The sequence below is a fragment of the Pinus tabuliformis genome, chromosome 1_2 (genome assembly GCF_031772625.1).
Source record: "Pinus tabuliformis cultivar Carrire ecotype Pingquan chromosome 1_2, CPIR1, whole genome shotgun sequence".
Classification (NCBI taxonomy): domain Eukaryota; kingdom Viridiplantae; phylum Streptophyta; class Pinopsida; order Pinales; family Pinaceae; genus Pinus; species Pinus tabuliformis.
The window spans coordinates 906,827,317-906,898,851 of record NC_142298.1 but is presented as its reverse complement, the minus strand read 5'-3'; the positions used below and the strand labels follow the sequence as shown (position 1 = coordinate 906,898,851).

The 71,535-nt window shown below is 36.4% G+C and overlaps 1 protein-coding gene across 1 annotated transcript; it reads right to left on the bottom strand.

Moving 5' to 3' along the window:
* Positions 1–35,283: 35,283 nt before the first annotated feature.
* On the bottom strand, positions 35,284–37,226 carry LOC149208887 (7-deoxyloganetin glucosyltransferase-like). The gene is made up of 2 exons (XM_089396193.1): positions 36,642–37,226; positions 35,284–36,523 (listed from the first exon to the last, which is right to left on the bottom strand). The coding sequence occupies exons 1-2, from the start codon at positions 37,135–37,137 to the stop codon at positions 35,598–35,600; spliced, it is 1,422 nt and encodes a 473-aa protein (XP_089252319.1). The 5' UTR covers positions 37,138–37,226; the 3' UTR covers positions 35,284–35,597.
* Positions 37,227–71,535: the final 34,309 nt, after the last annotated feature.

Below are 71,535 nucleotides of genomic sequence, written 5' to 3'. Positions count from 1 at the left end.
TGTGTAATATTTGAGTAGGATGATGTAGGGTTGTCTGATGAACCCCAACAATCTCATCTTTGTATGTATTTTCCCATGGAAGGCTTGCCTGTATCCTTATTGTTTCTTGAATATGGTGAGGAAATTCCATAGATTCCATAACATTTTTTGGATGTTTCAGGAAAATCTCATGTTTAATGTCTTCTTTCAATCCACTCATGTAATATTCCAACAATTGTTCATCACTTACGTTATCCACTCTTATGGAAAATAAAACTAAATTTCTTAATTATATGCTTCAATATCGCGAAATTTCTTGATTCTTGTTAATTGATTGAAATAGTCTTGTTCCCAAGCTTTGCCATGTTGTCCTTCTAAGCTTCTTGTAAGTAAATCCTAGGTATAATGATAATAATGAGGCTTCCATTTAACTAATCGTTGAAAACATTGATAAGGTTTCATTTCAAAGTTCAATGTTGTTATGTGAATCATTTTTCTTATCATCTATAATATTATGCAATTCAAAGTATTTCTCTATTTGATGCACTTAGTTAAAGACCTTTGTTCCATCAAACTTATTTAATTCAACCTTGGAAGTTTCAATCCTTAGGAAAACATCAATGAGTAATAACACACCTTGAGTTAGTTCCTTCCAACACATTTTCAATTTTAAGGGGTCTCACATTTATTGATTCTATAATATTTTGTTCCATTTGTTTCATATTATTATCCATTCATTTCTTATTTTCATCCATATCCCTTTTAACTCATTCTTTGATTTGTGAATTAACATTCTAATTTGGACACCTAGAACAGGACGTCCTCTATTTCTTTATGAGTCATGGATGATCCTTCAAGGGGTTTAATTTATGTAGTAGATTTTGGATCTTTATTTGGAGACATGTGAGAAATTAATTATAATAATAATATTACTCCTTTATGGTAATTTTTACTCACTAAAAGAATGAATATTCCAATCAAACGTCATGTCACTTATAATTTATGTACCTTTAAAACCTTCATTTGTATATTATCTAGATGGCTCTAGCCTTTGTCTTGATATATATTTGAAATTTGAGCCCTTATGAGGTTTAAATTTCAACCCATAATACTTTCATATGTCATTTTTATACAATATTTTGTCACACTTCCTGTTCACTTCCATTCCACATCCAAAGTGCCAAAATGTTGACAATGTGAAGTGTACACATCATCATACACATACAAAAACATCCTCGAAGTACAAAAGGAAAACTTCCCTGAGTCAATTCTCGAGAAGGTTGACTGAAACCCTAAATTTAAGGAATAATACTCTTTGCTCGACTGCCTTCCCGTGCTAATGGCAAATTGCATGCTTTTGATCTAGCACTGCTAGCATAGGTTTTGATATGAAAAGCCATGTTGAACCTCTTCTGGAATGTTTTTCTAAAATGGGGGAGAAGCTTTGTATGCTAGAAAATTTGAGAAACAACGAGTTGGATGTTGTCGGTTGCATATATGGTTGAGCTCTCCCCTTTGGAGCTCTTGATACTGCCTTTAAGGGAATTCTGCTTTAGATGTGGACCTTCTTCCCTTGTTTTTGGATCCCTAACTTCCTCTCCCTTCCTATAAATCAACTCCCTTCCATCCCCAAATGGTTGGTCATTGATTGCTTGCATTTCTATGCTGAGATTATGCCCAAATGATGCCCATCTAACTTGGAGAAGGAGTGCGTGAAGAGTCTTGGCTTGGACTTGGACATCCAACAAAAGGAGGTCTCCAACATCAAGGAAATGGTTGCATGCTTCCCTTTTTAGTTTATTAATATATACATATGATGTTCACGTTCCATAAATGTCTAAATATTTATGGATTTAGCCTAATACTCCTTGATCTATTAAGTAGTTTATGTTTGATATATACTATGTATGCTCCTGTATCTTGTATTGTCTTTTGATCTCTCTTGTAGGTACTCAGACGTAAGGAACAAGAAAGGAGCGAGCCTGGAAGCCAAGGGATTGAAGTCATCATCAAAGGATTGAGCGATTAGCATCAGAGCGAGGTAGATATCTCTCTCTCTGCATTTTTCAACATAAGCTATGAAATTTTACATTAGTTTGTTCAGTTTTTTGCTAGACCCACTCATTGGGCTAGAGAGATCGCCTCTATCCACAAAGGGGATTTATCTTCACAACAAAATGGTGACTCCCTTGGGGAAGCTATAGCCTCTTCATCTCATTTTTTGCTCTGGTCTTCTGATCATTTTGACTGACCATTGAATTCTCAATTAGTTTGAGTCTGTATATGTCTGCACATTGAATGACCATTGCCTTAGAGTGCTAAGTCTGGGTTGCTTTCTAAAATCTTTTTCATTTTTTTCACATAGTCCTCGCCCAATGTGTTTTTGACCTGGACATTCGTGCTGCCAACACGCATTTCCTTAAAACAGTCATGTTGAACCCCCTTTTAGCATGGGTTTGACTATGAAAGTTGTGTTGATCTCAGATATTTGAGAAAAAAATAGGGTTTCGGTCTTAAAATACAGTGTGTATTGGCCCCTGATGTCTTTAACCTTTCCTTTGTGATTGGATTTACGAGTGTTTTCTCGGGTTACCTTCATTAATTAGAAAAATTGTCTCTTTAGATTTCAAGTGCTTGAAGTGAAATTGTATTGAATTCTATGTTTTTTAGGTCAATTGGTTATCACTTGTTGCTTGCCCATGTCACCAAGATTTTGTTTTGCTGATTGATTTAATCTTGTTTTCTGTGGAAAATGTTCAAAACATAAGTTTACATTTGATCTGAATTGGATCATTATATTGGTTTTCATCCATCTCGATGCATTTGGAGTTGAAAAAGTGGAGGAATCAGCTCCCGAGACCATTTTTACCGGTGGGACACAGATTGGCAAAACAGGGTCTGAAACCTTTTGGGAGCATTTTGAGGCATCAAACGACGTTTTCTGGGGGAAAAAATTTATTTCTTAAATGCAACACCTTTTCATGCTATTCTACACATGTATGTATTTCCAATGGTGTAAGGATTGCGTCAATCAGACTCTGTACGCAAAATTTATGCCACTCAGCAGTTGAGCTTCCTGTTTTCACACCTATAGTTTTGTAGGATGCCACGTAAGCCCCCATTATTCATGGAAAAGGGGCTAGCTACGTGTTTGTGATGTAAAATATTCTAGAAGACTATATTTTGTAACTCTAGTTAAGAGTTGATGTAGTCAAAATTAACCACTAGTAGACTATCGGGCTGTGTTATTACCGAGCTAATAGGAGGAAGAGGCATTCCATTCTTTCGAGAGAATTTTGTTCCATAATTGAGCAAAGGTAGCAAGGAGAGATAGGAGGTAGAGAAAACAGAGAGGTTCTATGCACTGTAGTAGCACACAGGCCATAGACATTACTTCTTTGTATTTGCAGCCATATTTCCACACAGAGAAAGAGATCGAAGCGGCCTCACCTTCCAGCTAGGTTTTCTCCCAAAAGGGTTTCCGAGAGAGAATATCTTGTGTATTATGTGTGTGTGATATTATTTTGTTGTTCTCTACTTTTTTTGCTTGATTTACATTTACATGCATGCACTAATTATAGATAATTTTACAGATCTAGAAATTAAATAAATCTGTAATAGTGTAGAATCCCATATTTTTAATATAATATTATCAAATCTATTGTGACGAACTGTCTAGTTGAATATCCATGGTTGTTTACGGATCAACATTTGTCTTATCTTGTATTTTACAAATTTGGTTTTCAATTTCATTAGGTCATTTTGCATTTGGAAATCATCTTTGTCGTTCATAATTTAAGCATAGATTACATTGTTTGGTTTACAAGCTGAGATGAGAGCATCGTTTATTTGTTCTGTCGACGGTGTTGGACCTGCCAACATGTCAAGGGATCTCCGTGGTAAGAAGTCCCAGCTAGACCTTAGACTGTTTGGTGTAGGAGTCCCAACAGTGGGTCGTAAGGTATTGTCTTGACTGCGGTTGCACGCAGAGGCAAGTAAGATATCCTTGTTGGTAGAAACAGTGTGACATGCGTAGCAAGCCAAGGAAGGTGTATGAACGATTCTAACACACAGAGAGTGAGGTGAGTGTGCCCCTTGGAAACCTATGAAAGCATGCAGCTAAGAAGGGAACACATGAGTGAAGATGCATCACAAACTAGAAAGCAAGTAAGCTAAAAATCTAAAGTGATGGTTAAACCAACAACACATTTCAGTAAGATTCATACATACATATACAGAAAGAGTCTATACACACATGCGTAAGAAAACATATGCATATATCGTTAGATTAAACAAGATAGCTGAAATACAGAAACAACATATGCATGAAACGTGCTGGCTTTGTTATATTAAGAAGTGAAAGTTCCAATCATAAAATACAACCATGTCCAACCACTAGTCCCGATAGCATAAGATTACAATCATTGCTGCCTGCTCCTCCAAAGAGATGTACTAGCTCTCCACTATGGAGAAGCCAAGGTTCATTACAATACTCTCCAAGATTTCTCTAAGATCCTCCTATCAGAAGCTTGACTGACCAAAAGCACTTACAATGAGTTATGAGGGATAGGGAAAATTTTAAGGATGGAAAATTATCTTGAAGTTTAAAAACATTGGTGAATCTCACTAATCCCTAATATGAAAACTATAAAATGTTTATTGATAGATTTCTAAAGTTATTCAATTTTATAATGATTATATATATAGTCTCTATATAATGTTGGCGATTTTCAAGGTAAAATAATTTTAAATTGTAAAAATTGGGAGAATCATTTTTATAAGATATGGAAATTGGCGAATCTTTTTTGTGGAAAAATAATGGAAAATTAGCCCACCTGTGAATATTAGCCCCTAAAATTTTACATGGAGGGACTATATATAGAAAAGGGTGGGGTGACCCTTGACATTCCCCTTTGTGATTGTTCACTTAGCCTCATGACTCTTCAACTACTCTATGATTGTTACATTCAACTATCGACACTTGAACTTCCACATGACAAGACGTTACATACAATATGCACATGTACCCATGTGAGACAAAATAGGTTTGAGCAAGCCATGCAAGACATCACTATGACTTAGACAATTGTGGAAAGACCAGCTCTTCGACATCCTCACAATGGTCGATAGTAGTGAATTCATGCCAAGCTCAGTAGTCCGCGATGGTGTTCGTGTACTCCATGGTGACATTTTTCTGAAAACAAACTCTTGCCTCTGTTGCATCCGTGTACACTGCTCTGGCTCCTCTATATAACTCATCTAATAAAATGTGCATCATTGTCTTGAGTGTGGCTAGACCAGCGACATACTAATGCATGGTGTCTGCACTGATCGCTAAGTCTGTGATGGTTGTTATGCGCATCAACTTGACAAAGTACGAATCAAGCTCCAGTCGGACTTGTGCCTTTTTCTTTGCCTCGGTGAGTGTCTTGATAGATGGGATCGCATGTGCATGCACAACAACATCCATGCTTCTGAATAGAAGCATGAAAACTAGTGATGAGCTGTGGGAGTTCCTCATAGTTCCGGATTTAACTCTAGATATGTGCCTTCAGCTCAACCACTCTTAGCTTCATCATCTTGAGCAAGTTAACGAGGCTCCCTTATATCTCACTGTCCATGTTCGCATGTGGTCAACAACAGTATGTATGTTTGACAAGATACACCCTCGCATAGCACATCGTTACTGGCAGCCGTTGAGATGGACAACTGCCTTATGCATGTTACCAAACCTGGAATACAATGCCCGCATGGCTGTCTCAAGGGATGTTACTCCATCTACTATAACCTTCTTCAACTCTTCTCGGGTAGATGCTCTAACCAGTTTTCCTCCTTGCTTGGCCGTATGTAACTCCTTATCCATTCACTTATTTTCTATTATCAAGAAGTGAACACTCAAGTTGGTGGCTTTGACATATGCTTTGGTAGCATCAACCAACGTTGTTGGATGCTTGCACACATGAGATGCGATCACTCGTTCCTCAAACTACACAAGGATGTGTGGATATCTAGAGTAGAAACTCTGTGTGATTTCACAACTCTATGCTTTGACTCGTCGAATGATATGTTATGCATCTCTTCTTCCAAATTGTCTCCAAGGATCTTAGTGTCCCCTTGGTCTCTCAGAAATTGCTCTGCTTCTAGATCAGGTGAAGTTGATCGATCGACCTCTTGGTGGTAAGGTATGAGGTTGATGTCTTGTTCTAACTCTAGCTACTCCATCTCTTTATCCATCTGATCAAGTGCTTGTTCAATCTCTTGAGCGAAGTCCTACTCATGTGACTGCTCACCCTGACTACTTTGTGCTAGATGTTCACATGAGTCTACTACCTTTACGGGTGCAATTTCATTTTTCTATACATGTTGCGCCCCCTGTTGTATTTGTTCCTAATGCACTTCCTTCTCCTGTCTGTGTAACTCCTATTCCTTCTAGAGTTGCTCCTTCAACTCATGCAACTCCTTCATTGTTTCCTCCACCCTCTATTTTTCTCTCTGCCTTTGTGCAGTCCTCTTGTCGAGTTGTTTCCTCTTCAACTCTATTGCCAAAGCTTCTTTTTGCACAAGTGGGTTGCTATGAACTTGCAACTTTATTCTACCTACGTGCTGTCGAAAACCTTTCTCTTTCCTTTGTCACACGCTAGTATGTTTACCTCTGCTGCTGTTGGTGCTGATGCTCTCCTGGATGCTACTTCACGTTGCTACGCTAACCATTCCACAACGATGCTGATCAGTTCATTGGGCCTGGAGAAGTTGTGATAATATCTCCAAGGGTCTTCCTCAGCCCAATGACACGCCCTATGGATCCATGGAAACTGTACTCTCATGCAGTGATCCTTCACAAAACAATGCGGGTCATAAGGATTAAAGCTTTTGGCGCTGAAAGGAAATTTCTTGAACTCTTCTGTTTCGACATCGACATGCTTGAGATTCCATATCTCTTACAACCCGATCCGCAATGGAAGAGTGGGCCAAGGTTCCTTCTTCTTCCGGTGTAGCCTAGCTGGAAATCCCGCCGAGATGTGGTATGATACTTCTTTCATGATGAGCTTGTCCATGGCAAACTTCGACAAAACATACAAAGAATTCTCTGCATTGTATACCCGTATGAAGGTGCTAGACAATGAGGCATACCAATCTGCTATGTCAATTGGTGCCTCCATTGTTGCCTTTGACATGCAAGGTGGATCCTATTCAAATATCATCTTGTACACCATGGTGACAAAATGATCTGACAACTGTGTGACGACCCCTCGGAAGCTGCATTCAGAAAATAGTTTACAATAAGTATTGACAGAGGTTTCACTGATGTCCATGCTCACTTCAAGCCCAGGAACTCTTGACGGGCACATATTGCATCCAAGATGTAAGTAGACATGTAGATTTCTTCTTGGTTACCTTTGGGCAGTTGTCGAGCTCCTGTTACCTGTTCCTTCAACCTGTGAGCCAACATGTCAGACTAGTTGCATGCTTTGCCTTCACTGGCCAGTTGGTCCAACGTGATCACCCAACTCTGCGGGAAGGTCTTTGTGTTCTCTTGGCCATATAAGTGACATGAAAAGATGACCAAGTACTGATATGCCTTCTGCAGTATCTTCATCTTGTAAATCTGGTTGGGTGTCATCCTGAATTTGGTTGGTTCCTTCACCTAGTTCTTCATGATATCCCTAGAGTTGGTATTAATGTTGGGTATCCTAAAGGGTGTCTCCATGGTGATCACTACATTCTGCAAGTGGTACATCTGTTGATAATCATATGCCCTGAAGGTAGCAATCTTTGCCCCGCTGACACTGCTCAATGTCATTGTCTCAGGATCAGTGTGCGAGACGATTCAATATATCATGTTCGAGCATGGGAAAGCAGGGTATCTGCATGCAATTTGGTACAAGCCAGACTTGTGAATGTTCACATAGACTTGGTAGTCTTCAATATTTTCCCCAAATGTGCCTGAGAATGCATCATTGACCTCTTGCCATTCAACTTGATGTCTTTGTCTGGGATTAACTTGGTGTCTTTGTATATTGGTAAACTCATAGACACTCACTCAATTGATGCTCTAGTTGTGCTTTCGTGGGTGTCCTTTGATCCTGCTCTCTTGGAAGCCATTGATCCTAAACTGCTGAGAGATGAATGAACACTAGCTATATCTAGAGACATGGCGACATGGCAAGAAATCTGTAAGTTAAAACCAAAGAAAACTTGATGACTGACATGTGACATACCCGAGGAACTGCTAGAAAGGATTGTGCAATTATCATTAGGAGTCCAGGAGACTGACTACCAGAACTATGCAAAAGGAATTCCAAACTTTCCGGAGGCTAATTGACTGCTGGAATTGTGCAATGTGCAATCGAAACTAGCCTGCTGAGTGATGAGATTGTGCAATGTGCAATTTCAGCTGGCAAGTGATGCAGGCCTAGGGACTGCATTGCACAATTTTCTAGGTCAGCAATCATTACCTCTCAGAATTGCGCAAGGCACAACTGGTGGGCACTGACTGGCCAGATTTGCACATTTTATGGGAGGAAGGCAGAGCCTTCCTTATCAGAATTGCACAATGTTGTCCAAGCAAGGCAGAGTCTAAGGCAAGGTTGCCCAGACCTGCCGACGGGCAACTAAAAGCATATGAAGATGTGAATGCATGGTGATACTGAGTGTAAGGAGGAGTGAATGATCTTGCATGCAAAAAACAAATGCAAGATTGAGAAAACTGAACAACATGCATGTGTCATGAAATGGGTCGCCGATTTGGTGACTGTTCATGCAAAACAGTGTCATGCATGCGAAAATAGTGAGATGTGAATGCAAACTAAAACAGTGCTTGTACAGGCTAACATGCATGAAAATGACAACAAGTCTTCACAAAAATCAAGTAGACAACACTCACACAAGTCAAAATACAAAAAGCAACAGAAATGTTGCAAAAGACAAGTAAAGGAGACTTACCCAAAAATAGCTGAGATGGATGTTTCGAAGACTCCTACAAGTACTGTGGGATGTGAGAGCTCCAAGATCAATGTGAAGAATGAGCTTTGAATTGTCGAATAAATAATTTTGAGACTCATGATGCGCATGCCACAACTCTAGGAAAAATAGACACTTGGAGGAAAGTTTCTAAAATGATCTTTGCATGTAACCTCCAACTGCTAAAAATAGATCCCTAAAATCTAGGGATGCTTTTTGAATGCTTTTTTTTGCTATTTTGGGAAAAATCAATCCCAACGTGCAAGTCGAGTTTTCTCAGTCTTGGGTGGAATCGGTCAACCTAAAGGCACATGCAACAACCTCCTTGACTGAGAGGGATTTTTATGCAATTTCTGGGAGGAGCAATTGACTACTGCCCGAAATTGTACAATTTCTAGGATGAGCTGCATTGCGGGGCTAGATTGTGTAATTTTTGCTGGGAAGGTTGTTTGACAGGATTGCGTAGTTTCTGTGCCCAACAAGCTTCCAATCAACCTTGTGCAATTTCTAGAGGGAAGGCTGATTCCCCTCTAGAATTGCGTAATTTCCTGAGGGAGCTGCTCAGCCAGCAACATCTCTGAATGGACCTTGTTCATGAAAAAAAAGTCTAACACCTCCAGAAGTACTGTTTAGTTCTCTATTCGTCTTGGTTTCCACACTTGCTTGATTGTAAGATGTAGCATCTTCCAAGCTCTCAGTCGGTCAACACACATTCCAAGCCAAGCCAACACAGTTGTTTTGATTGGGGATGAGGGGTATATTGGTGCACAATATTTATGGTCGTCATAGTTTTAGTTTCATCTCTAGTGTTGCTCTGCTACTAGTAGGCCTGGACAGTACCCCGACGGAGTCAGCATGAACACGAGCATCACTCTACTTCCAGCGAGCCTAGTCAGTACCTTGGTGGAGTTACTTGCATCACCTCTCTGCGGAGGAAGCATTTATCTTCTTCCGCCTTATTCATTTTTCCTTTTTTTCGAAAATTTTCACTTTATTTATTTTATTTATTTATTTATTTTCGTAACTGTGCATAGCACTTATTCATTTCAGAGGTGGAAGAGGGATCCCAACTTATTGAGAGTAGAAGAGGTTGTTCCTTCAAAGAATTAGTTTATATATATACCTCTGACGTGCTTGTTAAGGTTTTCCCCCTCACCTTTCTCTACTTGACTGAGCTCACAAGGGTTAACCCAAAAAAACCGACTAGAGTAGGTGACACTAGTTAGCGTGCAAGAGTTGTGTTTTCACCAAAATTCACTTTGAATAATACATATTTTCCATTGGTGTATCATGGACTAAATATAACAAGCTCTTCATATAGAGGCATGACGACATATAACCAAGTATTGATAAGTGCACAAGTCCTCTTGTACTTTACAAAACTTTTTTAAAGAGTCACACATGGTTCCATGTGAAACTAAAATACAAGTGCAAACAAGCAAACAAACAACAAAACAAAGCAAAATAAGAAGTAAATGTGTAAGAAAAGCGAGTAAGAAAATAAGAAAGAAAACAAACATGCAAAGTAAGAAGCAAACATCCATGCAGGAAAACCAACCAGAAGAGAACACTACTCCTACTCCTAAGCTAATGATGCATGGGTCTTCTCACGTGAAGTGATACTTCCAATGCAGCCATCGGCGCACTGGTTGACCCATGTTAGTGAAGGCATGGTTCGTGAACAATACAGCTGTGCCAACCAGCAAACATGAAAGATATATCAATGAAGACAACTACACTATGTGGTTAAACATGTCCATAGAACATACATGAGTGCAAGTGCGTGACATGTAAGTCCTCGACTTGTCATGATGCTATGTGACACTGCGTGTCGCTGTTAATAATAAACATACTCTTGACTGTGACATGCAAGAAAACAAAAGAAACAAAGACAACTTGCGCCGCGCACATGTGCTTGGTATGTAAGATTCCTCCAATGCATGACCGATGGGATCATGTAGTTCGAGTGGAGGAAGCCAAATATCTGTGTGAGATTGATCTTCAATGCATACAGATGAGTGATGAGGAGTCTTGGGTGTTTCAACAATTTTCTGATCGAAAGTGAAACCAACCTCAAGATAACGAGGGCCTGACATAACCATGAGCTCGGGCTGAGGTGCCTCGACAGTCTGGGGGGTTTCGACTTCATCGATAGATAGATAGTCATAAACAGGTGGCTTGGAAAAATCAATTGCTATAGAATCATCATCGTGATCAAATATGGGAGTAAATAGATCATGACAGCTACAATCAACAAAATCAATGATTTCATCGGCATCCTCATGATCTGATGAATTAAAGAGAGGGGTAGATGAGAAGCGAGAAAATTCACCCTCTATGTTTCTGGAAAAAGAAGATGAAAGATCAAGTGGATTTTCAATGAATAATTTGTCCCCTCCATTTCCAGATGATGGACTGACATCCGGTGTGTTCTGCGAATGATCAACAATGGGTGTATCCGAAGATGGAGATACACATGCGAAATCAGGGATGGCAAAATCACTAGACATGTCAAGAAAACACGGAGGAGGCTCAGACATAAGGGAGTCATCCTTCGCTGAGGATTGATGCTCAAGATCCAAGTCATACTCTTCATAAATGATATCGTAGGTTGGTTGTGCAACAACAACTCTGTCAATGGCTTGATCCTCATTCAAAATAAGTGTATAGTCCGGAATGGAAGAACACAAGACAGTGCAATCCGGAAGATCAACAGAACATGAAGACAGAGGTTAAGGTAAGAAATGCAAGTGAGAACCCATGGGCTTCGCAACCAAATCTGTGCAAAAATTGAGAGAAGTGATGTTGTGAGGATGTGACAGTTGAAAAAATGTGTGTGCAATTTCTCCTACATCACTCTACAGTGGTGGAGCTATTTGATGAGAGGATAGTGGACAGTCACTTGTGACAGTGACCATGTCCATTTGTGATTGCGCAGCTCCATCACCGAAGTATGCTGAGCGAGGATTGGGCTTGAACTTTTTTTTAGGATTAACAAATTTGGTAAGACAATACTCAAATATTTTGATGAGATACTAGAATTTCAGCTGACTTTTTGAAGCTTGAAACTGCAACACACAGAAGTGGTCCCAAAATTCCATAGGCGATTCATGCGGGGCCTTCTGTTGTTGTAACAGTTTTTTGTCAAGAGGTTCTATATCAAAATGATGGAAAGTAGATTCAATGATATCACAAAACTGCTCAAGTGAGTGCACCTTGCTGGGAGGTAGACTCCAACACCACCATTGTGGGGATTCGTGAAGTGTGTATGCAAGAAGCAAACTAAGCTCTTCTGCATAAAACTTGTCTACATCCTCAATGTTATCAGGAAAACTAGTGTCCATTCAGAGCTGCTAGTCCCACTAAGACGGGTAGCTATCTTAGAAACAAACAATTTAAAGTCACTTGTGTTTTTTTTATGAGAGATAGATGAGAGAGAAGCAGAGAGTACCAACCTCAGTCTTTCGCTTGGCTCCTTGCTTGTTTCCTCTCTCCCTTGATAGAGCTTTCACCACTCTTTTCTCACTTGTCCCGCTTCAAAGAACACCTGTAGAGTCAAAGCAGCAAAATACCATCAAAGCATAGAGATCTATAACCATAAACAATATAGGATCAGATGTATATTAACCATACAAATGCATACATAAATACAAGATTTAGAGATATACAAGTGTATGGAAGAAAACTCAAATATCTTTATTGATAGAAGTAGTAGAAGAGAGGATTACAACCAAGGTGTCTGATCTAGCACCATCCTCCCAGCATGAAAGCCCTGTTGCACAGAGAAACCAACAACAATTCCTTACAAAATACAAAATTCCAGCCTCTAGATCTCTAGGATGAGGGATCCATAAATAGATATTTGCAGGTGGGTGAGTCAGCTTCTGGGGTTTTGATTAGTGTCATTTCTTTGATAGTTCTTGGTTCCACTTGGAGATTTCATGATCTCTTACTCATCCCTGGGCGAATTCAAAGAGGCAAGTGTCATATGAGCAGTTTCTAGAAGATTCCTTGGGTTTCCACCTAGCAAACTACCTCTGCCATTTGTCTACTCTCGCCCATCGCACCCTAAAGAAGGGATTTTCAGTATGCATCACAATTTTTGCATGTAGCAGGTGCGATGCATCACACCCTTAGCACTGAGCAGTCTGTATGGTCCATTTTTGACCAGTTTTGAGTAGTTTTTCAGGGAGAACTTCTGGGAGATGATGTAATCAGTTGACCTTGTTCCTTTAGGGTATGAAACAACACTTTTAGGGGCTTAGAAGCCCTTGGTTTATGGACATATGAGATTGGGGTTGCAGTGCCCAAATATGTCTATAACAGTTGCCCCCTAAAGCATGAGGTCGTAAATCTTCTGATGTCGGGTGAAATGCTTTATCATGAGGATCTGAGGTTTTTCGAACTGGAAGGTGACCTGTAATAAGATACAATAAAATACATTATCTTCATAATATTTTCATGATCTAGCTGAGGCGGGCATTCCCATGCTCAGCTTTTTAAATTCATTTTCCTGTACATATGATAGACAACTGTCTGTGTGACAAACTGATGATTCTGGTAGAGCCATCATCCTTTGGCTTGGATGATTATCTGTGCGGCTATGATGTACATTTGATGTCTTTGTTTTCCTGAATATATCGCAGCCCGGATGGATGAAACTAGATTCGAGGTCTTCAAACTCGTTCAATATTCGCTTGATGTACAAGTCGATCCATGTGAAAAGATGTTCTAATGTCGAACATGGAAAGACATCACCTGATTACCAGCCAATGATGTAAGCTATTAATAGGCATGAGAGGAATCACTGATAATGATGATGACCCTCAAGGTACTGTAGTACAATTCACGTGGTGTGAATACATGAGTCAATGTCGAACACCACGCAAAATCTTTGGTCGAAGGTCATTGATGTAAACCTGTTGCCAGAAGTGAGAAACTTGCCATTGAGGCATGCAAGCTTCAAAGTACTGAAAGGGTTGTTCCTAAGTCAACTTCTTGGATAAAGAGCTGATGTCGACAAGAAGTGACCTGTCGTAGGAGGGCCTTAATGAATCCCACATCTACGAAACAAAACAGAGCAAATGATTTTGTGGAGGTGAAAATGACTTGATGATACAAGGTTCAGGGTGGCGGTCATGAATGAACGAAGTGTGAAGGTATTGCAGCGGATGAGATGTTAGCTAGGCTGGTGAATTCTCTGAGTGACTTCTCTTGAACATATCAGCGACACTGAAATGGATTGGTAGCGTTAACCCCAAAAATTGATGGTACGAAGGACCAATGGTGATATGACCGGTGAACGGAATAACCCAACCTGACTCAATCATGGTGACAGAGTGAAAGTGTCATGTTCAAGAGCGACCTGCTACCAATGAAGTTCTTCAAGTTTTCTTCCCAACTTTTCCCCAGTCATTGCTGACCAGTACCTCTTTATTTTTGTCAAGCTTGAGGAGGACAACATATGCTTGTTCTATAATTTTCCCTTCGGGCAAACCTGTCGCTATGTTTTAGCGAGCCTAGCGATAGTGAAACTCGCTCTTGTCTGCATGGAAAAGTTTGTCGCTATTGTTTTAACGACTTTAACAACAAAGATAACTCGGTCCTTTTCAATTTTTGAGAGTCTAAAAAGGAAATGGAAAGGAAACTCCAGTAGTCCTCTTTCGTAATATAATCCCTCAAGTTCGAAAAAGTATAAAATAATACGAAAGGGATGACTTCTCGATAGTTTTAACAAGCCGAACAAGACAAACACTCGATATTTTTGTGTAATGATCCCTCAGGTCCAAAAAGATTAAAATCTAGAGGAGGGATAGCACTTCCAATCACTTTTAGAGTTCAGGTAATGTTTGGAACTTTTTAATCACGAAAGTGTAGAGAAGGTGGCTAATAGAATCACTTGTCGCAGCTGTTCCTCAAAAGGGTAAACAATCAAATGGAGACGTATGATCGGCTAAAAAAGAGTGGAGGTGATGGTAAGAACACGACCAAGGCTCAAAAGCTGATAATTATGCGATCGTAAAGATTATCTACCGAAGGTGGGTTCATTTTTTAATGAGCTTAAACTCTTGGGGAACATTTTTTTATTGCTAGGTTTATTTTTTAACGAGCTTGAACTTCACGTAAAACTGCTTGTGATAATAGTTAGAGATGTTCGAATCACCATTAACACTGTGTTCTCTTGACGGTCGTATTACCTGTTCAATTGCTCCATCAAACTAATTAGAATGTAAATACATGCTTGAAAAATGAGTTAAACACTAATATCTTACTTGAATTACGTGAAGAGTAACATAAAAGTAGCTTTTACCTCTCATTTTTACCATTTCATTCAAATTTGGGATTGTTGGAGCTCTGTAGGTGTTTTCCCTCTTGATTTTCATTAGCTGATTCTGGGAGATTCTGTGGAATATTTTCGGCACCGTCTGGACCAGGTAGGAGCTAACCCTGATCTCTTCAATTACATTCTTTCCTTTTCTGATTCTGAGCATGTTTTCCTGTTTTTCTGGGCCTCTGGGGTTTGAACAATTTGTTCTCTCCCCATCGCACCTAGTATACATCGAAAGGTGCGATGCATACTAAGCTGGCCATTGGCCAGTTAGTATGCATCCCACCCAGTACACAGCTAGGGTGTGATGGGCGCAAGGAGGAAAGTTTATGCACTGATTTTTCATGGAAATTTTGCTTGCTTTTTCCCAAATCAGGATCCTAATTCTTCTCTTGTTTGTTTTTCAGAGATTCATTGGAGCAAGATGGTCGTTACATGGTGTGAACGCGAGCATGAAGAAGAGGATATGATTGCCTTACATGATCCGAGTACAGTGACTACATTGCGGAACTGTGGCTTGCTCAAATTCTTCCGCATATCCAGCTTGAGGCAACAAATTAATTTGTTGCAATATCTTCTCGATGCATGGGATCCTACCAACCAAGTGTTCTAGATTAGGGGTAAATCCATCCCTTTGATTGTTGAGGATATCTACTTTTTGACCGGTTTATCGAGGCGTGGTGCCCCTCTCTCACTATCAGGTTCCACCCGTGGAGGCGAATCCGTGAGGGATGATATTCGCCGATACTGTAGAGATGGATCTCAGCCAAGCAAGGATGGCAAGATCAGTATTCGAGATGTCACTAACTGGTCCTTGAGGACTATCTTATTCACCTTTGCTAGATTGGCTGGTAGCATGGCTCTTCACTTAGCCAACAGGTCCTATATGTAGTATGCCTTGGAATGCCTTGAACCAAAGGTATTCAACTGGTGTGATGCAGTACTTCTAGTGATAAAAGAACAGCTTACCAAGGTGAAGAATAGAAGATCCAAGAACTTTGGTTATGGTTCTATTCTGACCGCTTTCACCTTGGAGAAGATCCCACTGATGCAGCCATAGTACATTTCACTCGGAGTGCCAGCACTGACAGATCCACGGATGCAGAGATGGGTCGATCTCATGGCCAGACATGTTGGTCAGTCGCAGATTTCATTCTCTGATGCCTTCTTTGAGTGGTTCAACCATCAGTAGATGGTCTATGCCGAGTATCCATATGCCGGGATGGATTTCCAGGGCGACCTAATTTGGTGTTGCCGGCTGGTGAGCAGTGGGGTGTTATAGGTAAAAGATCTGACCATATCTCTGTTTATTGCTTTTATAATGTTCTTGTGTTTTTTAAATGTTATCAAGACTAATCAAACCCATATAATCGTGTAGATATTGGACCAGTGCGACCAGCAGTGCGCCCGAAAGTAGCAGCTGCCATTCCAGTAGGAGAGGCTGTAGGGAGGGTTGTCCTTCACGATCTGGACATAGCTGAGACCCTTGCAGTATTGCAAGATCAGATCGAGGGTCTCACCCTTGGTATTCAGGATGTGAGGACCAACAAGTTACCTCTGAGATTACAGTGCCATACTACTGGCGTGCCGAGCCGATGGACTAGGCTCTTACGTATGATTACACAGGCTGTGACTTGTTATCACCAGCACCATTAGTCTAGGGTGTTTTCCTACATTTTTGAGTTTTTGGGTCGTGTGACCGATTTTTTCCTGGACACAGAACATTTCGTAAAAACTATAAACAATTATATATATTTTTTATTTTCGAAGCTTTATTTTGGTTAAGTTATTTGATCCTGATGCAAATGTTGATGAAATTATTTTCTTTTATAAATGTCGCAAATGTCTATCTAACACATAATTTGCTAATGAATTATTTAATGTGTTTAAGTTTTTGGAAATGTGTTGATATTGAATGGAATCAAACTACCTTTCCAAAATCCCGATCCTTAGGAACATACGATAGATAGCTGGATTCTAAACGGAATAGATTCTAGTAAGCTGTAGGATGACGAGTTGTGAGTCTAGCCTGACGACAAGTCGGCGTATGCCATGTGCGATGGCATCGGAGAGGAGCTCTATCAACATGCTATATTCAGCAATGTTGTTCGTTGACCGACCAATACATACCCCTCTGAAACTCACTAACTTGCCGCTTGGATCAAAGATGGCCTAGGCTACAGAAGATAGGTTCCGCGTACTATGACTAGCTCCATCGGCGTATCCAACAAATGATTCCAATAGGTTCAACATTTGCAACAAATGCAAAAGTGGATTACCTAACCAAAATGATCGCTCTTGATGAAAACAAAAATGTAACAAAAGCATATGAAGAGATTACTACGCTTAGTCAAGCATAGTAACGCTTAAGGTACAACCTGTTTCAGGGTTGTGATAGTGGAATCCCATCATAATCTACTAGCTTGTAGGCTCCTTTTGCTAAGACTCACTTAAGAATGTAGGGACCCATCCACAATGATTGGAACTTACCTACTCCTAATTTATCGGATTCCTGATCGTAAAGTTCGACCACGTCGCCTTTTGAGAAGACACGGGGTTTGACATTCTTGTTAAACTGCGCCTTGACTCGTTTCTTATGAGCTTCGTTAGCCAAGGCGGCGTCACGACGGGGTTCATCCAATTGGATTAGTTCCAAGAAACGAGCCTCTTCCTCTGAAGTTCCGGGGAGAAGGTTGACTGCGAGCTTAAGAGATGAAATCTCACACTGGATCGGTAAGACTGCTTCCAGGCCATACACCAGCTAAAAGGGTGTAAATCTGGTTGCATTTATTACCGATGTCTAGTATGCCCACAAGGCTGAGTACAGGATTAGGTGCCAACTTCGTTTATGGACTCCAATCATCCATTGTAGCATGCACTTCAGGACTTTGTTGATTGCCTCAACTTGTCCGTTAGCTTGCAGATAATACGGAGTAGAACTGTCGTGAGACAGTCCTAATTTGGTAGCCAATTCAACCATCATGTGATTGCGGAAATGCGATCCATGATCTGTGACTATAGCTTGTGGAACACCGAATCTAGAGACTACTTGATTGAAAAAGAAAAGAGCAGCCGTTTCGCCGCTATTGTTTAATGTAGGCATCGCCTTGGCCCATTTCGTAAAATAGTCAACTGCAACTATGATATACCAATGCCGCCGGCCGAGGTGGGGTTACATGTCATGAAATCTATGCCCCATTTGGCAAATGGCCCAACAAAAACCACTGGATGGAGAGGTGCGGGTGGTATTCTAGTTTTGCGGTTGAAGATTTGACAAGCATGGAAACTTCTGACTGTGGTTATGCAATCTTTGAACATGGTTGGCCAGAAGTAACCTGCCCATAAAATATTTTGAGCCCCAGCGTAACCAGATTGATGCCCCCCACATGCGCCTGAATGACAATCATTCAGGACTTTTTCGGCCTCCTCATGGGTGAGGCACCTTCACAGAACTGTATCGATACCACGACGGTAAAGTGTATCACTGACGATCATGTAGTCTTTTGCTTGGTATCGAGTACGTCGTTGTTCTGAGCGAGAGGTATTAGGCCTATATGTTTGGGTTTGGAGATAGATGATTATATCTCCATACCATGGATCGCTTGATGATATCAAAAACAAAGATTCATCCACGATTGATGCTTTGGATGTTGAATCGTTGGACGACGATGGGAAGTCGCATAGTAACTCCGCGAAAACTAGAGATTTATTTGATTTGGATTTTACGAATTCCAGATCAAACTCTTGCAAAATAGCTATCCATTTCAAATATTTCCCCCAAGTAACTGACGCGACAAGATGTAAGTCATAGGGTTGCAATCTGACAAAATGGTAGTTTTGTGAAAGAGGATATAGTGTCGAAATCTCTATATGCTTGAACAACTGCAAGAGCCAGCTTTTCAACATAGGAGTACTTACTTTCTATATGATTTAAGTTTTGACTTAAATAATAGATAAGATGTTCGATTCCATTGTCTTCTTGAACTAAAACCATTGCAATGGTCGTATCTGCTGTGGCTAGATACAGGTTAAAGTCTTTTTGATAGTCAGGAGCGTACATTAATGATGCTTTTATTAAGGATTCCTTTAGAGCATCAAAGGATGCTTGCGCAACCTGATCCTAGTTGAAGGGCACTTCTTTTTTCAAAAGACGCATATAACCTTTAGCAAGTTCGGTGTAATTTGGAATGAACCTCCTTAGAAAGTTTACTTTCCCTTGGAGTTTCTGAATCTGAAGCAAATTTGAAGGTGGAGGCATATCGATGATCGCATGAACCTTACATGGGTTGAGACAAATCCTGTCCTTTGAAACTACAAAGCCAAGTAAACAACTAGAACTGACACAAAACACACACTTGTGCGGATTGAGTCGTATCTTGTAGTGTCGGCAACGTAGAAATATAGCTCTCAAATGCTACGGATGATCAGTCTGCTTTCGCAAATGAGCCGGAAGATCGTCAAGATATGGTTGAATGATGTTCTTGATATCATGGAAGGCATAATTCATAGCCCTCTGAAAGGTTTCCCCTGCATTCTTTAAACCGAAAGGTAGCTTGCAGTACGCGAATGTGCCCCACAGACAAATAAATGCAGTCTTTGACTGGTCCTGTGGGCGGATATTTATTTGATTATACCCAGAAAATCCATCCATAAATGAAAATATTTCGCATCCGGCGCATTCATCAATTATCTGGTTGATGAAGGGTGTAGGGTAGTTGTCTTTTGGACAAGCTTGATTTACATCCCTGTAATCAATGCACACTCTGATCATTTCTTGTTTTTTCATCACAGGAACAATATTCGATACCCAATCAGTTAGAGGAACCGGGTAAATGAAACCAGCATGTAAAAGTTTTTCAACTTCTGCCTTGATGGCAGCAGCTTTCTTCAGGTGCACCTGCTGAAGCCGTTGTTGTACGGTTTGACATCTGGATACATCTTAATTTCGTGTTCAACTATGCTCGAGTCAATGCCTGGAATTTCTTCATATGACCATGCAAAGATATATCTGAACTCGCGAAAGAGAGTGCAATATATTTCCAGTTCTGAAGAAGAACAAGATTTGCCGACATGAATATTCTCTACAACATCTGGTTTGGTCGAGATATTTATGGCGATAGTTTCTTCAATATTGGACAGATTTCACTCGGAATCCACCATATTTACAGTATTTGATAGAAAATAAAAAAATGAAGGATGATTAAGGTCACTGGAATAATCTTCGTGGTAATCCAGAAGATGGGAACGATGGTGGTAATCTTCCCATGGTGCCTCTCCTATCATCATTGACTGAACAATTCCTTTGTCTGGAGAATGTACATGCGACCAAGGATCTAAAGAGGTACCATATTCTTTAGACCTATCTATCCAAACACTCGATGAGCGTTGATTTGGGTTTTCCGCCTAGGCCAAGAAAATTGATTGCTACAATATTTCTATTGGGCTTGGAGGCAATACCTGGCAATGATCAATGCTAACATCATGTTCAGAAATCTTTTGAATCTTTTTAGATACAGAAGATACCGTATTGCAGGTCTCCACCGTGGCTACCTCCGCTAGATTACTCAGAGGTGGTAGAGCAAAAGTACCCATCAATGTAGGGTCTTTTAGAGGCCTACTCCGATATTTTGAAGCGATTAAGAGCTTCCATGGATCATCAGGATGCTTCCCGTAACTTATGAAGTATTGGGGAGAAAGGTTTGTTGGTCAATGATTGTAATTCCTCCTTGAAAAGGAAATGCAATATTTCTAAAGTATGTTGACACAACAACAGCCATAGCATAAATCCAAGGCCTTCCCAGTAGGATGTTGTAATCGAGGTTTCGATCGATAACTTCGACATCAATTTCTACTGTTTTGCCCCCCAGTTCAACTTGAAAGTTACTTAAAATCCCGTACGGTGTGTATGTCCATCCATCGAATGCTTTTAATGTCATTGACAATTGCGACAAGGGTGGTGAGCCTAATGTTTTCCAGCAACTCATTGACATAATGCATGTAGATGCCCCCTCATCAATAATTGTTCGATGAACAGTTTTGTTGAGGGCTTTCACTTGGATGAGGAAAGCGAGTTGAGCTGGTAACTGGGGTTCATATCCTTTATGATTAAAGGCCACAAGATTGGAATCCGCTGGGTCAATCCCACCTATTGTTGATAATAGAGCCTACTTTTTGGGAGGGACAATTTTGCAGTACTTCAAGTGTCGACATAGCAGATGGCGATTGGGCCAAATCCTCTACTATATTATAATTATGTGCTGCTCGGGCATGAGGATTAAATGTTGATTTGTGTACTACTCCCTTTGGTGGCTTTATTGTTAGCTCAGGAATGATGGGTGGCACAACTTCAGTTGAAGTTGTTGTCGAACTACTAGGTTGATCTGCAGCCTTGTTGTTCGACAATTTTGGATTCCCGTAATCTTTATTCCTTGTCGATATCAAAGCATCATTTTGTTGTTTCGAAATGGACAACATAAGCACTTGGGATGGGGAAGCATTGTCGCTAGCAACCAGATTGGTTTCTCTGTTTGGAAACGGATCAGTCAATACTGTTGAGGTTTTTGAACTCTTAAAGAATTTCTTAATCTCAGCTTTATATGGACAGTCCTTTGTCCAATGGTCTTCATCACATATGTGACATGCCGAAGGAGGTTTCTTTTGCCCAGAAGGGTTTGCAGAAGATTTTTCAAGAGACGAATCATCCTGTTTCTTCTTTTTGCTTTTCCCTTTCTTCTTTCCCCTGGTTGCTTCGGTTCTTTGCCTTTGTCGGTCGACACAACATTAACCTCCGAGGTAAGAATTTCTTCATTTGCATTTTGACCAAAAACTGTACGGGCTTTCTTAGATGTAGTCTTTGCGGTTTCGTGCTGGTCGTACCTATCATGCCATCGCTGGCATGAGAGTCTTTGTTTGATTTAGGAGGAGAAGGAACAAAAACTTGGTCTAGGAGCATCAGGGATTTTGTCATAAAGCATGCCAGACTGAGTATAGATCAAGTCTAGATATTACGCATGAGCAATGCCTTGTTCTTCAGTGACAACCCCCCCTTTAGCCACATCTTTTGTAATAGAAGGTAACAATGACTTAATAAACCATTCAGCTTGTAGCTGATCAGGAACATATGTTTTTACCATTTGACGATGACGTTGCCACTCATGAATATGATCAGATATGTGAGTGGCTGCCGTTTGCTTAAAATTGGTAAGAAGCTATGTTCCTGTTTCGTACCTTATTGGTAACTGAAAATGGGTTAAAAAGGTGGTGGCAAGGGCGCTGAAGTTATCGAATGAAGCTCTAGGTAATTCGATGTACCATTTTGTTGCTGGACCAGTTAACGTTCGCTGAAAAAGGCGAAGCCTAATCGAATCATCATTGAGAGCATTGGACGAACACCATAGATGAAAGGTCATCACATGATTCGACGAATCTTCACCTAGATTTACATTGAATTTAGGAATATCTGACGGACGTTTATGAGGAATCACCGACCACCAAAGGGCATAAGAAATTGGATCATTTGTTAGCCGATTCAAATCTGGTAATTCTAAAGTTGCAACGAAAGGCAACTGTTGATTCAGGTTTGGCGAAGCGTACCCAGGATAAGATGGGATCGTTTGAGCAGTGGGTCTTTGCATACCAGCATAATGTATTTGATGTTGATAACTTTGATAAGGTTGATGGGCATAACCATTATGATATGATTGATGGTGACCATTTTGAATATACGGTTGCCCATTATCCGCAAAGCTTTGTTGCTCAGGTCCTCGGTAAGCTTGCTGGAATTACGGTTGTTGATATTGCACCAGCCATGGCTGTGAGACCATTTGCTATTGCCCAATACTGGATGTTTGACCAAGATGAGGTCTAATAGTACCTGTTTGAGCCTGAGTCGCTTCAGTTAAGGATCCACTAATCGGCGGTTGTGATTGAGTCACGGAGACAAGAGGCTATTGTATTACGACCTAAGAGACTGGAGGTTGACATACAACAGGCAGCGCTTGTACTTGCAACACCGTCACAATAGCCAGTGTAGTGGGAGTATTCGACACAGGTTGATTTGGTTGTATAGAATATACAACTCTTGGCTGTTGAGGCAGTATTGGTACCCAACCATTGGATGTGATTCCAACCTGACCCGAATTCTGTTGTGAACTCTCATATGGTTGTTCTCCTGGAGGGAACAATGAAAAGGCATATTGCCCCCCATATGGCAGAAATCTAGTGTTCAAAGGGAAAATTTTCCTTTGGAGATTGGACTGCCCAAATTGATATTGTTGCGAAGGATCAATTTGCTGAGACTCAACATAAGAGATTCCAGATAAGGTTCCGGATGAACAAATAGGAACAGACCATACTGTTGAGACAGTCCTTGGGTGGACTCCATCTAGCTATTGAGAGCTAGTTGGGATAGATGGTACACCAATGAACATTGTCGGATTAGCAGCAGGAGGTTCTGTTGCTGTTGTATCAGATGACACAGTCCTAGATGTCAATGGTTGTTCAGACATATTGAGTCTATCCAAAATAGCGATTCTATTGGAACTTGCGGTGAAGGGTGACTAACTTTTGAATTAGAAGGATATAGGTGGATCTCAGTTCAAAAATGTAATGGGGTACTGGATGGAATATCCTCCACAATCTCTTCTATCGCAATTAGTCCAAGTGGAAGAGGCAGACCGTCAGGTTCGTAAAATATTTCTGGTGCCGAAGAAGGTACACACTCTGCAGCAATAGATGTTGGAGGGGTAACACCTTCCGACTCAGCCCTATATGGAGCTAGTTCAAGAATAGGAGTGTTTACCGTTACACTAGGATCAGTTCTAATGTCCTCTTGTAACTGCGGAACTTCTTCTGTAGAGGCAGGGATACTAGAAATAGTTGGAGTAAATGGAGTCTCTAAGGATGTTGAAACACAAGTTTCAAACAAACTAGGAGACTTTGACCCAGTTAAACGAGATCTCTTGGCCCACAATTGTTTTGTTTCTGGAGTCAAAGACGGTTGACTCGTTAGTCTTCGTGAATGACGGGGTTTTTATTGACTTTCATCCACGATTGCAGATTACTTGATCAACTCAAAATAAAAAGGGGAAAATGTTATTCCGAATTAAATAAATTTTATGACGCTTTGACACAACTTGCTTTTTCAATTTTTAAGAGTCGAGAAAAAGCTAAAGATGACTCTAGTCGCCTTCTATTTTTTATGAGCCTGAAGTGACAAGTGCTCAGATGGACCTTTTCTTTTAAGGAGTCTAAAAAGGATCAAAAGTGACTACTCTGGAAATCTAGACAAAGAGATTACCAAACCAATCGCAAAACTACAGAATACTTTTTAAGGTACGCAATCAATCTTCCCGAATGTTGTGTTCAGTGCATTGCGATCGATAGGGTGGCAGACACGGCTTCCTAAGGATAAAGGATATAGCCTATTGTGGTCTCCCAATATATACTCAACGGTACATGGGAGCACAAGTCCATACTGGCACTTGTCATATCAAAGAGGAGGAATCACCCAACCTATGATGAAAACGATAGTTACTAGGCTTTACGACGCCGAAATATGTCTCTAGGCTAGACTTCTAGATGTTGTGCATTAGGTTCCAAAGCGTTTTTATGTTCATTGAGGTTTATTTTATAGTTGATCTTTCTTAAGAAGTTTGCCTTTAAGGTTCACCGCATGATGTATATATACAATTCCTAAATATGCAATCTAAGATGATAAACAGTCGTTTACTTTCTTTTTGCAATGAAAATCCTAGCTACTAAGGAAAGAGAAATGAAATTCTTTCAACATAGAACAGAGAGCACACACTAGATGCACTTTTCCTAAATCAATTTCAGCATGCAGTCTAAATGAAAATGCACATGTATGTATTGTTTTTTAGTTTCCTTAATGTGAGAATGAAAAAAAGAAAACTAAGTACAAATATGAATCATTTTCTTTCAAAGCAACAATACTGACAATTTTTTCTTCAAAAAACGAAAGGAAGACTAAGACGACACTTTGCGATTTCGAAATTAAAATTGCTTTCAACACTTGAAATACTATTAATTCAAATCAAATACAATGGCAAAAGTGTAACTGACTATCTAAAGAGGAAGACCTTACGACACTCTTTTTCTTGACTGAAAATGACACTTGCGACACTTTCAAATCAAAAGACGACAGTTCGATTATGCTACTATTTGCAAAGGAGAACTGTAAATGACGAAAAATACATAAAAAAACATTCACAATTCCTAACTGATGGAGGCTGAATAATGCAAAGGAAGAAGGTTTCAATAGTGATATACTGATCATGGACAACAAAAATACTGAATAAAGCTGAAGAAAATGAAGAAAAAACCAAAATCTGGAGGCAGAAAAACTCTTACTCAATCATCGCACCTGTAACACAGGGAAACAGGGATGCATCTCACCTGCAACGCATGGGAGGTGCGATGCATCTAGGTTGCCAATGAGAGATAGTGCGATTGTCCAGGGACGAGACTGAGCTTGGTTTTCACTCACAGTTTGCAGCTAAGTTCAGGGATTTAGGCTGAGCTAATGATAGACAGTAGACACAAAGTATAGGGGCTGATCTAATGAGGTTACTTGAGCTACCACCAGGGCTCTTAGGATGTTTGCAAGTCAGTTGTTCAGTTCATAAACAAACCCAAAGATTGACTGAAGCAGCGTTGATCTACTTTGCACTTGCATAGCAAATGCAGTTTGAAGGCTAGCTGGCTTAACTTCAGGCTCCATCTGTAGTTTATAAAGCAAAAAAATAGAAACAAACAAACAAACTATTTGCTCCCCAGTGGATTCGCCATTTTGTTATTGGGAAAACTAGTGTCCATTCAGAGCTGCTAGTCCCACTAAGATGGGTAGCTATCTTAGAAACAAACAATTTAAAGTCACTTTTGTTTTCCTTTATGAGAGATAGATGAGAGAGAAGCAGAGAGTACCAGCCAGTAGTGTAGTGTAGTGTTGGGAACGAGATCTCCCAAGGACAGTTTTGGGCCTAAAAGCCCATGTTTCGGGCTGAATTTTGTAATAAAATTGTAAGTCTCCACATTTTGTGGTCACGGAGCACGAAGGTGTCATGAGTCATAAAGGGTTGTCTGCCTTTATTTTGTAAAGTAAATTCGGCTATAAAGATCTACCCATGGTCTTCAAACCATGAGATTGTATAAAAAGAGCTAAGTAAGTAAGCTGTAAGTAGTTCTAAGAATCATGAGTTGTAGATGAAGTCTTGAGGATAAGGAGAAAAGTCTAAGTTTTGGTTTGTAGCGTAGGAAGAGGCTCTGCAGCTAAGTGCATAGAGGCCTAGGGTAGAAGTCTGCAGCTGAGTGCACATACCCATGCAACTATGTGTGCAACGCAGATAGAGTTTGTAATCATCTGAAAATATCAATAAGGAGAAGCATTCTACAAATTCTGTGTCTTATTTCCTATTAATGCATCTTGTCAAATTGTGTATGAACTTCATTTATAACGTTTATGTGATGCATGAATGTACGTATTTACGCTAGATAATTGAATGCAAATAAGGATATATGTTTACGCGGCGCAAACTATGACTGTTTAATAGGATAAGTAAGACACTTAAGCTAGTTGAAAATCTGCATGATACACTGCCCTAGCAGTGCAAAAGTACCTGAACCGCAAGTTAGGGCTGCGCGAAGGCTGATTGTAACCCTCCGCGGAGGTACCAAAGGGTGGAGTAAGGGGTGAGATAGACAGAGCCCTAGAACTCAACGACCTGTGTGAAAGCAAGAATAGAAGGAATAAACTGACATCACGATCATCTTAGGGTGTGGAAACTTGGTTCCAGCATCCCCCCATATAGCTTTGGGTGAGACTTCGCTCCGTCGGCTCATGCCGAAAGGGCCAATAGTGTAGGGATTTTTTTGGCTAACTAACATTGAACGTCAATGAGGCCCCACCAAGCCAACAGGATGTGTGGTTCTATCTAAGTTTAGTTACTCTACCATTTCCATAGAAACAAAGTAATCAGTGCTTCCACTATCAATAACAAGTTTGTAACACTTACGCTTTGACTTACATATGGTTCGAAATAGACTTCTTCTTTGAGTTGGCTCTTCAACTTCCTTTTCAACTTTCATCAACACTTTTCATTATCAAATATTCTTCCACTTCAGGTAACTCCTCAATGACAACTGGATTTTCATTTTCTTCTAGTACTTTGGCAACATGAGCACCTCTCTAACCTGTTGGTGCATTCTCAGGATAGTCCCATGACATATGCTCAAGTTTCCCACATCTGAAACATCTAGTTTGATAATCTCTTCCTAGACCTCCACCTCTAGAGAATGATATTATCCCTCTCAAATCACCTCCTCTTGGTTATTGACTACTAGAATCCCCTTCATCTTCTCTTCTTGCAAACAAAATTCTTCCTCTTCCAATCTATTGTCCTTTTCCTCTCGCAGGACTTCTTCCTCGACTTCTCTGACTTTTCTTTCTAGCAAGCTTTTCTTCTGCCTTCAAGGCATCTTGATATACATCTTCAACAATAATTAAAAACAATAAGCCAATTTCATCTTGAATATAAAGCCTCAATCCATTAATATATCTAGCAACTTTCTCAGCATCATCTTCTATCTGAACAACTCTATTATTTATTTTATAAAGCTCCTCTATATATTATTTATCTGATATGGACTTCTATATATGATTCCATATCGGTCTGCAAAGATTAATTTGATATTCCTTGGGTAAAAGTTTACCTTTGAGTTTTCCCACCATCGTCTCCCAATCTTTGATTTTAGTTTTTCCTTTCCTCTTCCTCTTAGCTAGCACTTCATCCCACCAGAGTGCAGTGTGGCCTTTTAATTTGGTTGTTGAATATTTAACTCGATTATCAGCTTCAACATTTTCATAATCAAAATATTTATCAAGAGCGTTGATATAATCCATTAATTCATCACCATTTAAATTACCTTCATATGGTGGAATTTCCATCTTTGATCTTGTAGTTATCTTAGCAAAAATCTTCATCATCTTTACATCTTCTGACTCTTTTAGCCCTTCATTGCTGGAATATTCTTCTCCAACATCACTGACATCTACCATGTAAGTTTCTCTCCTCTATGTAGTCTATATAGCTTCCATTCTCTCATGAAATTTTCTTACTTCAGCTTGCAAAGCCACATTTGGTACAACTCTCCCTTGACCTGCTCCTGAAACTGCTCCTTGATGATATGTCATTCTTAATTTTAATTAAAAAAAGGCACTATGATACCACAATTGACGTTGATCTATTCTTTCTAATGCCCCTGCTTAACTATTTCCTCCAAGAATAATTATATGCAAATTCACTCTGAGAAAACCCTTTGAAAACCCACTTTTATTAAATATTATAAAATTTGGTTGACGTGATCTACAATTTCATAAGGTCGGGTTGAAAAGTCCCGAATTGACAAATTAGAAGTATGCCCGACTAGGTTGGGGCCGACTTCACTGTAAACTAGTGGGGGGTCGATCAACTATACAAAGTTTTCAAGACAAATAAGGCCTTATTGTGGGTTGGGGCCGACCTCTTCTGGTACAATTTCAAAGTAGCATGTTATGTTTGACTAGGTCCTACTCAAGGTTCAAGGCTCAATTACATTCAACCAAAAAAAATTAATTTTTTTTTCACTCACAACCAACTTCTACCTTCACCTTGAACATTTTAGTCTTAATAAGATTTGAAGGTTCCACTCGTATTCGTTTGCCTTCATAAGACTTGTTTGTTCAACCAATTTATGGAAATAACCCGACACCATAGAATTGTCTCATCACAAAGGATTCGATCCAATGCAGTACCCTCAACACCAAATGTTTAGTTGCAAAGAAATTGGCATACAATGTGTTATCACCAAAAAATTGATCATCTAGCCTATCTTACTAGATGGATCAAATTACACCATGTAAAGCCAATTTTACCATAGTAAAATTGCTTTCACGGTGAGAAATTACTTAATAACGGCCTTTGTTAACTAATTTATAGTTAAACCCATGAAGAATAAGTAAATAAATCACTATTTATTTGATTTCCTTCTAGGAATAATTAATTTAACCATTGTTTTATTATTATTCCTAGTCAAATTTAACAAAGAATAATAATTAATTAGTGTTTAATTAATTATTCTGAGAGAAAAATAAGAAAAATAATGATTTATTAAAACAATGGTTAAATTAATTATTCCTAGAAGAAAATCAAATAAATAGTGATTTATTTAATTATTCTTCATGCGTTTAACTGTAAATTACTTAAGCCCACAGGGCTTTGGATTGACGGTGAATGGGTGCACTATTAAGGCACTCCTTGTGATAGGTCATCGGTTCAAATCCCCCGTGGGTGCTTACCTATCAAAAAAAAAACTATAAATTACTTAAAAAAGGTGGTTTATTAAGTAATTTCTCACAGTGAAAGAAAATTTAATATGGTAAAATTGGCTTTACATGGTGTACTTCGATCCATCTAGTAAGTTAGGCTAGATGATCGATTTTTTGGTGATAACACAATGGCTTCCATTGAGCTTTAAATAAAAGATTAAAACGGAAATTTAACGGTACATCTATAACACATAAATTGGAAGTAATATCAAATCAAAGCAGAGCACCAGTAATCCAATAATAAAGGGGAACACAATTTATTTGATTTATTCAGTCCCTTTCTTTAGAAAACACACTAATCCACACTCACACACTCACATTCTCAACACCCTTTACTTGAACTACAAGTTCTATTGAAGTACAAAAGATCCACTAATTGTGGAGATAATCCCTAAACCCAGAATATATTTAATCTATTAAAACTAATTACAATATCTTAGAATCAACTACAATAAATTCCTATTTTATGAAAATACATAACAATTCTTACTAAATACTAATTTTCCTAAGTATATCCCATAATTAAAATAAATTCAAGAAACCCACTTCATGTGGTAAATGAACCTTTGACTATCATGGACAAAATAAATTCACCAATGGTGATGCTCGAGTAATGTGTCCATGTTGTGACTCCTTTTAGGCCTCAAACTCTTGTTATACACCCACCATGACAATGAAATTGAGCCTCGTCACTCTCTCTTTTGGGCTCATTGAAACTAAATTAAAAGGAAACTATCGAGCATATTGTATTCTCCTTATTGCTTGCTAATCTATGAAGGATATGCTAAAGAAATACAAGAGGCAAGTGGGAGGGCAAGTGGAATTTTTGAAATTCATTTAAATAAATTTTAGCATCAAGCATGTCATCCTTGGACGCAAAACTTTTTTTTTCACTATCCTATAGTTGTGTTATAGCTTTATTAGAAGTTGCACCACACATATGAGTCATTTTATCCTTCAATTGGTTCCTCTTCTAGTCATTATGGTGCATGATAATGCCTTCTACAATGTTGCACGATATCAGATGGTTCTTATTAGTTAATTCTTCCAAGTCACTTTTGTGTCATGCCACTGAATCTTCAAGGGAAGTATAAGCCTCAGTCACCCACCTTCAGCATGTGCTGGCCATTTGTGTTAATTATCCTTGTGTTAGTTGCATGTGGCGACTTCATCTATTCACATCATTTCTTACTTTGTTTCATGTCAACTCAAAATTGATACAACAAGACCCTTTTATGATATATTTCCCTTATTGATGATAATTCCATATCTAAGAGGCAGATCTAGAAACAAGTAGTACCTTGGAGCTTGCAATCCTTATTGCTAGGTTTCCTTGTGATTGAAAATGGGTTTTCCTCTTTAATTCCTAATCCATTGAATCCATGAGTTTTTTATATCACCTCATCTATCCATGCTTAGTGGAATTTGCTACATACTTTGGGGTCCATTTTCATCATTTGTGGACCCCATTGTGCTTGTTAATGGCATACATCAATGACCAGTAATCAAGAAATTTATACCATGTTCGACATCAACTCATATATTCACATGAAGAGGATTCACACCATTGAGGTTCGGATGAAGACCTTAGGTTTAGGGGTGTCACAGTCCTATATGTAGCTCCTCCCAAGCTACAACGGACTATTATACCATATTATGTGCTTGGAGGAACACTAAGGGGCACTCTTCTATTTTGTGTCTAATGTACTACCGATATGTACTATGAAATTGATCCACGTTGTGTTTTCTAATGGCTATGATCTCTTTCTTGATGCCATGGATCCATTGTGTATTCCTTCATGCCCATGTATTATCATTTCACCTTATGGATCTACAATGCATAATATTTGTTTCCATGTTCAATTATCTCTTATAACAACTATGTGTGTGCCTAAATTGGAGATGATCTATATGATTCAGCATTAGGTGTTTGACAAGTCCTAACTAGTTTCTTGATTCTCAACTCCTTTATTTTGTAATTTCCTAAGACATCTTCTTGTAACGTATTTTGGTCATCAATTTTTCTTCTAACCTCACGCATTATGGGGCTTCTATTATTATATTATTTGTCAACATTAGGATGGAAGAGAGACTTTGTGTTAACCTACATGAGTGGAGGGTTGAGAGTCATGTTTCATATCCCTAGATAGACATGATGTCATGCTCCATTACTCCATGTCCTGAGCAAGGGAGTGATAAATTGCTCTATCATATTAAGCAAGGAGTGGTGAAGCAATCATCATCACCTTTTGTCTTAAGCAAAGGAGTTATGATGGTCAAAGATCTAGAATTCATGACCATTTCCAAGAAGATAGATTCGATAAGGGATAAAATGACTTAGCAATGGTCTAATATTGATATCTAGGCTAACTTCTCTTATCTCGGGGTGTCTAGATTCATCCTCCTCAATCCATCGTCATCGATCCTCCTTATGCTAGTTAAATCTCTTAGGAATACCTCTTTTTATTGCGATGGTGATCTTGATCATAGTGAGTGAGCCAAGGAGGAGAAGGGATTAAAGTAACTATGAATGGTCTATCCTTACACCCAAGGTATGATGTTGTAAATGGTTCCATTTCTTCGAATGTAAATTTCATTAATTTTTCTCCCCGATATTAGTGTTCTATTTCATGATTTATGTTGGATTTGAATGTTCTTGGATATTATAGTTAGATCTATTGTTTTCACTAATGGATCTTCACTTGGAGAAACATATTTTGTCTCTTTAGTGTTGATGTATGCACGTTACAAATAGTAGTAGAAGTATGATCTAGTGGAGTTAGAGTGAAATTTCGAGTAGCCGAACTAGTAAGAGTTCATATCAACTAGCAAAAGGTTGAAAATCTACATGTTAACCTTCCTTCTTTCCATATATATGAAACAAATAGTGTAATAGATCTAGGAGAAAAATTGTGAATAGTTTACCTTACTATTTAGTGTATCTTTTAAGTTACTATTTAGTATATTTAAAAGAAAGATAAGTACAACATTAACGCTACTCATAAAAACAAATTTATACAAAACAATTACCTACCTTCTATAAAAATAAATTATAAATGGATGAAACAAACTCCTAAAAAAAACCATAATAAAGTCTAAGAACTTGCATAAACAAAATAAATGCGAAACAACATTTGGATAAGTCTACGAAGGCCCAGAAGAGCATGGATATTATCTAAACAACCCACTTAAATTAAATAAATATTTTTTTATTATTTACATAAAAGAGAAAATGAATAAATAAATAAAATTCGCTATTAATATATTTACTAAATGCTTCCATTCTATGAAGCGTACACAAAGTGTTTCTCATCATCTGTAGATGAATGCAGAATAGACAGATGTAGGGTTCATCGTCATGTTCAAGTCAAACCTCTCTCACCATACAAGAGTAACCAGATGAAATTGATGGGGATGCTGCAAAGCCGGAAGGAATGGCTGGAACACCTTGTGGCAGGTGTTCAAGTCCAAGTAAAATTCATGCATGAATCCATGAAATTTTGACTACTTTTAATGAAGTTATGTGTTTTTTATTATTATATAGTTAATTTTATAGAGGAAATTAAATAATACTTTGGTAAAATTAAACTTTTGCTTTTAAAGATAACGAATGTTTAAAGACCTAATATGCTTTTATTTCTTATAATTTACAACCTAAAAATGCATTTGTGATCAAGAAAGGCCGTCATGTCAGTTATGGAGGAAGAGCGTAAGAATCATAAATTTGTCCCTGAGAGTGCATATACACATTTGAAAAACTTTACAGATTCGAAGATTTGAGGCACTCTGCTTGTTTGAAGTAGAGAGTTGCAGAGATAAAGAAATGCAGCGGTGGCGTTTGAGCATTGTTGTGAAGTGCAGGCACAGACGTAGTAGTCCACGCAATATTTTCTGCGTGTAGTGCGTTCAGAGAAAAAAAAATTCTTAATGTTGTTGAATGACAAGAAGCATTGTGCAAGATCAAGATTATTTTTCTTGATAGTATACTGTGCATGAATTACGGTTAATTTGTTTGACGGCGGAAGCGTTGACGAAGAGTTTTTGAATTTAAGTTTTTGCGATTTATATTAAGTTTTTGACCCAGGTTTTCTGCTATAATTACATTAAAATTTATTTCTTCATAATTTTAAATCAATCAATGTGATTTAGGGTCAAGTTCCTGAAAAAAATTGTCATGAACGCTATGGCAAAGGTTGTCATGAACGCTATGGCAAAGGTTAACAGCGAACATAATTTTCTTTATACAGATTGTTATGAATGCTATGGCAAAGGTTAACACCGAACAAATGCTATGGCAAACGTTAACAGCGAACATAATTTTCTTTATTCAGATTGTTATGAATGCTATGGCAAAGGTTAACACCGAACATAATTTTCTTTATTCAGATTGTTATGAATGCTATGGCAAAGTTTAACACCGAACAAGGAATCCATTTGAGGTTGATTTAATTTTGGTGTATATTAAGTTTTTCTAAGTCTTGAGGATGGTTACAGGGGATCGAATTTTGTTGCTGAGAGTGGAGATGTTCATCTTATATTTTTTGTCTATTTGAAAGTAGCGATCTTAACATTAATAATTTTTTGGGTTGTATTTCAACGAATAGAATTTAGGGTTGTAGGTTAACCATAGAAACACAACTTTTTGTGTGATCAACCGATATCTTTGATATGTATGATAAATGGTAAAAACTTGCAAAAGGTCATCTGTAACATCTATCTATATTATTATAAAGAAAATTAATATAATATGATTTTTTCAGAAGAAAAAATGTTATTTCTAACAATATATATGTGGTTTATAGTAAGTTCCAGAGTATTGTCAAAAATTATATTAGACTATTTAGTCAGATAATAAAATTTTAGAAATTGTCCAAAATTAAGTTCAAAGTCAGTTTTAATTTGAGTAATATGGAAAAACAAAATTTGCAGCATATTTTAAAAAAGATAGAAAGCATTAAAAAAAGCTATGGCAATATAGAGACCCTCATGTGGGGAGAGGTGGTGCTCAAGGCAAGCAAAGCTAGCCCTCCTCCAGGATCCTATTTTCAACCAGATATCTGTACTGTATTTTATCAGAATGGCAGCTCAGGCCTGCCTTGGAGAGGCAATCAACCTTTGTGCTGCCTTCCCTATATATATATACCTGATGGTGTATGTGAGAAGGAAGCTCACGATGATGTGAAGAAAATTAATATAATATGATTTTTAAGATCTTATTTATAGTTGAATTTATATTGATTATAGATTTAAGGAATATTTGAAAATTGGATAGTTAAGAGATATGTCAAACAATTCACTCATCTTGATTATCAAATTTCCAGAATATTTTCAGAATTTATAATCCACATAACTATACCCTTTATACATTCATATCTTTTATACATTCACAAAAATCAAATTATAAAAAATTAAAAAAAAAAAATTATTTGAAATTCAGTATGAAAAAAAAACTGCAAACTCCGTCATCAATATCAAGAGTTTACATATAAATGTAAGAGCTCTAATCTCTTTATATATATATCTATATAAAACATACTGCTCAATAAATGAAGTATACGGGTTCTGTATAGTAAGTATGATGAGATACATGAAATTGATTCATGTGTTTATCTAACCCGTAATTGCTGTAACATGATAAATGAGATTTATTACTCTCCATCATATGCTTTATTCCTCATTTGATTGAATACTTGATTATGAATGAAAGAGGTACAAGTGCTTTTTTAATACCTAAAACCCACCTGAAACATCACAAGAAGCCTATCTTCAAGATCTGATCCATGCTTAATTGTTAAGATGAGTATATAGCCTCCTTGATATCCACATATATATGGAATTATCCTGAATATCGGATATTTACACTTGATCTGAAGTTTATCCAAAACTCGCAATGGAAATGAAGAAATGAATAAATTATTTACCTTTCATCCATACAGAATACCGTCATCAAGAGTCTATCAGTCCCATCTGTATTTCCTTCAGAAACTTCTCCAGGTTATTGTAAGAAGATCCTCCTTTTGCCACTGCTTTCATCGATTCATCCCTCAACTCACCAATTTTTTTCCTCATTTGCTTCCCTTCCTCCCCAGTCATCAATCTCCTTACCATGTCTTCCACATCTTCTATCCTCACAACTTCATTCATTGCCATTCCAATATTCCACACTTCGCTGACGAATTTTCTGTTAGTCGGCTGCTCGGCAAGTAAGGGCCACGATATCATGGGTACACCAGCACAGATACTCTCCAGCGTTGAGTTCCAACCGCTATGAGTTAGAAAGCCTCCCACTGAAGGATGCGAGAGCACTTTCATCTGAGGAGCCCATCTCACCAAGAAACTTCTGTCCTTCACTTTCTCTAAAATCTCAGATGGCAGCACAGCAGAGCGACCATTAATGAGATCCGGACGAATGACCCACAGAAAAGGCTGCCTACTAGCCTCTAAACCCCACGCTAACTCTAGGAGCTCCTGATCAGTCATAACAGCAATGCTTCCGAAACAAATATAAATAACTGAACAGGGCTTCTGGCAGTCCAACCATTTCATACATTCCGTTTCTTCGGTCCACAAGCTTGCAGATAGACCAGATATTCTATCTTCTCCAGATTCTGCCTGTAAAACAAGAGGGCCTATCGTGTACAAGGGTGGAAGTCTTTCTCGGAGTGCGTCGAGTATAGGACGATCAAGCTCATCAAAGGTATTTAGTAGTACTAGATCGGCTTCCAGAGCGGCCTGCGCTTCACGTGTAACAAGCTCTGACATGTCTTTGTTTCGCAAGGAGAAGGGCAGATCTTTGAGACGCAAAGGGGGCATTCCAGGAACGCAGGTGATTATTTGTTCTATGAATCCATTTGTTAAACACTTGTCATCATCTGCAGCACACAATATCATAAGCAAGCATGTTGTCTTTGCCTTTGCCCTGAGGAATGCATAGAGAATTGCTACCAGAAATCAGCAGTGTCAAAACAGTTGGAGAGGAAGTTTATATACCTTTGCCAGGAAGATGACCTTCGCGAACCAGAAGAGGTCCGAAGAAATAAGCGCAAAAGCCACAAGCACTGTGAGTCCAAAAGGATACTCTCGGAATCCCCAACTTCCTCGCCGTTTTCTGTGGAAATGAGACAACCCCGTCTGAGATAATACACGTTACTGGAGGAACATCTGGTTGTGAATGTTTCAACTTGTCAATCAGCTTGTCAAAATGCAGAGGGCCGTTATCCAAGAAGGACCGACCTAGCTCGGCTAGTTTAGAAGTCCGGCCATGCTCAGGGGGTAGGCCGTCTGGAATAGTTTCGAATTTGAAGTCGGACAAATATTTAACGGAGTCCACCGAACCAGATGTGACGAAGCGCTCTTGTATGTATTCGGTATTGACGAAGGTAATGTAGAAGCCTCGAGCATATAAAATCTTAGAGAGCTGCATCATGGCCTGAATGTGACCCTGAGCAGGGCAAGGGAGCAGAACTGCATGAGGCCGTGTATTCATAGCGCTAGTGCAGAGTAGAGCAACAGAGTATTAGTGTCTAAGAGAACAGGGCGGTGGTAAGACAAAATATATACATCGAATTCCAAGTTTACAATGTATCTGTAGGGAAGGAGACCACGTTAGGAAGCCTCTGCCATATGACCGTGCCATGGTTTCGTCCTTATCTGTTGACTTGCTAAGATTATAGACATTTTCATTATGGTTTTTAAAGCTGCTGTTTTAGTGTCTGTCTAGGGTAGTTTAAAGTTTAAGTGGCAATGGTCTTGGAAATCAAGTCTTAGGGTAGTAGTCTGGAAATGAAAGTCTTATTAAGTTTTGGGTTGAAATTTTATGTTTTTTTAGCAATAAATAATTTTATTTAATAAATACAATATATGTTTTTTATTAAATACAATATATGTTTTTTATAAGGGTTTGAATATATTTTAAAATTGTGTATATTAGGTTAAGATTTTATTTTTATTATATGTAAAGAAATAGATTAACTATTAAAAATTTTATGGACTATTAATTGGTAATTTAAAGGGTTTGATTTTCTTTATATAATAATAGGGATGAATCAGATTACATTAATAAATAATCGCTATTAATAACTATTCTCCGCTAATTTAACAATTAAATTATAATAAATTTTTCTACTCTATAAAATATTTTTTTATTTTATTTTATATTATTATTATTTTAATACAAACAAATATAAGAGACAAGCCATGTATATATTTTTATTATATAAATATATACCATTTATTTCTTTGAAAAAGATATATATTATCAATTTTATTTAATATATATCATAGTTGTCGAATGACAATTGTTTTGGCATCTTTTTACTTATATTTTATAGTTTAAAATTCGTAAAAAAATATTGATAAAAGCACAAATTTGAGAGTATTTATTTTACTTAATTTGTATTATAATAGATTTATTGTAAAAATATATACAGTCTCTTTCTGTGAAAAAAATATAAATTATAAAATTTATTTAAAAAATTATATATTATGAAATTTATTTAATATATATATGATAGTTATCCAATAACGGTTGTTTTTAGCATTTTTTAACTTTCTTCGATTTATATTTTATATTTTAAAAATGATAACAAAATATCTCTAAAAGTACAAATTTGAGAGTATCTATTTTACTTATAAGTATAACAAATGTATAAGTATAACCAACGTAACGTTGACTTTAAATGAAAAAATAATTAATAATTTTAAAATATATATATATATATATATATATATATATATATATATATATATATATATATATATATATATATATATAAAAGTTTACAAGTATGGAATTTTATTAAAAAATAATATTTATATAATAAAGTATTAACAAATATATGGTTATTGTTCAAGAATTTAGTGAATATAAAATTGTTATTAAATAAAATAAAAATAAAATATTTATAAAATATTTTGATTTTGAGTTATCCTATTTTGGCAAGTGGAAGTCATAAGTCATGCTACTAGCCCATAGTATTGTAACATATTTATAAATTAATAACATGCATTATAAAATGAGAGTAAATATTCATTGTTGAGAATTTTGTATTAAGTTTTAATTAAAAAATGTTATAAAATTAAATTAAAATAAATTATTTATAAAATATTTTGATTTTGAAATGAATTACGTTTTTTGGGCATGTTGTATTGGTAAGTGATGATATTGTCCAATAATATTATAACAAAGCCTAAATTCTTATAAAATAAATATTTATTATTATTATTTTTAATTTAAATTCAAAACAACCAAAAATACAATTTACATTTTAAAAAATTAAAATATTATTTTTAAATTTTCAATTAAATTTAATATTTATTTTTTCAAAACTTTAATAGATTTTACTCATTTATTTTTTCAAAACTTTAATAAAATTTATTTAATTTATATCATAATATTATAAAATATGTTTTTCAAATCTCAATTGAAAGCTTAGGAATGAGAATAGAGTAATAATTTAAACATGAAAATAAAACAATGAGAGAAAGTTTAGGAATGAGGATTAAACATTGGATGGAAATTTAGAAAAGGAAACAAACCCTTTTAGAAAAAGAGCATAGATTTTATTTAATGTACATTATAATTGTATAATAATGTGGAGATATTATAATTAGGAGCTTGTAAAAACAAAATTTTATTTTTAATATTAATAAATTTTATTTTTAAAGTATTATTAAATTAAAATATGAATAATTTTCAAATTATAAGTAAATTTAAAAAAAAAAAATTAATGAAAAAATTAATAATATTTATTTTACAATAATGTATATGAGTAATTTTTAATATATGTATATTTGCTTTTAGTAGAATTAAACATAACATTTTAGTAAATCATCTTCAGAATCTAATACCAATCTACTAATCATATTATTAATTTGATTATATTTTTATATTATAACTTTTTTTTTGGGTTAAACCTAATCTATAACTAACTCATTTGTTAGATAGAAATAATTATAATACTCTATCCACTAACTCATTTGTTAGATAGAAATAATTATAATACTCTATCCACTAGTGACATGCTATTAAAAGGGGTGTGTGAAGCTATGGAGCATGTATATTCATATAAAAAGATTTGTACTATTTTTTTTTCAATCTTAATAACAATTATTCAAATTTATAGAGATGTAAAAGTTTAATTTTATATATATATAGTTTGAAACATACATTATACAACAAAGTATGGGAGAGATGTATAATTAATAGCACTATAAAACATCAATAATCCTCTTCTCATTCTGTTTTGGATTTGTTCATTGTTGATATTAGTATCTGATGCAATAAAAATATTTCATTCTTACTATCGAAGCCATAAAAAAAATATTTAGATGCAAAATTAAAAATCTTATATTCACTTTAGAGTGTGGGGCAGATATTTTTTATACTCTCTCCCTCTTATATATATATATCTATATATATATATATATATCTATATATATATATATATATATATATATATATATATATATATATATATATAGATATAGATATAGATATAGATATAGATATAGATATATATATATATGTGTGTATATATATATATATATATAGATATAGATATAGATATAGATATATATATATATATATATATATATATATATATATATATATATATATATATATATATATATATATATATATATATATATATATATTATTCTTAATATAAAATTGATATATGAAATTTAAAAAATATTATTCATAATAGAAAATTCAATATGGATCATCGATAAAATATTTCAATATGTAAAGTTAAGTAATATTAACGTGTATTTAGAAATATATTAATTATATAAAAACATTTTAAATATGGAAATAAACAATATATTTCAATGGTCAAGTTAGTAAAACATTTCAATGTCAACTATGTGTGTATTATATAAAGCAAAGGAAATAAAGTAAATTTTTGTGGTTAAAACATTTCGAGTAATCTCAATACTCAACATTTTGATCCCCTTTTAGGTATTTTTAGGTCAATTTTGTTGTTGGAATTGCAAGTTGAAGTTGTGGTGTCTACACAATCCAACTGTAAAAGGAAATCTCAAAGTGATGTATCCATTTATATATTCAAAATGTAATTTAAATAATGAAAAATTAAATGTGTATGTGTCTTAACCAAATATTTAAGGGCTCCGAGAGATTAAATATATTGAGGTGCAACCATTTTTTCATGTTTGACATCCTAAAAAAAAATTGGATATCAAGAAATGTGATTCTTCTAGAGACTTACTAGATGGATCTATATTGGTATATATTAATGTTTCAATGTTTTGTACACATAATTATTATCACTAATTATAAGGTTTTAATTTGGGAAATTTGAATACATCTTGAAATTATGATTATTACTTCTAAAAATAGAATTTAGTATATTAATACGGTAAAGTCTATAACATGAATACTATCTAACAATTTTATTATGTCTTTAATTTATTTAAAATAATATTTAAAATGTATAATTCTTAGGATATATTGTAATTTCATATATATACATTTTTCCCATAGCTACCAGTGTGCCCACTATACTTTTAGGTGCTTCCATAGACACTTGTGTAGCATAGGGTGGACTATGATAGCTACCACTATACCTATAGGTGCCTACATATGTCCCTTTTGTAGACACTTACGTGGCACAAGGTCGATTCCAATTTTTGCCACTACACCTATAGGTGCCTACATATGCCTTTTTTGCTTACACTCGCATGACATGGGATTGATTCCAACTACTACGACCATACCTCACGTGCCTAAGTATGTCCCTTATGTAGAGATAGGTAAAGGCATAATCTAACTAATAGATGAAAAGGCCTTTTGGCAAAAATCCAACCATACGATTTCTAGTGAGATTGTGATTTCTTGTTGTTTGAAATACACTTTTGAATGCATAAATGGATTCAACACCCTAAAAACCCCTCACACATTTGATATTTGCTCATTACTCATGCAAGAGGGCCAAGCTATATGGTGACCATGAAGAAGACTTTCGAAGGGTCAAAGTTGTAACTCTATGAAAGAGTTGACAGATTCAAATTGGACCCTTAGTTGGTTACTGTTCTATCTTAAAGCCAGACCATTAGGAGGATAAGGGGCTACATTCTCATTTAATAATATATTGTTATGTAGTAGAAAAAATAAACTAGGAGTGGGAGTGAAGGAGCATCAGAAAGGGGTTAATGTTTTGTAGTATCTTAACAGGCCACAGGTCTCTAGTGACTCAATAGACTCATGCCTTCTCCTTTGTACTTGCATTTTCTATTCCAAAGAGTAAAGCAGTCTCATCTTCCAGCTAATTTTTCTCCCATAAGGGTTTCCTAAAGAAACTATTTATGTTCATTATGGATGGTGTCTGATTGTATTTTTTGTTCTTTGTTTTCTACATTTTATCTATTTCATGCATAAGGAAAAAATTAGAAATTAACAATTTTTGGAATCGAAAGAAATTTAACCTTCATACTATAGATTTCAATTTATTTTAGTAGATTTGTTGTGATGAACTATCGAGTGGAATATCTATGGCAATTTACAAATAAAAAATGGAATAACCTTCAACGCCATGGAGGCAGAGCATAACCATAACATGTTTCCATTATTAATTTTGATTGTGAAGGTGTATATTTTTGCATCTAAGAGGAGCATGAGATTGAGTAGAATGCCCATATGAAGGATGGCCAAATAATGTCATTGATATAATCATAACAAGAGTAGTGGAAGAGAGTGGAACTCTTAGAGTCACAGATGTAGTCAAAGTTGTAAAAGAGATTAAAAAGGGTTCAATAAGCATCCCTTGGTTTTCTTTGATCTCATTTATTTTATGATTATGTTAATATAAACAACAATGTTGATGTTGCAACATAATAAAAGGAAGGGAACCATGATGGAGTACAAGGATTCTTAAATGGCATGAAAATAGAGGAAGCAAAGATGATGGAAGCAAGTTGAGTTGAAAATCATTGCCCAAAGTAGGAAAATACCTTGTATTTATGCAAAGATACTTGAAGTGGATTAAAACAGATACCCTACAACTACCATGCAAACAAAACCAATAGTGCATCTAAATTCTTACACATTGAAATAGGAAGATGTGATGAATGAACAAATTGAATTTACATTTATGTGATGAATGAACAACTTCTAATTGCATGTATGCTAGGACATTTCAAAAATGAGAACATTGAAGAGGGTCATGTGCCTTGTAGCATTAGGGAAGAAGAATTCCATCAGAAAATCGTAAGTGGAAGAAGGTCATTGAATGGGGTTATATTGATAGAGGAGATGAAGAGAACAATATGAGAGACCTAATCATATCCTAGTAGCATCCAAAGGAAACAATGCTTGTTTTATAGTGTCCCAAGGAGAAAAGGGCATTATGCTTTCAAGTGCAAGTGGAAAGATAAAAAACACTAGGGATTGTGCAGAAATATTGTTCCATGAGAAACTTAAATGCAATAGAGAATCGATGGAGAGATGAGAATGTCACTAGAATAAAAATATAGAACCAAGGGTGATTCGAGTTGTGGAGTCAGAGGAAGAATAGAAAGAGGCATAAAAATTTTATGTGCATGTATAAAAGGTATGCACTTTGAGGGTGCAACAACTATGAGTTTTAGTTGCACATTGTAGCTTAGACACTAGGTCATGCTTTTCTCTCACCCAAGTAGTTTGATGTAGGTGCATTCTCCACTATTGATTCTCCCCTATTCGGATTCAACAACTCTAAGAGCTATTACGTTTGGGGGTTTTGTGGTGATGTCCATCCCCTTTGGTTCCCATGGACCTCTAGGTTGTTTTATATACCTCCCCTCATCCAAACTCTATCCCTTCATCCATTGTTTGTATGTTGTTAAAAGAGGCCCAAGTTCCATTTCTCCATGTTGTTGTTGTCCAAAAAGCTTAAGGAAGAAAAAGGTTGTTTACTCATGGCCTTTATGGGTAGTCAAGAGGATGGTTGAAAGGACAAGATGTGGTGTGTTTGGTAGGATGTATCTAGAAAATTAACTAGGGTTCATTGAGAATTGAAGAGGCCTCACATTGAGGAGGCCCTGTAACAAAAATAAAATGAGTGGTAATAAGAAAAGTGGAGGCAGGAAATGAAGTAAAAGAAGAGGAAGGGTGAGGCACAACATATCTGAACTAGAAGATAATTACTTATAAGAAAAATGGAGGAAGGAAGAATAAACAAGAATATGCTCTCACTAAAGGGTGTTGCTAACAAAAAAAGAAACATAATGAAAGAGGGAGAAGAAGAAAATAGAGAAGAGAAATCAATTCCATCAATCTTATTATCAAAATTGTAGAGTTAGAATATAGAAGATAAAATGAAGAAGGAAAAGACCCTACAGAGAAAAAGAATAAAAATTTAGGCTTACTTTATAATTGTATAGAAATAAAGAAACTAAAGAAAATCAAAGAACTTAGTTTCCATAGCAGTGTTGGGTAGAACGGAACTTTCAACTAGAAAAAAACAGAGTTTCAATGTCTTTGCTAGGCAAGAGTCACATCTAGTAACATAGATTTTATAGGGAGTCATATCTAGTCATTAGACATAGTTAATGTAAGCTAGAGTGAGAGTTACACTAGTGAGTGTCTTGTAAAAGAGTGAGGACTTGGTATGTCTCTCAAAACTTGATGGAGGACTATTGTTGTTGTTATTTTTATTTTAAATGTTTTAAAACTTAGAAAATAAATTATAATTACTATTTCCAAAACAATTTATTGTGTTGAATTATTTATGTTTTTTTAATGAATGATTGCTTTTGTTTAGGTTCCAAAATTATTTTTGTTTTGATATTAGGATAATTGATAGACCTAGAGTGTGTAATAGAAGAGGCCTAGAGTCTAATAGAAAAATTGTCCCTATATATACACCTAAGCTTAATGTAATCACCCACAAACCATGCCACGAAAATTAAGAGAGTTTCCAACTTGGGTTGAGCTCCAATATTGTTTAGAAATTCCAGCCCACACCACACACTAGGTAGATGGGTTAACTAAGTTCCGAATATGGGAGGGACCCTAATATTGGTTAGCAAATGCTTCCAAGTGGAATTCTACCTACTTCCTTGGTTTTGGAAGAAGGATATGCCAAGTGAGAAATTTTTATAGTTGTCTACCCATGCAACAATTTTTTGCTTGAATCCGACTAGTTTTTTCCTCAAAAATGTATTTGAATGGTTTTTTTATGGCGGAAATAGATTATACACCATCAAAAACCTTGTTAGAACTCTGGACACCACATATCTCCACAATGGTATGATATTGTCCACTTTGGGTCTAAGCCCTCATGGATTTGCTTTTGGACTTACCCCAAAAGGCCTCATACCAATGGAGATATTTGTCCATCCTTATATACCCATGATCCTCCCCACTTCTAGTCAATGTGGGACTATTTGGTCGTATACCCAACAATCCTCCCCTCGAACAAAGGACCATCGAGCCTCCCCTCAAACGATTATCCATCCGTCCACTCTCTACCAACCAGGATTCTCTGCTCCAATGCGTTGGAAGCACATGCCTTACATGGAGCACCACCTACCTCGAGAGCTTGCTCTATCCCAGGTCAACTCCTCTTCACCGTGTTGGGGCCAGGACACGTCCATGAAGAATCCGGAGCACACCGCCTGTCTAACCGAGCTCATCCACGGATCCCATCGTGATATTACCGGGGCCCACCACCTTCGTTCAACATTCCGAGGATTCATCCACTTTGGCTAACTTCGGGGCATGGCTCTGATACCACTTGTTAGAACTCTGGACACCACATATCTCCACAATGGTATGATATTGTCCACTTTGGGTCTAAGCCCTCATGGATTTGCTTTTGGACTTACCCCAAAAGGCCTCATACCAATGGAGATATTTGTCCATCCTTATATACCCATGATCCTCCCCACTTCTAGTCAATGTGGGACTATTTGGTCGTATACCCAACAAACCTTTAAGACACCCAATATCATAAGCTTCACAACTATAACCCAAATTTCCAAAAATTTGGAGAGATTTGTCCCATCATATTAAAATTTCCATAATAAAACAAAAAATCACATCCTTAAACTATTTTTTTTTCATATTCACGATTAACTCTCCATCTCATCCCATTCCCATAAGATTTCACATAAACCAAACTTATCTACAACGACAAAGATATAATAGTTAATAATCATCCCTGATTCATTATGTTGGGTGCATCGCCGGTTATAATAGTTAAAATTTCCTCCCTGATTCATTTTGTTGGGTGCATCGCCGGTTCTGGATATAATAGTTAAAATTTCCTCCCTGATTCATTTTGTTGGGTGCATCGCCGGTTCTGGTCGCTGTCATCAAGTCACATCGTTAGTTCTTTCGCAATCTATGCGGCAAGTTCCAAATAAGACTTTAATATGAATGCCAAATGCCGCACGCACTTAATTTCCGTGATGGTGTCATTGCAAGGTTCAAAGAACATTTGATGGTGTCAGTGCTAGGTTCAATTTTTTTTTTTCCAGACCATACACTGAAGCGACTGTTTCCGTGATGGTGTCAGTGCAAGGTTCAAATCATCCTTTTTTCAATGCCATTTTTTTTCAAGACCATACACTGAAGTGACTGTTTCCGTGATGGTGCCAGTGCAAGGTTCAAAACCTCCTTTTTCAATGGCGTTGTCTACGGAAGCCATAAGTTCGTTGCAGGTTTTTTTGTTGGAATCTAATCACAAAAAAAATTCAAAAGTTCAAAATGTTGGAGGGTTAGAATTTTTGTGTGGGAATTGAAATTGATTTTTCATTGTTCATCATAAAGTCGTCGGAGGATGCACCACTTTAGTACTGTGAGCTGAAATTCATATTGGAATTGGTGTCTCGCTGATCCTCTATTCTGTGGATTATTCTATTAGTTACCTTGCTTAATCCTTAAATATACAATATCATTCCAATTGAACTACAATAGTTTCATGGCATTTCATATAGTATTATATAATATAATAAGGTTAGGGAAAAAAAATTCAAAGGTTTAACCTGCTCAATACGAGAGATTAAATTGGTATTTCACTGTTCATCTATTCTGGTTTACTCTGAGTTAAATCTTTTCATTCGTGGCATTTCATATAATAAGGTTAGAGAATTTTTAAAAAATAAAACTAGAACCTGACACTGCTGATCAGTATGAACGATTTAGTTAATATCTCACTGTTTATCTGTCCTCTGGTTTACTCTATGTGTTAAGTCCCTTTTCATGGCTGTTCACTCCTTTTTTTTAAGCTATAGCCTAGATTTATTTTGTTGTTGAAAGCTGGAACCTGACACTTCTCAGTATGAGAGTCTAAATTGGCATTTCATTGTTCATCTGCCCTCTGGTTTACTCCATGAGTTATTTCTTTCTTAAATTAAAGTTAAATTAAAGTTAGACGCTGACACTGCTCAGTATGAGAGGTTAAATACCTAGATTTATTTTGTTTTTGAAAGCTGGAAGCTGACACTTCTCAGTATGAGAGAATAAATTGGCATTTCATTATTTGTAACAATAAATTGGCATTTCATTATGTGTACAGCGTTGTTGTCCCGGATGGTTGGTTGGGACGGTGCATTGTTGCCCTCTCTACCCGGGTTTGAACATCGCAATACATGTTGGGTTGCGCTTTCGTAACGTTTGTAAACTGGGATGTTGTCGATTGACGCATCCTATGTTCAGATGTATTTCGATATAATATATTGCATCATATGTTCAGATGTATTTCGATAATATTTGATCATGATATATTATAAAGTTTCTTTCAAAGAGGATTCCCCTTTAAAAAAATGTATCTCATATTATCATGATATATTATAAAGTTTCTTTCAAAGAGGATTCCCCTCTAAAAAAGATCTCGATATAATATATTGCATCATATATTCAGATGTATCTCGATAATATCGATAATATTTTATCATGATATATTATAAAGTTTCTTTCAAAGAGGATTCCCCTCTAAAAAAATTATCTCATATATCATGATATATTATAAAGTTTCTTTCAAAGAGGATTCCCCTCTAAAAAAGATGTATCTCGATATAATATATGATCTGTATCTCGATATAATATATTGCATCATATGTTCAGATGTATCTCGATAATATCGATAATATTTTATCATGATATATTATAAAGTTTCTTTCAAAGAGGATTCCCCTCTAAAAAAATGTATCTCATATTATCATGATATATTATAAAGTTTCTTTCAAAGAGGATTCCCTCTAAAAAAAGATGTATCTCGATATAATATATGATCTGTATCTCGATATAATATATTGCATCATATGTTCAGATGTATCTCGATAATATCGATAATATTTTATCATGATATATTATAAAGTTTCTTTCAAAGAGGATTCCCCTCTAAAAAAATGTATCTCATATTATCATGATATATTATAAAGTTTCTTTCAAAGAGGATTCCCCTCTAAAAAAGATGTATCTCGATATAATATATTGCATCATATGTTCAGATGTATCTCGATAATATTTTATCATGATGTATTATAAAGTTTCTTTCAAAGAGGATTCCCCTCTAAAAAAAATTGGCATTGGCATTTCGTTATTCGATTGCCCTCTGGTTTACTCCATGAGTTATTTATATTTTTAAATTAAAATTAGACGCTGACACTGCTCAGTATGAGAGATTAAAATTAGACGCTGACACTGCTCAGTATGATAGGTTAAATTCACTGTTCATTTGACTTTTTTCCTGTGGTTAAGGATTTGGAGTTCCCTGCTCTCCATGGTCCCGGCTTATCACAGAATCCGGCCCCGTGAATGTAGAGAAAATTGAACCCATAAAGTCTCGAGCAAAGGTAGACGGTGTCTACCAATGGAACTAACTGTTGAAACTCATCGATTTTTTCTTCATAACATCTCTTACAATAAGGTTACAGATTTTTTGATTTTTCAACTAAAACCTACGGTGCTCAACGGGAAAGAATAAATTGGTGCTATAGACTTTTTGATTTTTTATCTAGAACCTACGGTATTCAATGGGAAAGAATAAATTGGTATTATAGACTTTTTTTTATTTTTTAAATAAAAATTATTTTCATTTAAATAAAAATAACGAACAAAGACTTTCAAAGGATGTTTTTTCAAAACATTAACCTAATACCAATGACTAATTTATACATGAGTAATTTATATGAGGTAAAACATTGTTATTTTCTTTTCAAAGCTTATGCTGTCTTTTTATCAATATAATTTTAATGTATTCAAATTATAACCTAATTCAAATAATGGGTCATTTTAAAAATTAAATTGAACTCCAACCTAAGTGTTTTTTTTATGAATATAATTTTAATTGTATTCAAACTCTAACTTAATTCAAATAATATATTTGTTTTAAATTAAATTCAACTCTAACCTAATTCATATTGCTTAATTGCATCTTATTTTTGAGTTTGTTTAAAAAGTTTCGATTCTTAATTAATTTTGAAAATTTTAAATCTATTTATAAATTTTGCAAAAAAAATATTAAGTTAAATATTTTGAAAAGTAAAAATTAATATAATTTACCATAATTTCACATAAAAGAGTGCTTTAAAAAACCACACAATCACCATGTACCCAAGACCCATGATATATTAGTTTTTAATATTATATTAATTTAAAATTATATATATATATATATAGATAATTGTTATTATTTTTTGGGTTATATGGAAAATTTAGGCATGAATGTGCATCTAAAACATTGAGAAGGGTATTTATCTTTTAAAATAAGTTGAAAATATAAAATAAAGTAATTTTTTTTTATATTAGTTATTTTCATTTCAACTTTTTGGTATATGTAATTTTAAAATCACCATAATGTGTGTAAACATTTTTTGGACACCTAATCCACTAAGGGTTATGGTGTGGAAGTTGAACAATCAAAGGGATTCCAAGAGACCTTGGAATATGAAACCAATGGTGATAAAGATTGTATAAATGTATATCTTAGTGAGTAGATATGTATCTCATGCTTATCTTAATTTGTTTTCCATTATTTGTGTGTGCCTTTAACATGGCGTCAGAGCCAAGTTGTCTCAAAATACCTCTTCCGTCATGAGGTTTAGCTAAATTTAGACGCTTTTGACACTAAAACTCCTCTCGTGAGTAAAAGAAATGTTTCCCATCCTTTGCCCATCAATTCTTCCATCTCAATGTTCTTGTTCTGACTTGGTCGTTTTCTCTTTTCAGGCTACCGAACAAACTTGTTGAATTGGTTGTTCTTTATTAGTCATTGTGTGTGCCTCTTGGAGAAACATTACTCTTTATTTTTCCATTGGAGAAACATTGAAGTCTTGCCATTGTGTCTAGCAGAATTTGGTTGCATCATTATTGTGTGATATGTACCCTTGTTGTGAAGTTCACCTGTGAAGCGGACTTATTAAAGTCAGATTCAAGTGATGGTCAATCCCTTGGTTGAAAGTTTTTGGTAGATGGGATTTTGAGGGTAAATTACATATGTTGTTGCTATGTGTATGATTGTTTTCAATTATCTTTTATCTCTCATCAATTTAATTTGTAACAAGTTGTATGAGAGCCTATCGATTCTAATAGACTTCTTAAATATATGATAAAAACATAATAACAATTATACATGGACACCATTAAATATCCTGGAAACCCTTTAGGAAAACTAGATTCAAATAAATTGATCTCTTCTTTAATTTTATATTCATCATATAAAGAATGAGATTTAATTAAAATAAGTTCAAAATAACTCTCAATGGGGTGACTCGTTGAGGAATGAACATAGTAGAGGGTGTTGAGAACATGGCTTGCATGAGCAAGGATGTCATCAAGGAAAGAACATGGCACGTGTTGCAGAGGGAGTTGAGCATATGACCTACGTAAATAAGGAAACCAATACTAAATGGAAAGCATACATAGTCATTGTTCCAGATATAGTTGTACAAAACACCTCATAAACAGTGATGGGGTAATAGAACCCCAACCCATCACTCAACTGCATCACTTGTGTGCATTAATGAGGGGTGGTAATTCCTTGCACAAGAGAAAGATGATAGAGATAATGGGGTACAAATGATGGGCAATTGATATGACATGTTGTAATATGCCTCATTTTTTAACACATCATTTAATGAGTGATGAAGAAGAGGTACAACTAGTTGGGAGGGTGGTGAATGTTTTGTGGATTTCCACCTAAGTTGATGGGGGGATATATGTTTGAATAATGTAAAGATCACCTATGCCAAGTTATGGAAAGTGAATTTCACTTCAATGATTGTGTGTCTCGTTTGCATACAAGGCATAAGAAATTATCATGGGTATGGGGTTCTCAATACCATTGGTGCTTAAGGAGTAGAAACTAGCAAGGGAAGTTGACTTATAGCTTAGGGGATGCACCCCATGGTGTTCTTTCAATGAGGCATTCATACATATAAGGGGCACTCTTAAGAATTACAACTGTAGTTCAAGTAAGAAGGCTATGGACTATGGAAGATTACCTAGGTTGAACAAGAGATTCTATAGGCTAGGAGTTCACTCTTACATCGGTATCCAACTTCCAGCAAAGTGACTATTGTAGACACAGAGAGGAGGTTTGGTGCTTATGTAACGAAGTAGCAATAGATGACATGATTTCTCATATTAAGGGGTGTATAATATTTAGAGCTAGCATAGATGTGTTTAGTAATAAAGGCCATGGGGGTAGAGTTCATTACACTATAATGCAAGGAAGCCATTGATTTAAAGCCCCAAGTAACCATTTTGGAAGGAAAATTTTAGGCCTTCATGAAGAGGTTTTTTGGAATTGGTATCTTTTTGAAGAAGGTGGAAGGGGATGTTAGCATGGCTAAGGAAATAGAAGGGTTATGTGGTTCCCATGGCTCACATGAAAACCTTATTGTCATTCTAGAGGTTCCCAAGCCACAGACACCTAGACTAGTGGAAACACCTTGGACTCAACCTGGAAGCTGTAATCACAAAGATGTAACTCCAAAGATATCCATGGATCAAATCCTTCCTTCTCATCGTCTTTAGTCTCTTCTTTTGTTAATTTTTTCTATGAACACTGCCCCACCTTTGGGCCATAAACTCTAGACACTTTGTTTTATTCATATGGACTCTAAATCTTTGAGATGCATTAGTAAAAACTCTAGTTTTTAAGGTTAGCAAAGGGTGTGGCTTCCCTTGAGGTAGAACACCCGTGAAAAATTGTACAATGTTTATAAAAATTTTCAATTATGTAAAACAAAAAAAATTCTAATTTTAAATTTAAAAAAATAAAATAGTAACTAATATTAAAAGATTTATATAAGAATTATGATTTGTAAAAAATATAAATATATGTTAAGTTTATATATTTATAATGATGATAATATTAATAATCTAATTTTTAAAGTCACTACCAAGCTAGACATGAAATTAGTGTATAAGGCCCCTTATGAGTTTTCTCAGTTCATTGTCTCAACTTCAACCATAGATTGTGATTATGCTACATCAACAAGCTTACTGTGACCATGGTACAACATATTATGAGTCAAGGGGAGGTGCAAGAGCTCACTTTAGGGAAGAATCCTCAACCCAACATTTTCACTAGCAAGTTTTGCCAACCACCCAACACAAACTTCATAAGGAAAAATAAGAAATTACAAGACAAAGAGGTTCTCTCTCAAACATGGATATATAGTCATTAAGGTAGCTTTCTCGATCCGACACATGGACCATACTCAAGGGAGCTAGTACAGATACTTGCATACAATTGACTTGTGTTGACACATGAATACATTACATGAGAAGGTTTTGCTAGACAAAAATGAGGCCAAAGAGGAGATCCTCTTCATGTTGGGTGAGGTTTAGCTTCATATGAATAACGTGGATCACAGAATGGCGAGGATTGATGTCCATTTGGGTCTTCCACTTAATCCAAGTAGCTCCACACAAGGAGGCAATCAGCGTACTAAGGTGGCACCATCTTACTCCATTTAAACTTTATGATTTTTTCCTAGATTAGTAGTTTTCTTCTTTTATCTTTAGCTTAATAATTGGAATATGCTAGTTGGCTAGATGTCATTATATTTTAGATAAGACCTTATGTATGTTTTGGCTTTAATTTTGGACCTCAAACTTTGATACTTAAAAGATTAATGTAATAACACTATTTAATATCCCTAATAACATATCGATGTGTGCTATGCCTATTTAGATTTGTAAATTATCAATAAAATTTTAACTTTAGCAAAAAAATCTCAAATAATTTTTAAATATAAATTTTACATGAATAAAAAAATACAATTTATCTTTAAGAGATTCAATCTCATATATATATAAATTCAATCTTTACATTTAGATAAAACAAATAGGTCATTAAATTAGAACTAAAAAAGCACTGACCATTCCAACAATTTTGACTTTCAAAGCCGGCTCTCCATTATTCAAATTAATAACAAAAGGCTTATAAAGTAAAACTGGACTAAATCTGTAGATTTATACAAACCCAATATTTCATAAAAATCTGCTGAAAGCATAACTTTTAAAATCACAGACTGGCCACTCGAACGTGGTTGACCTTCAAGGCCTGCTCTCCATTATTTAAATTAATATAGCATCCATGTGGGATAAATAAGCAAACACAAGGGACAAATAAGTCACTCTTCATCCATCTCCAATTATTAAAATAGTGTTTTTGGCGCAATGTAACAAACAAATTCCTTCCGACTTATTGCTTTCTAGGGTCATGTTGACGTACCCCCATCTCAGGCTTCTCCAATTCGATTCCATGTGGACATACTCTCCATCCCATATTTCAAAGCGATAATGCCGGTCACTCTCAGTCAATTTGGAGTGTTTTATGTTGAACCAAATTCTACCTCTTTTGAAGACGATGTGCAAGATAAAGACTTGCAAATTTATAAATGTCATTGTAAAATTGGATTACTTTCATAATTAAGTATATATAGTTTTAATCTGAAGTAATATTTTTAAATCCAAAAATTAGAGTAGGTATATTTTTATAAATTTTAAAAATTAAATAGTTAATAAACACAAAAAAAAATTGATTTTTTATTAAAATATAAATATAAAAATTATTTCTTTAAAATTTAATAGTCAAATAGTTACTAAACAAATTTAAAAATTATTCACTATCTAAAATCGGAGTCGTCTACTGAGGCGGAGGAATTGCCCGGACAGCCAAAAGTGGCCGGAATCCAAGCAAAAATAATTTCAAAAAATCTTGTAGAGGCAGTGTTTGAATCGTGTTTTTGATAGTGAAAATGGATTCAACACCATCAAAAACATATCTAGGACACCTAAAATTTTGAAGTTTAACAACTATAACTTGGATTTACAAATATCCTTGCCGGATTTTCTCTAAATATGACCGGAATTTCTATAACTTTCCAGGCAATTCCTCGGGCTAGTTAGACTACGGCTTCAAAATCTACAATTCCTCTCTAGCCATTGTTTGCTTATGCTGAGGAATTGCCTGGACTACCAAAAAAGGTTAGAATCCTGGCAAAAAAATTTCAAGATATCTTACCTTAGCAGAGTTTGAATCATATATTTGATAGTGAAAATAGATTCAGCACCATCAAAAACTTTTGCTACACCCAAAATCTTAAAATTTGACAATTATAATTTGGATTTAAAAAATTCCCCACAAATTACGAAACTATTACCAAAATTTCGAGGAAAAAACACTCTGTTAGACTACGGCTTCCTCTATTTTAAGAAAAATAAATTGATCTGTATCATGCTAAGAAATAGCGCACAGAACACGAAAATCTGATCAGAAATGTGAGAAATATATTTATAAATTTACGACAAAGGGCCCTTTCAGTACATAAAGCGTCGGATATATCGTCACTGCCTTCATATCTGTAAATATTTTACCGAAAATCCCATCGAGGTGACAAGGCATGAAATTAAAATATAAGAATCAAAATCCATGCGATGGCTGAATCTATCGTCCGTGACCATTCAAGTCTTGTTTATTTTCATTCATGGATTTGAAAGGACAACTACGAATCTCCATCAGTAAATATCTTAACCCTGCAATAACAGAAGTTTATTAAAATAATGAAAACATGCAATAACACAAGTTTATTAAAATAACGAAAGGTCATTTTATGATTCCACTATAAACTTATTTTATTTTAAGATTTTTATTAATGTTAGTAGAGCTATATAAATTAAATAGTATATAAATATAGACAACTAGTTGTAACATTTGAGTAAAATAGTTTGATTTTTTTATTTCATCCAATCAGATTATGTATAAAATAAGAATATTCTCAATTTATTAAATTTAAACTACCCATAATTTTATAATTTTTAAAAAATAGAAATTCTAGAAGGTTTATCTAGAAATAGACTATGCCTATCACTATAATTAAAATTTCTTTTTCTAAGTATCATGTAAAAAGATTAATATCACAACTAACTTTTGGTATGATAACAAATGCAAAATAGTTAGGAAAAACATTAAAGATGTTACCAATGATTCCTTAGAAATCTAAGATAAATACATTCAAAGTTTTTATTAAAATTATGAAAAAAGATGATGTATTAATAAAAAGCAAGAGCATCTCTAATGTCTATCTAAGTTTTTGTCAGACCAGGCAGTAACTCCTCAAAATCAATTCGTTATATTCATTCAGGTTGGTCTTTATTATATACATGAGGGAGAGACTGTTCATTTCATCTCCCGGTGACTCTTCATATTTTCCATTATTTATTTACATCAGTTACACTTATTCACCCAATCCTGATGATTAGGTGTCAACATTCCCCCCCTTAATCTAAAGGGATGTTGGTGAGTCCAAGCATCATTCTAAATCTTTCAAGCTTTTCTCTTCCAAGCGCTTTGGTGAAGATGTCTGCAATTTGCTCATTAGTGGAACAATGGTGGAGATGGATTGTTTTGGCCTCAACATGATGTCAAATCAGATGATATTTAGTATTGATGTGCTTCGTTCGATCATGGAACTTTGGGTTCTTGGCCAACTTTATTGCTGAGGTATTGTCAATCATGAGTGGAGTCGATTGTACTTGTTTTACCTGCAAATCTTCAAGAATTTTCCTGAGCCACACAATTTCTTTTGTTGCCTTAGCTGCTGCCACATATTCTTCTTCTGTTGTGGAATTTGCTGGAACTGATTGTTTGCGTGATCTCCAGGAGATAGCTCCTTATCCAAGACTCATAGCATAACCTAAAGTAGATACCCTAGTTTCTTTGTCTCCATCGAAGTCTGAAATAGAGTATCCAATCAAGCTGAAGTCGTCCACCTGTGTATACTTGATTCCAAAGTCTTGAGTTCCCTTCAAGTACCTTAGAACTCTTTTTGCAGCAAACCAATGTCCATCACAAGGCTTTTGCATAAACCTGGGGAGGATTCCAACAGCAAACAAAATGTTTGGTCTGGTAGTAGTTAGATAGTTGAGACTTCCTACAAGCTGTCTATACTTTGTTGCATTCTCAAATTATTTTCCTTCAATGGATGTGAGCTTTAAGTTTTGTTCCATTGGAGTAGTAAGAGGATTGCATTTTGTCATGCCAAACCTGTTCAACAGATCTCCAATGTATTTCTTTTGAGAAAGAAATATGGAATTCAGATGTTGAGTTACTTCAATACCAAGATAGTAATCAACATAACCCAAATCTGTCATTTCAAAACCTTTCATCAATTCCTTCTTTATGGATGCAATGTCGCTTTCATTGTTCCCTGTCATCAAAAGATCATCTACATATACCACAAGATATACAATTGTTTTGCCAACTTTCTTGACAAATAAAGTTGCATCATCAAGATCATAATGTTTGAAATTGAGTTTTAGAAGATGCTCAGTTAGTTTTTCATACCAGGCTCACAATGCTTGTTTGAGGCCATACAAGGATTTCACAAGTTTGCATACTTTATGTTCATGTCCTTTCACAACAAATCCTTCAGGCTGGGACATAAAAACATTCTCTTTTAGATCTCCATTCAAGAAAGCAATTTTTACATCCATTTAATGGACTTTCCAACCATTCTGAGCTGCTAGGGCAAAGAGTGTGCAGATGGTAGCCCATTTTGTTGTGGGGGAAAAGTCTCCTCATAATCAACCCCTTCTTTTTGTGCAAAACCTTTTGCCACAAGCCTGGCTTTGTGCTTGTCAAGTGAGCCATCTGCTTTATACTTGTTCTTGTAGACCCACTTGCAGCCAATTGGTTTGGTTCCTAATGGAGGATCAACCAGCTTCCAAGTGCCATTCTTTATTAGGGTATCATACTCCTCTTTCATCGCTTCTTTCCATTCATCATGAGAAGCAGCTTCTTTGAAGGAAGTTGGTTCGAAATCTGTAAACAAATTTGATTCACAATCATAAGAAACATCCATATCAACAGGTGAATTAGAGTCATCTACATCACCTCCATTTTTCCGGTTTGAATTTCTAGTTCCTGTCTTTCCAACCTCATCAGGATGAACACTTTCAAGTGTCTTTGTTAGCCACTTTGGGGGACCTTTCTCAGATGGTCTGGATGCTCCGTTGATTGAGTTGCGACTGAATCAAGATTGAGTCTCCCAATTCTATCAATCATATCACTTAAAGTATCATCCATTGTTAGAGTTTCATGAAGGGGAGAGAGTTGTTCAGAAGAAGATTCCATAGGTTGATCTAGTATAGAAATCCCCCCTTCAAGATGTGTAATCTGATTATCAAATTCTTGAAATGATTTTGCATTTGCGAATCTATCCAAGCGATCAAGTTGTCGCTCAACAAGATTGTCAGTTTTGGATGATTCAAGAAAGATTACATCTCTAGATACAACAAAATTTTTATTGACTTCATCATAGAGACGATATGCTTTGGAGGTGTTTGAATACCCCAGGAAGATACACTTATGACTTCTTGCACCAAGTTTGTTTCTATGTATCTTTGGTATCAAGGCATAATAGGTGGAACCAAAGACCCTGAGATGCTTACCGAAGGAACATGCCCATACCACATTTCATAGGGAGTCTCGTTTCTGATAGCATTAGATGGACATCTATTCTTTATATATAGAGCACATAGAACTGCATCAGCCCAAAACATCAAGTTTACATTTTTGAAAAACATCATGGAGCACACCATATTTAAGATTGTCTCATTCATTCTTTCAGCTACACCGTTCTGTTGGGGATTATAAGGCACAGTTGTTTGATGTTTGATCCCATGTTGGCGAAGATAGTTTTCAAATTCATTTGAAGTATATTCTTTTCCATTATCAGTGCGAATAGAGCCAATATGAGATTGTGCATCATTTTCAATCCATGTATGAAAGTTCTTGAATGTTTGAAAAGCATCAGATTTGTTCTTCAATAAATAAACCCAACACATTCTGGTGTAGTCATCAATAAATGTCGTCATATATTTATTTCCATTTAAAGAAGGAACAGGAATTGGACCACATAAATCTAAATGAATGAGTTCAAGTTTTCTATGTGCTCTTGAATGTGAATCATGAAAAGACTGTTTGCTATGCTTTCCTAGAATGCAAGCATCACATTGCTTAAGTTTCCTAGGAATTGTAGGCAAACCAATAACACCATTTTTCTTCAACAAGCGGAGGTTGTCATAGTTCAAATGTCCAAATCTAGGATGCCATAATAAACTTGATGGAAGTGTACCTTCTTCATAATGAGAATTGTATAAGAAATGTTGTGCACGAGTAGAGGTACCCTGCAGTTTGAGAAGCTTTTCTTCTTCTATCCCCCTCATGACAAGTGAGTGGTCAGAAGCTTTTCTCACCTCAATCTTGCCATCAAACATATGAATGGAGTGACCTTGTTGGCGGATGTGGACCAAGGACAACAAGTTTCTCTTTACCTGCGGGAGATATAGAACATGATGCAGAAGAAAGTCTGGAAGACTAAGCAATTTAAGCCTAATTGTGCCAAGCCCTGATGACTTGATTTTTGATTGGTCTACAAAGTATACTGCTCCATCAACATTTTCAGTAAATTCTTCAAAATAATCTTTTCTATGAGTCATGTGGCAAATTGCCCCTGAATCAAGCAACCAATCATTTTTCCAAGAAGTAAGTGAAGCATTAAATAAGTCTTCATTTACTCCAATATTACATTTTGCCACAACATAATGAGCGGATTTAGGTGCTTTACCTTTGTTTTTGTCATTATTTTTACCTTTGGGTTGGTTTCTTTGCTGCTCAATTTTGTCCCAAGGTAACTTGCATGTGGAGGCATCATGTGATCCATTTCTTTTGCAGTGTATGCAGTGCAAATCTGCCTTTTCTCCTTGAGAGTGTCAGACCCCCTGCCTCTGAAATATCTTCCTCTTCCTCTTCGACCACCTCTTCCTCTGGAAGAATCTTGGGCAAGATTATTTTCTTTACGAGCACGGCACACAACCTCTTTAGAAGATTCAGGGGCTGTCTTCTTTCCAAAAGCTTTCTCTCTTTCAACAAATTTTTTCACAAGAGAGTCAAAGGTAATATCTTTGAGATTTCCATTTTCTTGCAATGACTCAAGATAATTGGAGTAAGTAGGATAAAGTGCCTTCAAAAAAGTGAAAAAAGGAATATCCAATTCAACCTTAGTGGCTTTGGTATTATGCATTATAGATTTTACTTCGGATGCAAGAGCAAGAGGACCATTATTTTGTAATTCAAGAGTGAAGAGTTTAATCATGAGTTGAAAAACTTCAAGTGTAGAATGTGAGTCATAGAGTTCTTTTAGCTTTTGTAAGGCTTCAAAAATAGTTGAAAATGGCGAAATATGACGACTCACCTCTTCACTTACAGATGCTGCAATTAATGCATATTCTTTGTTGTTTTTATTTTCCCAAATGGTGAACTCTTTGTTTGAGGTAGGCTGTTCTAGCTCTTTGTCTCTGTCTCCAACACACACTCCTTTCCACAACTCATTGAAAATGAGCGTGTGTTTTATCATTTGGGACCACTCAAGATAGTTCTCCTTGCCAGTGAGAACTATTCCCACAATGGATATGATTGAATGCATTGTAAAATCTGTGTACTGTAAAAAAAATACTTCTGGCAATATACTATAAAAAATTGTACTTTTGGTGGCAAACTCTGTTTAACTTTGAAAAAAAATAATGAGGGATAATTAAAATAGCAGTGTATTAAAACCAATAGTCTTAAATCCACCATATGAAGTTTCATCACCAAGGAAATATGCAATATGCTGGTTCATTTAGAATGTACTGCGACCAGAAATCAGAGTTGCATAACTCACATAAAAAATCAGTACATATTCAAAGTAGCAGTCTAATAAGTACATAGGAGGAAATTATATATAAAAAAATGGTGATCTTAAATGGCGCACATATTTCAGAGAACGGAAGCTTAGGCCCTTTCACCACGAATCCTTCTAGCCAATACCATATCACTGCTTTGATACCATACCACTGCTTTGATACGATACCACTGCTTCAACACCACAAACTTGACTTCCACACTCATTGCACCATTGTTGCTCCCTTCACGAAATACAAACTAGAGGTCATACACACCAACAGAGGTAAAATACTAGAATTGGGCTCGCATCCCAACAACCACATATCAACATAGCACCCCAGCTATGCAGCAGACCATTCAACCATTCCGACAGGTCAAACCAGTAAGAACATTCAACCTTCATAGAACAGGAGTTTCTGGGAAAAAAATAAGAGCAGAGGTAAAAAAATTCAGTCTTCAAATCCACGAATAGTTCAACTAGCAACACTTTCAAAATCAATGTGAAGTTGCTTCAAGGATGTATAGGAGTTATGCAAAGTCCATCAAAAATGATTTTCCACCAACACATAGGAGTTACACACAGTCTTGGAGTTAATGCATAGATAAATAGAATGCAAAGGGATAGAGTATAATGCCAAGAAAATACTAGGAGTTACATAGGAGTAGAGATCTAAATTTACCAACAGAGCAATGATCCCACACAACAACGATCAGTTACCATTCCTCCGTGGATAATTTCTATAGTCATAAGTCTCGGCCTTCCTTCCTCCTGCGTGGAGGCACCAACAGCGCCAAGATTTTCGACCCCAACTCACTCCATAGCACCTCCAGGCAGCAACTAGCTCCAATCAACTCCTTCAATGCAGTAACACACTTCAACAATGAATGAGATTTCGCAGGGATTTGACAGAGATGTCAGCCTGCAAAAAATGCAGAACATAGGCAGAATAGGGAGTTACAAAGTAGAGGGAAGCCAAAAATGGCGTTGGCTTTGATACCATGCCAAACCAGACAGTAACTCCTCAAAATCAATTCGTTATATTTATTCAGGTTGGTCTTTATTATATACATGAGGGAGAGATTGTTCATTTCATCTCCCGATGACTCTTCATATTTTCCATTATTTATTTACATCAGTTACACTTATTCACCCAATCCTGATGATTAGGTGTCAACAGTTTCATCCTAAGAAGTTTTGGAGGAAAAACTCTAACTCGCAAAGCTAAGGAAAATAATATGATTCCTTTGAATGATTATAATTCTTACATTAAAAAAATTTACAAATCCCCAAACCCATTAGATGTCATTTGAAACATTCCTATAGAGGATAAAGTTTTTCCTATGGAGGACATAGGATTTGAGGTTAAGCAATGTTCAAATGGGAAAGCTATAGACATTGAAAGTTACCAAGTTGAAACTTTTAAAATTGGAGGACCAATCCTCATCTCTCGCATGCAAAGGCTAATCAATTTGATAGTTAAGATGGCCTTGCCTAAACAATTGTCATAAAGCCTCATTGTACCTATTTTTAAAAGGGCTAGTAAAACCAATTCCTCTAATTATAGGACCAATATGATCAACCCTATTTTATCCAAGCTTTATGGAATTATTTTGGAAATGAAGATTACCCTATGGATGGAAAGCCTTGAAAAAAGAGTTAAAGACTAGGATGGTTTTAGGAGGTAGGAGGTATCATTCAACTGTGAACTACCTTGTTTCACTTATGATCATTACAAAGGAGTGTCACAATAATAAAACTAATCTCTTGTGTTGTTTCATTAACTTTAGAAAATTTTGTGGCATTATACATAGATCCAACCTTTGGAATACGATGGAAGAGATTAAAAGTTCTCTAAAATTGAGGGATATTGCAAAAAATATTGTTTGAGAATGCTATTTCCAAGCTTAGGAACATTGAATGTTGGTAAAAAGAAATTAACTAAAATATCATATTCAATAAAGGTTGTACCTTGTCTCCTACCCTTTTTGGCATATACATTGACAAGTTAGAAGATTGTTTGGAAGAAGTTACATTGGCCCTACACTTGTTGGCATAGTTCCCATTCTTCTTAGTTATGTTGATGATATTATTTTTATGATGAGGAGTTCTACACCTCTAATTGGAATGTTGTATATTGGGCCTTCTAAATTATATCATCCCATACTCAATTTATTGTTGTCTCATTTTCCCACACAATCAATACTTCCTCCCCTCCATCAATAACTAAAACTTGAAAATTTTCATTGGATATACAAAAAATTAAGGCACTCTACTAACATTTTTATCTATGAAGTTATGGGTAGTACCCAAGTCAATAAGAACTATGACCTTTTTCTTCTTAATGTAAACAAAAATCTTAATGGTTTTAGAAGCCAAAAAACTTGCCAATTTATGAACATATATCTCACACCCATCTAAATCATTTTTTTGCAATTTTTTATCTCTATTTTCTAATATTTTAAGTTGAAAAGTTCTTCCTCAATTCTTTGTATAGATGCCTCTATTTCCTCTTCATCTTTATTTCTACGTTGAACAATTTTATATTTTTTTCATTTTACCCTTTTGATCATTTGTTCTTACAACCAAATCATGGTCCTTTTTCTCTTCATTCCTCCATTTACTTATGTAATATTTGAGTAGGATGATGCAGGGTTGTCTTATGAACCCCAACAATCTCATCTTTATATGTATTTTCCCATGGAAGGCTTGCTTGTATCCTTATTGTTTCTTGAATATGATGAGAAAATTCCATAGATTCCATAACATTTTTTGGATGTTTCAGGAAAATCTAATGTTTAATGTCTTCTTTCAATCCACTCATGTAATATTCCAACAATTGTTCATCACTTATGTTATCCACTCTTATGGAAAAGAAAACTAAATTTCTTAATTATAAGCTTCAATATCGCCAAATTTCTTGATTCATGTTAATTGATTGAAATATTCTTGTTCCCAAGCTTTGCCATATTGTCCTTCTAAGCTTCTTGTAAGTAAATCCTAAGTATAATGATAAGAATGAGGCTTCCATTTAACTAATCATTGAAAACATCGATAAGGTTTCATTTGAAAGTTCAATGTTGTTATGTGAATCATTTTCTTATCATTTATGATATTATGCAATTCAAAATATTTCTCTATTTGATGCACTCAGTTAAAGACCTTTGTTCCATCAAACTTATTTAATTCAACCTTGGAGGTTTCAATCCTTAGGAAAACATAAATGAGTAATAACACACCTTGAGTTAGTTCCACTTGAAAAAACATTTTCATTGACAAGTTGTTCAACTTGAATGTTACCTTCATGAGTTCCTTCCAACACATTTTCAATTTTAAGGGGTCTCACATTTATGGATTCTATAATATTTGTTCCATTTGTTTCATATTATTATCCACTCATTTCTTATTTTCATCCATATCCCTTTTAACTCATTCTTTGATTTGTGAATTAACATTCTAATTTGGACACCTAGAACAAGACGTCCTCTATTTCTTTATGAGTCATGGATGATCCTTTAAGGGGTTCAATTTATGTAGTAGATTTTGGACCTTTATTTGGAGACATGTGAGAAAATAACTATAATAATAATATTACTCCTTTATGGTAATTTTTACTCACTAAAAGAATGAATATTCCAATCAAACATTATGTCACTTATAATTTATGTACCTTTAAAAACTTCATTTGTATATTATCTAGATGGCTCTAGCCTTTGTCTTGATATATATTTGAAATTTGAGCCGTTATGAGGTTTAAATTTCAACCCATAATACTTTCATATGTCATTTTTACACAATATTTTGTCACACTTCCTGTTCACTTCCCGTTCCACATCCCAAAGTTCCAAAATGTTGACAACTGTGAAGTGTACACATCATCATACACATACAAAAAAAATCCTTGAAGTACAGAAGGAAAACTTCCCTGAGTCAATTCTGGAGAAGGTTGACTGAAACCCTAAATTTTAGGAATAATACTCTTTGCTCGACTACCTTCCCATGCTAATGGCAAGTTGCATGCCTCTGATCTAGCGCTTCCAGCACAGGTTTTGATATGAAAACCCATGTTGAACCTCTTCTGGAATGTTTTCCCGAAATGGGGGAAAAGGTTTGTATTCTAGAAAATTCAAGAAACAATGAGTTGGATGTTGTTGGTTGCAGATATGGTCGAGCTCTCCCATTTGGAGCTCTTGATACTACCTTTAAGGGAATTCTTCTTTAGATGTGGACCTTCCTCCCTTGTTTTTGGATCCCTAACTCCCTCTCCTTTCCTATAAATCAACTCCCTTCCATCCCCAAATGGTTGGTCATTTATTTCTTGCATTTCTATGCTGAGATTATGCCCAAATGATGCCCATCTAACTTGGAGAAGGAGTGCGTGAAGAGTCTTGGCTTGGACTTGGACATCCAACAAAAGGAGGTCTCCAACATCAAGGAAATGGTTGCATGCTTCCCTTTTTAGTTTATTAATATATACATTTGATGTTCACGTTCCATAAATGTCTAAATATTTATGGATTTAACCTAATACTCCTTGATCTATTAAGTAGTTTATGTTTGATATATACTATGTATGCTCCTGTATCTTGTATTGTATTTTGATCTCTCTTGTAGGTACTCAGATGTAAGGAACAACAAAGGAGCGAGCCTAGAAGCCAAGGGATTGAAGTCATTGTCAAAGGATTGAGCGATTAGCATCAGAGCGAGGTAGGTATCTCTCTCTCTACATTTTAAAACATAAGCTAGGAAATTTTACGTTAGTTTTTTCAATTTTTTGCTAGACCCATGCTAGAGAGATCGCCTCTATCCACAAAGGGGATTTATCTTCACAACAAAATGGCGACTCCCTTGGGGAAGCTATAGCCTCTTCATCTCATTTTTTGATCTGGTCTTCTAATCATTTTGATTGACCATTGAATTCTTAGTTAGTTTGAGTCTGTATAGGTTTGCACATTGAATGTCCACTGCCTTAAAGTGATAAGTCTGGGTTGCTTTTTGAAATATTTTTCATTTTTCCACATATTCCTCACCCAATGTGTTTTTGACCTAGACATTCATGCTGCCAACATGCATTTCCTTAAAACAGTGGTGTTGAACCCCCTTTCAACATGGGTTTGACTATGACAGTTGCGTTGATCTTAGATATTTGAGAAAAAAATAGGGTTTCAGTCTTAGAATACAGTGTGTCTTGGCCCCTGATGTATTTTCCCTTTCCTTTGTGATTGGATTTACCAGTGTTTTCTCTGGTTACCTTCATTAATTAGAAAAATGGTCTCTTTAGATTTCAAGTGCTTGAAGTGAAATTGTATTGAATTCTAGGTTTTTTAGGTCAATTTGTTATCACTTGTTGCTTGCCCATGTCACCAAGATTTTGTTTTGCTGATTGATTAAATCTTGTTTTATATGGAAAATGTTCAAAACATAAGTTTACATTTGATCTGAATTGGATGATTATATTGGTTTTAATCCATCTTGATGCATTCGGAGTTGAAAAAGTGGAGGAATCAACTCCCGAGATCATTTTTACCGGCGGGACCCAAATTGGCAAAACAAGGTCTGAAACCTTCCGGGAGCATTTTGAGGCATCAAACGATGTTTTCTGGGGGAAAAAATTTATTTCTTAAATGCAACACATTTTCATGCTATTCTACACATGTATGTACTTCCAACGGTGTAAGAATTGTGTCAATCAGACTCTGTACGCAAAATTTATGCCACTTAGCAATTGACCTTCATGTTTTCAGACCTATAGTTTTCTAGGATGCCACGTAAGCCCCCATTATTCATGGAAAAGGGGCGAGCTACGTGTTTGCGATGTAAAATATTCTAGAAGATTATATTTTGTAACTCTAGTTAAGAGTTGATGTAGTCAAAATTAACCACTAGTAGACTATCGGGCTGTGTTATTACCAGGCTAATGGGAGGAAGAAGCATTCCATTCTTTCAAGAGAATTTTGTTCCATAATTGAGCATAGGTAGCAAGGAGAGATAGGAGGTAGAGAACACAAAGAGGATCTATGCACTGTAGTAGCCCATGGGCCACAAACATTACTTCTTTGTATCTGCAGCCATATTTCCACATAGAGAAAGAGATTGAAGCAGCCTCACCTTCCAGCTAGGTTTTCTCCTAAAAGGGTTTCCGAGAGAGAATATCTTGTGTATTATGTGTGTGTGATATTATTTTGTTGTTCTCTACTTTTTTTCTTGATTTACATTTACATGCATGCACTAATTATAGATAATTTTACAGATATAGAAATTAAATAAATCTGTATTAGTGTAGAATCCCACATTTTTAATATATTATTATCATATCTATTGTGACGAACTGTCCAGTTAAATATCCATGGTTGTTTACAAATCAACATTTGTCTTAGCTTGTATTTTACAAAATTGTTTTTCAATTTCATTAGGTCATTTTTCATTTGGAAATCATCTTTGTTGTTCATAATTTAAGCATAGATTACATTGTTTGGTTTACAAGCTAAGATGAGAGCATTGTTTATTTGTTCTGTTGACGGCACTAGACCTGGCAAAATGTCAGGGGATCTCCATGGTAAGAAGTCCCAGCTAGACCTTAGACTATTTGGTGTAGGAGTCCCAACAGTTGGTCGTAAGGTATCGTCTTGACCGTGGTTGCGCGCAGAGGCAAGTAAGATATCCTTGTTGGTAGAAACAGTGTGACATGTGTAGCAAGCCAAGGAAGGTGTATGAACGGTTCTAACACACGGAGAGTGAGGTGAGTGCGCCCCTTGGAAACCTATGAAAGCATGCAACTAAGAAGGGAACACACGAGTGAAGATGCATCACAAACTAGAAAGCAAGTAAGCTAACAATCCAAAGTGATGGTTAAACCAACAACACATTTTAGTAAGATTCATACATACATATATAGAAAGATTCTATACACACATGCGTAATAAAACATATGCATATATAGTTAAAGTAAACAAGATAGCTGAAATAAAACAACAACATATGCATGAAACGTGATGGCTCTGTTATATTAAGAAGTGAAAGTTCCAATCATAAAATACAACCATGTCCGACCACTAGTCCCAATAGCGGAACATTATAGTCACTGCTACCTGCTCCTCCAAAGAGATGTACTAGCTCTCCACTATGGAGAAGCCAAGGTTCGTTACAATACTCTCCATGCTTTCTTTCAGATCCTCCTATCAGAAGCTTAACTGACCAAAAGCGCTTACAATGAGTTATGGGGGATAGGGAAAATTTTAAGTATGGAAGTTTAAAAACATTGGCAAATCTCACTAATCCCTAATATGAAAACTATAAAATGTTTATTGATAGATTTCTAAAATTATTCAATTTTATAATGATTTTATATATAGTCTCTATATAATGTTCGCGATTTTCAAGGTAAAATAATTTTAAATTGTAAAAATTGGGAGAATCATTTTTCTAAGATATGGAAATTAGCGAATCTTTTTTGTGGAAAAATCATGGAAAATTAGCCCACCTACAAATATTAGCCCCTAAAATTTTCCATGGAGGGACTATATATAGCAAAGGGTGGGGTGACCCTTGACATTCCCCTTTGTGGTTGTTCACTTACCCTCATGACTCTTCAACTACTCTATGATTGTTACATTCAACTATCAACACTTGAACTTCCACTTGACAAGATGTTACATACAATATGCACATGTACCCATGTGAGACAAATAGGCTTGAGCAAGCCATGCAAGACATCACTATGACTTAGACAATTGTGGAAAGACTAGCTCTTTGACATCCTTACAATGGTCGATAGTAGTGAACTCATGCCAAGCTTGGTAGTCCGCAATGGTGTTCGTGTACTCCATGGTGACATTTTTCTGGAAACAAACTCTTGCCTCTGTTGCATCTGTGTACACTGATCTGGTTCCTCTGTATAACTCATCTAATAACATGTGCATCATTTTCTTGAGTGTGGCCAAACTAGCGACATACTAATTCATGGTGTTTGCATTGATCACCAAGTGTGTGATGGCTGTTATGCGCATTAACTCGACAAAGTACGAATCAAGCTCCAGTCGGACTTGTGCCTTTTTTTTTGCCTCGGTGAGTGTCTTGATAGATGGGATCGCATGTGCGTGCACAAAAACATCCATGCTTCTGAATACCCATGCATTGGAAGCGTGAGAACTAGTGATGAGTTGCAGGATTCTTCATAGTTCCGGATTTAACTCTAGATATGTGCCTTCAACTCAACCACTCTTAGCTTCATCATCTTGAGCAAGTGTAACGAAGCTCCCTTATATCTCACTGTCCATGTTCGCATGTGGTCAACAACAGTATGCAAGTTTGATAGGATACGTCCTCGCATAGCACATCGTTGCTGGCAGCCACTGAGATGGACAACTGCCTTATGCATGTTACCAAATCCGGAATACAACGCCCACATTATTGTCTCAAGGGATGTTACTTCATCTAGTATAACCTTCTTCAACTCTTCTCGAGTGGATTTTCTAACCAGTTTTCCTCCCTGCTTGGCCATATGTAACTCCTTATCCATTCACTCATTTTCTATTATCAAGAAGTGAACACTCGAGTTGGTGGCTTCGACATATGCTCTGGTAGCATCAGCGAATGTTGCTGGATGCTTGCGCATGTGAGATGTGATCACTCATTCCTCAAACTGCATAGGAGATGTGTGGATATCCAGAGTAGAAACTCTGCATGATTGCACAACTCTATGCTCTGACTCGTCGAATGATATGTTGTGCATCTCTTCTTCCGGATCGTCTCCAAGGATCTTAGTGTCCCCTTGGTCTCTCAGAACTTGCTCTGCTTCTGGATCAGGTGAAGTCAGTCGATCAACCTCTTGGTGGTAAGGCATGAGGTCAATGTCTTGCTCTAACTCTAGCTACTCCATCTCTGTATCCATCTGCTCAAGTGCTTGTTCAATCTCATGAGAGAAGTCCTACTCTTGCGACTACTCACCCTATCTACTTTGTGCCAGCTATTCACATGAGTCTACTACCTTTACGGGTGCAGTTTTATTTGTCTGTACATGTTGTGCCCCCTATTGTATCTGCTCCTAATGCACTTCCTTCTCCTGTTTGTGTAACTCCTATTCCTTCCGGAGTTTCTCCTTCAACTCATGCAAGCCCTTCATTGTTTCTTCCATCCTCTGTTTTTCTCTCTACCTTTGTGCGGTCCTCTTGTCGAGTTGTTTCCTCTTCAACTCTATTGCCAAAGCTTCTTTTTGCACAAGTGGGTTTGCTATGAACTTGCAACCTTATTTTTCCTACGTGCTATCGAAAACCTTTCTCTTTCCTTTGTCACGCGCTGGTATGTTTACCTCTGCTGTTGTTGGTGCTAGTGCTCTCCTGGATGCTGCTTCACGTTGCTTCACTAACCATTCCACAACGGTGCTGATCAGTTCATTGGGCCTGTAGAAGTTGTGACAATATCTCCATGGGTCTTCCTCAACCCAATGACATGCCCTGTGGATCCATGGAAACTATACTCTTGTTTAGTGATCCTTCAAAAAAAAATGCGGGTCATAAGGATTAAAGCTTTTTGAGCTGAAAGGAAAGTTCTTGAACTCTTCTGTTTCGACATTGACATGATTGAGATTCCATATCTCTTACAACCCGATCCACAATGGAAGAGTGGGCCAAGGTTCCTTCTTCTTCCGGTGTAGCCTAGCTGGAAATCCTGCCGAGATGTGGTATGATACTTCTTTCATGATGAGCTTGTTCGTGGAAAACTTTGGCAAAACATACAAAGAATTCTCTGCATTGTATACCCATATGAAGGTGCCAGACAGTGAGGCATACCAATCCGCTATGTCAATCAGTGCCTCCATTGTTTCCTTTGACATGCAAGGTGGATCCTGCTCAAATATCATCTTGTACACCAGGGTGACAAAATGATCTGACAACTGTGTGACGACCCCTCGAAAGCTGCATTTGGAAAATAGTTTAAAATAAGTATTGACAGAGGTTTCGCTGATGTCCATGCTCACTTCAAGCTCAGGAACTCTTGATGGGCACATATTGCATCCAAGATGTAAGTAGACATGTAGATTTCTTCTTGCTAACCTTTGGGCAGTTGTCGAGCTCCTGTTACATATTCCTTCAACCTGTGAGCCAACATGTCAGACCAGCTACATGCTTTGCCTTCACTGGCCAGTTGGTCCAACACGATCACCGAACTCTGCAGGAAGGTCTTCATGTTCTCTTAGCCATATAAGCAACATGAAAATATGACCAAGTACTGATATGCCTTCTACAGTATCTTCATCTTGTAAATATGGTTGGGTGTCATCCTGAATTTGGTTGGCTCCTTCACCCAGTTCTTCAAGATATCCCTGGAGTTGGTATTACTGTTGGGTATCTTGAAGGGTGTCTCCATGGTGATCACTACATTCTGCAAGTGGTACATCTACTGATAATCATATGCCCTGAAGGTAGCAATCTCTGCCCTGCTGACACTGCTCAATGTCATCATCTCAGGATTAGTGTGTGAGACGATCCAATGTATCATGTCCAAGCATGGGAATGCAGGGTATCTGCATGCAATCTGGTACAAGCCAGACTTGTGAATGTTCACATAGGCTTGCCAGTCTTCAATATTTTCCCCAAATGTGCTTGAGAATGCATCATTGACCTCTTGCCATTCAACTTGATTTCTTTGTCTAGGATTAACATGGTGTCTTTGTATATTGGTAAACTCATAGACACTCACTCAATTGATGCTCTAGTTGTGCTTTCGTGGGTTTCCTTTGATTCTGCTCTCTTGGAATCCATTGATCCTAAACTGCTGAGAGACAAATGAACACCAGCTATATGTGGAGACATGGTGACATGGCAAGAAATCTGTCAGGTAAAACCAAAGAAAACTTGATGACTGACATGTGACATACCCGAGAAACTACTAGAAAGGATTGTGCAATTATCATTAGGAGTCCAAGAGACTGACTACCGGAACTACGCAAAAGGAATTCCAAACTGTCAGGAGGCTAGTTGACTGCTGGAATTGCACAATGTGAAATCAAAACTAGCCTGCTGAGTGCTAAGATTGCGCAATGCACAATTTCAGCTGGCAAGTGATGTAGGCCCAGGGACTGCATTGCACAATTTTTTGGGCCAACAATCACTGCCTCTCAGAATTTCGCAAGGCACGACTAGTGGGCATTGGCTGGCAAGATTTGCACATTTTCTGGGAGGAAGGCATAGCCTTCCTTATCAGAATTGCGCAATGTTGTCCGGGCAAGGCAGAGTCCAAGGCAAGGTTGTGCAGACCCACCGACGGGAAACTAAAAGCATATGAAGATGTGAATGCATGGAAATACTGAGTGTAAGGAGGAGTGAATGATCTTTCATGCAAACAATGAATGCAAGATTCAGAAAACCAAACAACATGCATGTGTCATGAAATGGGTCGCCGAATCGGCGACCGTTCATGCAAAACAGTGTCATGCATGCGAAAAAAGTGAGATGTGAACGTAAACTAAAATGGTGCTTGTATAGGCTAACATGCATGAAAATGACAACAAGTATTCACAAAAATCAAGTATACAACACTCACACAAGCCAAAATACAAAAAGCGATAGAAATGTTGCAAAAGACAAGCAAGCAGACTTACCCGAACATAGTTGAGATGGATGTGTCGAAGACTCCTGCATGTACTGTGGGATGCGAGAGCTCCAAGATCAATGTGAAGAATGAGCTCTGAAGTGTCGAA

What these genes read in the sequence shown, in the direction of transcription:
- LOC149208887 (XM_089396193.1), bottom strand. Translation starts at nt 37,137, where the DNA reads ATGAATACACGGCCTCATGCAGTTCTGCTCCCTTGCCCTGCTCAGGGT. An exon ending in AGGTCATCTTCCTGGCAAAG is followed by an intron (nt 36,524 to 36,641) that starts GTATATAAACTT and finishes TGTGTGCTGCAG; the next exon opens with ATGATGACAAGTGTTTAACA.